Below are 72,089 nucleotides of genomic sequence, written 5' to 3' on the forward strand. Positions count from 1 at the left end.
TGCGTGACTTGCTATGCACTCTGCCAGACTGCTGCTGTACATGGAGGGACTGCTTTGCTGCCTGGAGCCTGCCTTGAACCATCAGAGGTTAGCCCTGCTGTTGAGCCCTGTATCTTCACCTGTACCCAGGACTTCTAGAAGTGACTCCCAGGGCTAGTTTTGTTGGCCTCCTGTTTAGAACCACATGGAAATAACAGGCTTCCATCATCTTGAACCCAGACCCAGACCCAGCCTGAGTGACTCCTGAACCCCCAAGAGGTCTCCTTCTATTCCTGGACCCTTGGTTGTGGTCTGCAAAAATGCTTCTTAAATATGAAAAACAGTTTGTATCCACAAATCAGTTCAAGGCTCTTTTCTCAAGACAGCTTAAGTCTCTCTCTGTGTCTCATGATAAACTGAATTATTTGTTCTTTTGCAACATTTGCTTTAATTTCTTTTCATGAGCACCTCTGTTTCTCTTAGTATTATTGTTCCACTGCAGAGCAACATTCATATATTGTATATATGTATAGTTGTTTGCTGTTAATACAATTTTGTCTGAATAAGGAATTAACGTATACTTTTTAAACATTTTTATGCTTTTGTCTCATGGTAAAATGTTTATGGAGATTTGTTTGTTTTTCTCTCCCTCGTTTCGCTTACCCATAAAGTTAGGGTGGGGTAAGTTTATTTGATGGGCTTACTTTGAGAGATAGGAAAGGTAGGTGATAGTTAACTGTCTTACCTAGAGAAGTCAACCAGTGGGACCAAGTGTTTTTTGTAACCTATTGTACCTAGGTTCCAGGCTTTACTGGGTTACCCCATTGATACATAACATGCATAAATACTTTTCACATTACCAGGGTTAAGCACGTGTTAAATTAGTGACTTGTTGTGGTTGACCCTGCCAGGGACTGTGGCTGTTGCTTGACCAGTGCTCACATCCCCATCAGCCAACAACCCAATTTCTCACAGTTTTGCATATATTGCATATTAAATACCAATCATATCCTCAAATAAAATGTATTAAATAATTCCTCATTTTTCATTACCTATTTACTTCCCATCCTATCCCCCTACAACCCTAACAACACACTACAACACTATAACTCACTATTAAAAAATAATCCAGGGGGGTGTGGTCTGGCCACAATCAAGGATGGCCGCCTGATTTAGGAGCTCCGTATGGGGACGGGCCCTGGGCAGAGGAGGGGGAGACAGGGGGGATGCACATGACCCCGAACGTAACGTCATGGGACCCCATGGTTGCTATGGGTCAACTGGATGCCTAAAAGATGGACCTTTCCCTGTGTTGCAGAATCCTGCCACAGCTCGCGGCGACGTATCAGAGGCCTAGCCGGAGAAATTGCGCACCGGCCTAAAGAGCCAATTGGAGCTGGCTGAAAGGAAGGGGAGTGCACGCAGAAGTGCCGGCGCCTCCCCCGCCCTGGCAACCAAGTGAGGCCAATTGGGCACACTTGCAGCCCCATCCCCAAAGGAGGATGCCCCGACTGCCCTGCACAAGACACCACGAGGCAGTCTTCAACCTGTAGTTGCCCCAGTGAGGAGGCCCAAGCATTCTAATTCGTAAGACACTTCCCATTACATTGATTAAAACGAGGTCGGACCCGGAGGGGAGGTATGTCTTTGCAAAACTGAAAATAGGGGCTCCTCGATTTGCATTGGCTCCATATATGCACCCACAGGACCCAAGAGATTGTTCTTTCTTCATATCAATCATCTCCTAACAGAAATTGTAGCCACATGCTATATCATAGGAGGTGACTGGAATATGGCCTGGGACGCAGTGCTAGACAGAATTGTGCCCATAGACATGTGTAACAACCAGGACAGAGCCATTCTCACAGACGTGACATCAGATCATGGGCTAGTGGATCATTGGAGGCTAATGCAACCAGCTAATAAGGAGTACACTTTCTTGTCACCAGTACATGGGACTCCATCCCAATTGGACTACATCCGCATGACACATAACACAGTGGCCCAGATACAGGACTCTTGTATACTAGAGGGCGGTTAATCAGATCACTCTCCGATATTGCTGGCGTTTTGCTGTGCATCGATACCGCACTCCCAGGGCAAAACACAATTAAAAGCACGTTTCCACATATATGCAGGATAATAAAGGCACAGTCTCCTATCAGAGGGTTCTTTGGGTAGCAGCAAAGGCAACCTTACGCAGACAAATGATGAGCGATGCTGTACAGGCGAACAAACAACGCTTAGCGCGCCAGCAGATCTAGACCACAGTATCACACACCCCGCCCAACTGTAAGCGGCACAGCCATCTGTGCCAGCCTGTCGGCACTTGGAACAGGCTCGTATGGCCCTCAATGAGCTCTACACTTCCCAGGCCAAATACGCCCTGCAACATCTGCAAGGAAGGCATTACGAACAGGGGGAAAAGGCTGGTCGGCTTTTAGTGGCTCAGCTTAAACAGAGAGAGGTGGCTCAGGCCATTCCAGCTATTACATCTGCCACTGGGGAGATACTCACCCGACCACAGGACATTGTATACAAGTTTGAGGACTTTACAAATGTCTATGTACCCCAGAAGAGGTAGCCAGCTCTACAAGGGTGGAAACCTTCTTGGAAAATGCGCATCTCCCCTGCCTTTCAGCCGAGGGCCAAGCCCTTCTAGATGGGGAGATCAGTAAGGTTCAAATAGCACAAGCCAGCTCTAACCTCCCTTATCATAAATCACTGGGCAAAGACGGGTTCTCTGCTGAATTTTATAAATGGGCAGGCAAGGAAGCGGTTGACGCCCTGTACGAAGCCTTCCGGGAGGCAGATCGGGAAGGATCATTGGGCACAATCTCGAACCAGGCAATGATTGCAGTACTAGCTAAGCCCGGACAAAACCACTTTCACTGCGGCAATTATCAACTTATCTCTCTAGCCAGTGTCTTAGTGGCCCGGTTGCGTAAAGTCCTTCCTTCTTTAATACACCAAACACAGGTAGGATTTGTCCCAGGGCGCACCTCTAGAAATCACCTACGCACTCTCTCCCATGCCCTGTGGGAGGCCAGGACCATGCCAGAAGAAGCCATAGCCTTATCTTTAGATGCTGAAAAAGCGTGTCACTGCGTAGAATGGGGATACCCGTTACCTGTTTCTGACCCCGCAAAAATTTGGGCTGGGCAACCAATTAACTGCAAAAGTACGCCTACTGTATGACTGCCCCTCGGCACGGGTCAACTGTGGAGGGTTTCTCTCAGATTCTTTCCCCATACGCAAAGGGATGAAGCAGGAATGTCCACTCTCACCAGTTATATTCCTACTAGCCATGGAATTGCTAGCTGCCGTTATACGTCAATCTCCACTTCTCACTGGTACACCACTAAGAGGGGGACTCTCCAAACTTTATCTCTATGCAGATGACATCCTACTTACCTTGACAGATCTCGATCGGTCCCTCCTGGTATTAATTGAGATTATTGAAAACTTTGCAGCCATGCCAGGTTACCGAGTAAACTGAGACAAATGTGAAGCGATACAGCTTTCCAGCATCACCACAAGAGTGGCGATCCCCCCCTTATATATCTTGGGATCCTTGTCAACAGAGGATTGGAGAACATGGTGGCTCATAACCTTAACTCACTCATTCCTCGCATGAGGCTAGACTTTGAGAAATGGTCCAACCTGTGGCTCTCCATATGAGGCAGGGTACAGACAATATGGATAGTCACCTTACTGCGCTTCACCTATGTGTTGGGCATGCTTTCCATCCAAGTACCACTCTTGACTTTGAGACCAATAGATGTCACGATCAGAGCTTTTGCCTCTCGCCCCCATCTATCCTCGTCGAAACTCATGGCATGCCGCTCCTGCGGCGTACTGGGACTACCATCAATAGAACACTGCCATCGCTCTTCACCTCTCCCAACTAGCGTGCATGCTACCTGGAATGTCTAATCCACCGCAGTGGATCATAACAGAATGCCTACTGCTCTCTCACTGGCTGGGCTTAGTGGACTATATAATACCTGTACTTTGCACCCCCACTCCCATTCACATCCTATCAATCCAATTTTTGAAACAATGCACACAGCCTGGCGTAGAGCACATGCCTCTTAGGCACCAACCTGCTTTTCCACTCTCAAGCTCCTCTATGGGGAAATGAAGGCATACGGGTTGGAGGGCGTACCCTATATTAGATGCACTGGAGTACAGCTGGCATTGAAACACTGAACCAGATCATCGAGAATGGTGAGCTAAAATCTTTATCTTTTGAGTGTCTACAGGAGGAGGAATATAGCCTCCATCCCAGTCAAACACTGCCTGCACAGTAGTATGAGAGCCACTCCATGGGCCCACGAGATCTCTCCTATTGTCTCCTATCCCACATCTTGGGGCCACCTCAAAGGAGTGATGCCGGGCCTATAGTATATTATCACACAACATCTATATATTCACAACCCCTACTTGAGTCACTGCGCCTACAATGGCAAGTACACCTCCTAACAGAATTTGAATTTGAAAATTAGTCAGAAACACTGATGGCCCTAGATAGAGGTACCCGGGAAGCCCGACTGAAATTCTGCCTTTTTAAAGTAATTCATGATTGGTATTGGACCCCTATGAAACTACAAAGAGTAGGCCTATTACGGCATGCAGAGTGCAGGCGATGTCCAAAGACTCAGGCCCTCATTCTGACCCTGGCGGTCGGCGGAGAGACGGCGGTCGGACCGCGAACAGACCGGCGGTATTAAAAATGGCATTCTGCCCGCGGCGGTCCCCGCCGCGACCGACCGCTACTTCTCCACTCCGACCGCCACGGCGGTCATGACCGCGGGGCTGGAGTTTGCGCACTCCGGCCCGGCGGTCGTCCCAAGACCGCCAAGGGTATTATGACCCTGCCTACCGCCGCGGTTTCTTGCGGGCGGGAACCGCCGTGCGAACCATGGCGGTAAGCACTATCGGGGCCAGGGAATTCCTTCCCTGGCACTGATAGGGGTCTCCCCCACCCCCCACTACCCACCCGAGTCCTCCCCCCACACCCTCCACCCCCCTGCCACCCCCCAGAGGTGGTACGAACCCCCTCCCCACCCCCACCCCGACATGCACATACATGTACCCCGACATGCACACACCCCCAACATGCACATATACACACCCCCTACACACACATACACAACGGGGACACATACCCGCACACATACATGCCGACATGCGCACCTGCCGAAAAGCACACATTACCCATAGACACAGCAGCACCCCCCGCCCGCATACACGCACTCACACACTCCCTCTACACACTCACACGCACACCCCCATGCACGCCCACATCACACAACACCCCCCCACCCCCTCCCCTCACGGACGATCAACTTACCTTGTGCGTTGGTCCTCCGGGAGGCGACGGGAGCCATAGGGACGTGACCGCCAACAGAAGACCGCCAACAGAAGACCGCCACACAGAAATGTGGGTCGTAATTCTGTGGGCGGTGTTCTGCTGGCGTGGCGGTGGAGGTTGACCAGTCTCCACTTTCCCGCCGACCGCCAGTGTGGCTGCTGGCGGTTTTCCGGCGGAACGCTCCCAGCGGTCAGAATGCGCACAGCGGCACACCGCCGCGGTCGGCGGTCTTCACCGCGGCGGTAACTCAGCGGTCTTGCGAAAAGACCGCCAAGGTCAGAATGAGGGCCTCAGTGCGATCTGTAGCATATCCTCTGCAACTGTCTATCGATCTGACCCCTTTGGAATGTGGTGGGTGCTACTCTTGCAACCTCAATGCCACTACAGACACCGCTCTCCCACTTCCTTATTCTTATTCATGACATGGAGAATTTCCCTAGCCTATCCGCGCCGCAACGCCGACTGCTGCACACAGCCCTGGCGACAGCCCTGGCGACAGCAAGCACCAGTTTGCTTATATGCCCCTCACTGTCTCTAACACAAATTGCTCAGGACCCCCCCACACCCCTCTTCCTCTCCCTCCCCCCACTCCTGTTTCCATAAGTTGCGCTGGGTGCCCTTCTCACTTTCTCATCTTCTCAACCTCCACCTCACCTTACCTCAGACCAGCTTAGTTAGGCATAGTTCCTCGTTGCCTTCTTCAGCTCTCTACCCCACTCCTACCAGCCCTTTCTCATCACATCTCGCCCACTACTTTTCGTTTCGTTTTTTTCCCTTTTTCTACCTCCTGGCCTTCCCTCTCTGTTCTAAACTACATCATATCTATGACCTGCTACCTTCCCCCCTGTAACTGTAACCTGGTTCTACCACCTTCATGACAACCTGCTATGTCTCTCTCCTCTCCACCTCGTAAAGTCATACTCCCTTATATCAAACCCTACTCGGCATTCCTCTGACTTACTATGTACTGCACCAAAATACTCCACCCACTGCCAATAAGCGCGATTTTCTGTCACTGTTCATCTTAAGCCAAACGACCCACTCAGACTGCCCCTGCATCTCCGGATCTCGAACATGCCTCTCGATTGTCAAAAGAGGAGGAGCCTTCTGAACCACTGGAATGTTGTAGGAAATGATGTTGTTTCCAATCCAATCATCAATATCATTTAGCTGTGGTATGTAGGCTTTATTCATAATATGCCATCCTGTTTTACTTGAGTACATAGGCTTCTCCACCCCCCCACACCCTCTCTGTTTTTTGCTCCCCTCCGTTCATTCCCTAACCCACTCCTTCCCCATTTGACTCAGCAGGTACACTACAACTGTCCTCTGTCTGATGAATGTAGGTATAATGATCAATGTAATTGTATATTGCTGCATTCTGTTAATAATGTTAATAAAAAAGAATTGCAAAAATAAAATCCAACGTTTTAAAACACATAAAAGTACAAGCTTTGTTTTAAAAACAATTAAAATAATTTATATAAACAATAGTAAAACAAAATATTTTGAAATTGATATTTTTAACAACTATATTGGTGAAAACAATATTAAAAACAACAATATTATTTTAGACGTTATTACTTACCTCAAAAAAGTATATTATTTTCAACATTTGTGCATGACAATATTTGTATATCACAATATTTATTTTCCGAAGTTTCTGTTTCACAATATTTGTCCCATTGAGCAACAACTCATGGGCTCAGTTTCTGACCTCACACTACCCTGTGGCCTTGACATAGTTGCTTGCTTTAGAGACAACATAAATCCCTCTCTTTGTCTACAATACCAGCCACAAATATTTCTGAATCAATCAACAGTGAAGGTGAAGTATGAGGAATGGGGTTTGGCAATGAAGGGGAAGTTACACTGATCCTGTTCCCTTGCTTGCTTTATTTATTAGGAGTCTCCCTAGTTTTCTCCAACATGTTGTTTGGTAGGAATGATACGTACTTCTTCAAATCAGACATACAAGAGATAAGTATTCATCATGATATCCAGTTATAACAGATACCCAAGTGATTACAAAATCAATAACCTAGAATTGTACCTAGTATTGTTAATAAGGATCATTAACTTTTCATTTCATTGGTGACATCACCAACTAATTTGTTTTACCATTGTTTACACGAGAATTTAAATCCTTACTAATTCCAGCAAACAAAATGTTTAAGTGTTCTCCTCAATAAAGCTTTATCTCTTTCTTTGTATCCTGAATTATTCCTCAAAAGATGTCCTTAGGTATTTTTCAGTGTAACTGTACTTAACTATCAACTAACTGCTATATGTAGATTTAAACAACCTAACCTTAGTTTCTTTGCTATGACTTTTTTAAAGAATAAGTTGTCACAGAGAAGAACCAGACTACACTTTGAGGAGAAGGATGCCGTCACTCAGTGAAAACATGAAAGAACTGATGAATGTGATAGAAAATTCTTCCTATCACACCAAATAAGAGAAAGTCCTAAAAAAGTTATTTTTTAACTATGGATTTTTAGAAATCGATTTGTGTTGAAATATTCCATGTTATTATTTTAGTATTGTTTCATGAAATATTGGGTTGAGGTTTTTTCTATGTATGTTCTTCGTTTACACCTCGTATTGCAGTTCATCAAATCAGGCAATGCATAGAGAAGTAATTTAAGAATGTCTGAAGTCTGAAACCTAGGTAAGTGATATGAACAATAAAATCAGTTACGTCAATAAAAGTGGCTGAAAAATATCCATGCATAATTTGGAATTGTGGCATAATTTTCAATCATGGAATTTGTGATCAACTAAATGAAGTTATAGTTACCTTGGGGCATGACTAACAGTTACTTGAAATGCCTCTAACAGCTCAATTTCTATGGTTTTGTGCGTGTACAATCTGAACCTAACTATAATGTCCCTGTAACCTTTGATTTTAGTGAATTTCTAAAGTTATTTTAATTTGAATTAAGATGCCCATTCTAATGCATGATGGGGAGTTGGAAGTAGGGCCTGGCTTGGCATTGTGCAGACCCCATGTTGCTTTTGTCCCCTCCTCCTTACCATCTATTATCCAAGTCCCTGCAAACTCATTACAGCCCTGTGCGGCCATTGTTCTGCTACTGCCCTTCCCCCTGCCCTGAACAGTAAGCTTGCTGCCCCATCCAATTCCTCCCTACCCTCTGTTGTCTGAGTCTATGCACCAACCCCCTCCTTCCTCTGTGGTCTGATGTGCTGCCACTGCCCTGCCCACTTCTTCTGCCCTCCATTTCCCAATTCTATACCCATTAATTGCCCTCCTGGTTAGCTTCTGTGCTTAGCTGGCTCCCCTACCCTCCAATGTCCGTGTGCATGCTCCTGCTCCCCCTCTTTTTTGCCCATCATGTTCTATTGACCTGCCACTGCCTGCCCAAACTACTTTAAGTATTCTGTTAAGATGCCACTGCCTCTCCCACCTGCTAGCATGGTCAGATGGCTGTCTCATGCCCCTGCCACCTCCACCCTGCCTTTCTGAGTTCTATGCCCGTACCCCCTCCTTCCTGTTCTCCATGGTCCATTTTGCTGCCACTCCCTTCTGCCCTATTTGCTCTGTTGTGCTGAATCTGGTCCTCCTGCCTGCCCTGTGTAGTCTGTTGTGAAGCCATTGCCTTCTCTTGTCTGTCTAGTCCCTACCTCTCTCTTCTGTCCTTCATGGTTCTTTGTGCAGGCCCCTCCCCTCCTTCCTGCCCACAATTGCCATTATGCTGCCACTAATCCTCCTGTTTGCCATGCATGGTCTCCTGTGCTGCCACAGCCCCTCCCACCTCCCCTTTGTGGTCAGCTTTCTGCCCCTGACCCCCACCTTTCCTTCGTTGTCTGTGTGTATGTCATTATAATCTCACTGTTGCCTTCCATGGTGTGTTGTGCCTCAAGTGCCCATCCCACTTGCTCTCCATGGTCAGGTTACTGCTCCTGCCTCTTTGTCCCCATTTTTCCAAGTGCAGCCCCTATCCCCCCTTGCCTTGTCTGGTCAATTGCAGTGCCCCAGCCTCCTCTCTCCTGCCCTTCTGGTCTATTAAGCTCCATCTCTCCCTCCGGTCTGTCTGGTATGATCAGCTTGCTGCCTCAGCCTCTTTCCCCTTTGCTCTCTGTTGTCCATGTGGGTTGCCATGCCCCTCCCTATTGTTTTCCATTGTTCATTGTGCTGCACTGCAGTCCTGGATGCCCTATGTGGTGTATTGTGCTGTCACAACTCCTGATGCCTGGCCTTAAAAGTCAGTTTGGTGGCCCTGCCCAAAACCCTTCTGCCATATATTATCCGAAATCCATGTCCCAACCCCATTCCTCCTGCCCTCCTTGATCCAATATACCATACTTGCCATAATTTTAAACTTGGTAAGAGGGAGATTTTGAAACAAAAACTGGGGAATTGAAAAAAGAGATTGCAGGCATGAGACAGATAAACTAAAGTCCTTATGGCCTTAAAAACATTGGAAGTCTCCGGTCTGAATCAGGTCTGTTGATATGTATGGTTGCACTACCTCTTCCTTCTGCCCTCAGTGGTCTGTTATATTGCTGCAACCTCTCTTGCCTGTTCTGTATTTGTAGTTTGTTGCCCCTGCACCCTTTAACTTACCCCCTTGGTCTGTTGTGCTACTACTGCCCCTTCCACCTGCAAGTATGGTCAACTTGTTGCTTGTGATCCTCCTCCCTACCCTCAATTATCTGAGCCCATACCCCAGACCCTGCTTATCCCACTGATATATGACTGGGGTAAATTTACAAAGTCTCAACTGTCAGTTAAACTCAGTCATGTGACCTAAGGCAGGCTGCGGGCACAGAGGGCTAAGGATAAGGGCAGGAAAATGCTAACTTTCTCAAGGTGGCATTTTCAAACTTGTAACCTTAAATCTGAATTTACCATCAAACAATAAACCACAGATATATGGGAAACCCTCATTGCACACGGTGTTCAATATATCTACAACTGTTTGGAGAAAAGCCAAGTTCCTCAAGATACGCATCATCTTTTCCAAACTGGATGCCCTACTACAGACAATTTTTATCTGTACCAAGCCCCTCACAGTCACTGGACCTACATTTAGAAATGAAGGTCATATGAGTAAAAAAGTGAGTACTTTATACAGTGTTTACTCTATGGAGAGAGTTATGTCTGTACCTCAGTTTGCAGACAGTGAAACTCTCATGAGAAATACATCACAGAGTATTAAAAAGTATCTAATTAAAATAGTGTACACTCAGTGCAGCACTTGTGGAAAATAAACTATTCACTTAAAATAACCAAGGTTTGAAAGTGCTAAACATCATACTACCTGCAATCTTCATACTGTGGTGCAAACCTTACAGATAGCTCATATTTTGAAGATAAACAAGCACATGTGAATAGGTTATTACTTGGTGCACACAATCTTCTATGCTATGTAGAAATTGTCATGCTATGATGATTCTGTCTAATAACTACAGGCTGTTTACAGTACTTAGTATGTACTACACAGCATCTTTGCAGTATTGGAAACTTTCTGCAGAACCAAAGAACTTGTGTGAAGCATGCTGGACACATTTTGTCAGCTGTCGTCTGCACACAAAGTTACACTTCAATACAAAGGTTTATAATGTGTTCAATGCCTTTACAAATCTATGATACATTAGAATAGCAGTCTTCAAACGTTTTATTACTACACCTTCCCAGGGGGCACCCCTCCAATTTTTCACATTTATTCTATTAAATTAACATTGTTTAAGTAGGTCTACACTTATTTAAACAATGCAGTAAAGATCTGTTACTGTTTTAAAAATGCATTCAAATACATGATGTCAAACATACTATTCTAATCAGGCAGATCTTGCTAACATGTAAAAGTATCCACAGTGTGATTATTAGGAGTGAGGGTGGGGGTTTTGAAGAGTATTTGGAGTCTCTTCACTTTTGACACACACTCGTAGCTTCGATAAAGATGACCAAACATGTTAGTGATGGGCAATTCCAGAGCGGTTTACTGCTGCTCATTTTTTCTACTTAAAACAAACCACGTTATTATCATAATTTTACTTTTGGCCTGAACTTGCCCCCCCTCCCTGGATTCACTTAAGGCCCCCCTGGGGGGGGGTCCGCCCCCAATATGAAGACCCCCGCATTAGAAGCACATTTGTGTTGTAAACTCTTACAACTATTAACTGAGTACAAGTTGCAAAGATAGAAAAGTAATATGGTAGTTATCTGCCACTACTGTATGTATCCCATAAAATAAACAAGCACACTGATTGGATAATGTCATCAGTGATGTCATCAATGATATAATTTGAGATGTCATCAGTGATGTCACAAATCATGTAATTTAACATGTTATTAGTAATGTAATATTGGAGGTCATGAGTAGTGCATGATGGGGCACAAGTTGTAACTGGTGCATTTCTGTGTTTTTTTTAGTTGAAATCCTTAAAATTTTTAGGGACATATTTGCCTAACTATAACGTTAATTTAACATTTGTTTTTTTCAGTGAATTTCTAGGGTTCTTTAATGTAAAGTACTATTTTATTACCATATGTAAAGCATGTGGCACATAGCCATGTCCATGGCTTTTGGCCGAACACAGCAAGGGGTTGGCAGCCGAGTGTGGCTGCAGCCAACTAATCCAAAGGCAACCAACCCACTGCAGAAAGCCAACCTCATGCTGCACATGCCCTTTCATCACATGTGGTGTGGGGTTGCCCTCAGCCAGCTACCCAGAGACAGACAATCCCATTCCACGCATAGCCATTCCTCCACCTTTGGTGTTTACACTGTAGGGTTGGCCTTCGGTCCCCCAAAGCCCTATGCCCTGAGGACAAAACATTTATGTTAAGTGGAGAGAGATGTAGTCCCTTCCCTGAATCTTAATTGGCCTGGGGGACCAGAATTAAACAAGAGAGGAGTGCATACAGTCCCCTTTCTGAAATTTAAGTGGCCCCAGGGACCACATCCTCAAAAGCCACATTTATAAAAATGGGAGGAGCCATGCAGTCCCCCTCCCAAGCCCTCTTCAGCCCCAGGAGTCCCACCCACTAAACAAAATCTAAGGGGAGGGGAGTATATAGCCTCCCTCCCTGAAGTTTATTTGGCCCCGGAAATCCCATTCCCAGTGGCCAAACCAATAAAAAAGAGGAGGGGGACTGCGTGCCTCCCCGTCACTGATCCTTCATAGGTCCGTGGATCCCATCTTGTTGCAAACGGGTTCCACCCATTCAGTACACCTGGATTGTTTTTGCTTTTTGGTTCACCTGGATTTGGTCTTTTTACTGTGGGTGAGCCTCACTACCTGTGTCTCATTCATAGTAATCACATGCCAAACGGACTGTATATGTGTACCACCAGTGTCAGCCTTTTAAGGTAATGCTGCTGCACTTGGCTGGTTACAAGTGTGTGATCTGTGTGGGAGACTGATGTTGAAAGTACCCCTGTAACTGCGCACTGGTAGCCTTGCAAAATGGAGACTCTGCAGGGTTGGATAATCACCTGGGATAGACCTTACACAGTTAGTGTATACTAACAAGGAAAGTCAGTGTGATTTAATGTTTGTTTTATCTATAGTGACGCTTTGTTATAGACAGGGAGAGGTCACATTACTCTATGATCCTCCAGACAAACAGGTGAGTACACTGTGAGCATGATGCGAGGGCCATGAATGTATGGAGTGCTTGGATGTAAGGCACATGTTGGGGGGTGCTGAGGCGTCCGGTCCAGAGTGCAGCATGTAAGGTGGTCAGTGTATGTGCATCAGGGCATGGGTGAAAAAGGGTATTTGGCATGCCATCGCCAAGAAGGTGCGGACCCTGGGGGTCTTTCACAGGCAGAGCACCCACTGCTGCAAGAGATGGGAGGACCTGCCCTGCTGGTCAAAGAAGATGGTGGAGGCCCAGCTGGGGCTGGCCTCCCAACATGGAAGGGGTGCTCGTGGCACCATGACCCCCCTCATGTTCCACATCCTGGCGGTGGCCTATCTGGAGTTGGATGGGCGCTTGAGGGCATCACAGCAGCCTCAAGCAGGTGAGTACAGAGTCAGAATCATGACTTGGCGCGCATTAAGGTGTCACCTGGGTGGGGGATGTGGGCTCTAGGTGCCCCTAGGCCAACATGGCAGGGAATGTTCCTTGTTGGGCAGGCTCTGGAGCACTCCTACCCCAATAGTATAAGTGGTCATCTACTAATGGGCAGGGTCCTGTGGGTTTCTGGTATGCAGATGTTGGCGTTAGGAATTGTATTCTATGGGCTGGTGACTGTCTTAGTAAATGGTTGGGCATGGCCTAGTGCATAGGGCTGCTCCCTGTGTGTAGTGTACGCCAACGGTGTTGTTGTCGCTGGCATTGACCAAGTGTATCCTCTGTCTCTCCCCTCCCCATTTTGTTTTGTCACCCTGTCCTTGTGTGCATTAGCATCATCTGGCGGAGGAGCAGAGGCACCGGCGAAGGAGGGAGCTGCATCCCACATGGACCTGGAGGCCGAATCCACAGAGGGTGAATGCATTAGTGGGATGGAGGACAAGGGGTGCACCACGATGGGGAGACCACAGACAGCGACTCCTCCTCCGATGGAAGCTCCCTGGCGGTGGCAGACACCTCTGTGCCCACCCCAACAACAGGTACAGCCGCCACCTCCCCTACCAGCACTGCCCTCCCAGCAGCCCCTCAGTGTGTTTCCCGTGGCCGCTCACCCAGGAGGGTGGGCATCTCCTTCGCCCCAGGCACCTCAGGCCCTGCCCTAGTCAGCCCTGCTGCTCTCAGTGTGGAGGCTATTGACCGCCTGGGATCCCTCACTGTTGGGCAGTCAACCATACTGAATGCCATCCAGGATGTTGAGAGGCATTTGCAGCAAACAAATGCATACCTGGAGAGCATTCACTCTGGAATGGCGGCCCAACTGAGAGCATTTGAGGCTCTGGCCTCAGCACTGATAGCAGCCATTGTCCCTGTGTCTAGCCTCCCCCCTCCAACTTCCTCTACCCAGTCCCAATCCCCTCAACGTCAGCCTATCCCAAGCCCACCTTCAGACCAGCATTCACCCAAATCAACATACAAAGTGGCTCAAGCAAACATAAGCACCACACTTCATCTCACAGGCACTCAAACAAGCACCATGCCCATGCAAACACACCAACATCCACTACCTCAACTGTGCCCCCCTCCTCCTCATCATCCACCTCCCTCCCAGTGTTGTCTCCACTCACACCTGCATGCACTACATCCTCATCCACTACCTCCATCACCAAGCACGCCCATCACAACACACCCCTCACTGGCAGTCACCACCCCTACAACCATGCACACGTCCCCTGAGTCCTCTCCCAGTCTGTCTGTGAATCCTCCTCCCAAAGTACACAAACGTAAGCACACATCCACCCAACAGGCATCCACCTCACAACAGCATCCAGCCTGTGCACCTTCACCCAAACTCAGCAGACAGACACCTCCTACAACCACTCCCTCTTCCTCCACTCCCAAAGCCTCTTCATCTTCCCATCCCAGTGTGTCTAAAAAACTTTTCCTGGCTAACGTTGACCTCTTCCCTACCCCTCCCCCCACCCTTTCCCTCGGGCCAGGGTGTCCAGATCCCAGGCCAGCACCTCAGCCACCAAGTCGGCATCCGCTTGGTACCTGCAACTCCCAGAGGACCAAAGGGGGCACCTGTCAGGCCAGTCACTGTGCCCCGACCGCTGCAAAAGACCAACCCATTCCACCACCTGCCAAGGTGAAGAAGGGGCCATCATGCAGCACGGCCGTGGAGCACGACCCACCCAGCAAGGCCTCCTCCAAAACTGCATCTGCCAGTGCCAAGGTCCCAGCAGGATCTTCCAAGGTGAGGAAGGGGCAGAAAAGCCAAGGCAAGGCACTTCAGGCCTCAGAGGCTCCAGGTGAGGGCCTGGTGCCCACCATCAGACCCGACAGCCCCACCAACTGTACCGCAGCAAGCACCGCCACAAGCACCGCCGCAAGCACCGCCACCTGCCCTGCCACTGCCACAACAACTGTCAGCAGCAGTATCCCCAGTGGGCAGCCGTCCGAGGCTGCAGGAGATGGGCTGGTGCCTCCTTCCACCACTACTAGCACCTGCACCACAGACAGCACCACCAGCATCCCCACCGCAGGCATCACCGCAAGCACCGCCACCTACTCCGCCACCTGCACCGCCGCTGCCACAACAACTGTCAGTAGCAGCATCCCCAGTGGACAGCCGTCCAAGGCTGCAGGAGATGGCCTGGAGCCTCCCACCACCACTCAAAGCACCCACACCAGCACTGGCAATACCACCAGTTTCCAGCCTTAGTCACTGCAGGATGGAGTTTGGCCCTCCCTCCATGGAGTATCATGCTACCTGTTCCATGCAAATCTCGTGCCTCAGACACCCAGGTGAAGGAATGTGAACTTCCACACCCCAAGTGCAACATCACTGGGCACCAAGCCCCCTCCAGAACCAGTGGAGAAATGCATCCACTCACCATATCCTTGGCAGGATGAGCACACTGGGCACAAAGCCACCTCCTGAACCAGTGGAGAAAGGCATCCACTTAAGAGACTGCGGCCTTGCACTCCCCAGGACCAAGCAATGGGCAAACCACCCACTTGAGAGACTGTGACCTTGCATTCCCCAGGACCAAGCAGTGGGCAAACCACCCACTTGGGAGACTGTGGCCTTGCACTCCCCAGGACCAAGCAGTGGACAAACCACCCACTTGAGAGACTGTGGCTTTGCACTCCCCAGGACCAAGCAGTAGGCAACCCACCCACTAGAGAGACTGTGGCTTTGCACTCCTCAGGACATCGCTGGGGGCATGGAGCCCCCTCAAGGACCAGTGGCGTAGTACCATCTTCTGACTGAGGTGCCTGTGTGTTTTTGACCTGATGCCCCTGCAGTGTTCCCTCCGTATTGAGGCAGTGGTCAAGGTTGGGCTTGGCCCATGATTTTTGGCCCAGTGGGCCACTGACATTTGCAAAGGACAGTGTATGGCCTTCTGTACATATTGTAAATATTTGTATATACTGTTTTTCTATTTGTTAAGTATATCTGCCTACTTCTTATAAATCACTGATTTAACTCAATTCCTTTTGTCCTTACATTCTTCCAGGGGGTAACTGGGTGTAATGTTGAGGCATGTGGTTGTGTGTATGGTGTTGTGGATGGGGGTGGGGTTGTTGCGTGTTGCGTGTGTGTGTCACTCTCTTTTTCCTCCCCCTGTGTGCTAGTTGCAGTACTCACCGTGGTCGTCGCCGCCGCCTCTTTTGACATTCCTCGTGTATGAGGAGGTAGACCAGCATCGGCAGGACCTGCATCTCAGGCTCGATGGCATCCTGGTTCTTCGTTGATTGTCAGAAGGTGAGTGGTTTACCTTCCAAAGACTGTTTCTGCTGTGCTTTTGATGGCGTTGGTACCGCCCTGGAAAAGCTAGCGGATTGACGGGTTGTAATAGTGTGGGTGGTACATTGTCTACCTCCTGTCTGTTGGTGGTGACCGCCGTGGTGTTTGTTGCTACCACCGTGGCGGTCGGAATGTTAAAGTGGCTGTCTGTGTTGGCGGTTTCCGCCGTGGTCGTGATCCCAATTTTTTTACCACTGGCCTGTTGGCAGTATTACGGCTGCTTTAACACCGACCGCCAGGGTTGTATTGAGGGCCTAAAAGTGTTATATTCTTTGGCATTGTTTACTCTTAATTTGAGCCAGAGCAATACATTGACCAAACCCACTGAGCAAAGGAGAGAATCAAGACAATTGGAGCTAGCCCAGAAGGGGGCTTGCTTTCCAATGCAGGGCCCTCCCAGAAATGGGCAGAGCTGACACCCCAGGAGGAGATATAACCATTGTCTCAATGATGACCCCATTTTGAACTGTCTCAGCATGCTGCAGAGAAAGGTTGGGACAGGGGTAGAGAGGTGACATGGCATTCTAAGATTGGCCAGGGCTGCCTGACTTCTGGAACCTTACTCTCCTCTTTAAAAAAAACTCTTGCACAAGTGGGACACTCTCTCTTGCCTGTGGATTTTTCTACACTGGGCTGCTGGATCCTGGGACCGCCTTGAAAAACTGGAAAGAGGAACCCCCTAAAACCCATTCAGGACTAAGAACTCTGCCAATTTGACCTTAGGACCAGTGGATCTCCCCGGGTCCAGTGAGGCTAGCACCCTCACACACCCCTGAGGACCAGATGACCAGTTGAGAGAAAGTCCTAGAATTTTCTGTGCAAAGAAACCAAGATCAGGAGGAGAGCTGACACAGGCAACCTGGACAACCTGCTCCTTGAGGTCTGCACTGCTTTGGAGGTGAGAAGGGTTGCTGCAAAGGGCCCTTTTGGATAGAGCTTGCTACCAGGAGGAAAATTAGAACAGGATTGTCCAAATCTGCCCAGCGGGGCTCAAATTATGTTATTTTAGAGTTTGCCCACCTTTGGCCTTTCTTGCCTCGGAGCGCCTGGGCCTCTGCTGCTGTATGATGAACTCCCATTGGGTAAGCCAGGGCCCAGGTGTCAGCACAAGGAAGAAGTCTCCTCACCGTGTAGGGAGGTGGCATGTGTGGGGCTCCCTCCCCCATTCCTTCTCTTTGCCATGGCACCCATCCCCTAGGGATAGTTCTGCATTAGAATGCCAAGATCCCATCCCCAGACCCCTGGTGCTGCCGGAAACATGGGTGGAGGAACGCCATCACAGAGAAGGGGCCCATCCCTTGGTCTCAATAGAGTGGAGAGAAAGGGATGAGTGTCACTGCACTCACCCATGTGGCTAGCTCACCCAGCTCCCCATGACTGTGGGGAGTGAGAAGCCAGCTACAATAAGCACGCCTGCCTCTCGCTGGGCGGTCCCCCAGTGCAGGACCATACAGGGTACCCGAGTGGAATTGGGCACACTGAGGTACAATGGCAAAAGGCCACATCTGAGAAACTGAAAAAATCAAGATGCAGCTCTTCCTGGTGGAGCAGGAGGGCCACTAATCTAACATTCATGGTTCCCAAAGAAGTACCCCATATTGCCCTGAGGGACCTGATTGTTATGCCTTAATTTCAGTTGTTTCTTCCCTTGTGGTGGCCCCAGTGTGACGGAGTCACCACCAACAATATTAGGAAGGTGAAGCCTTTCCCCACACAGGACATGAGGAGTCCATTCTTTAAGTTAGATGGGACTCAAAAACACTAAACTCCCCAGGATCTTCCTCACATTTTCAAGCACTCCTAAGGTTGGAGCATTTACTCTACAGCTAGGAGTGCTGCGCCCTCTTGGGGCTCTGTATATGGTTGCAGTCATTATGGCCTGAAAGCCCTGAAGGTGGTTAAAAGAAGTGCATGTCATGAAGTGCCCTCCAGGGGCTAAATGTATGTTGCAATACAATGTCATTAGAACGAGATGCCTCCTAGGGGCTGCTTGCAAAATTGCCCTTTGATGGTTGAAAATGTTTAAAAAATACACAAACCCAGGTTTTACTCATAATAAATGATTACTGCTTACAGTATGTATGTTTTATTACTATTAAAAAGTGCATTTTTACAGGATTGTTAGTGCGTTTAAGTACAAAATCATGATTTTAACATGTGGTTTGTTATTCTTAAACTTTGACAAAACCAATAGACTCCCTTGATATGTTTGTGTGACCACTTTAGGACGTCACAGGTTATTATATAACTTCACATGTGGTATTTTCCATCTGCCAATGTACATAATTGTAAATTATTGTGTAGTATTTAGTAATGTGTGCAATAAATGTACTTCTCGTTTTTCAAAAGAAAGAGTGTTATTATTGTATGCCAGTTAATGATGATTACTAGCCCACACCACATCCGCTTAGTAGGTCTTGGACTCCTCTGCCACGCGTGAGAGAGTCAAGCACTGCAATGGGGTGCTTGGTTACCAGTAAGGAGATTGAGGACCTATTACGTGAGCAGGCAATTTAATTAATAATGAAATTCTCTAAACATCCTTGGGACCATTTTTTGCTTAAAAGCTACCCCCCCCCCCCCCCACCAGCTATTTCAGGCCCCAGGGATTTTTTTTTAACTTTTTTTTTTTTTTTGCACAAACACATAACAAGATACATATGCATTCATTGCACACCTGCAATCACAGATTACATGCAGACTTGTGGAGGATGCAAAAAAAACTTCAGATACATACAACATGTGCAAGGAGCCATGGGAACACCATCAAAATAATAGAAACGGAAAGGAAGGATTGTGGTGGGCAGGCTCATCACAAAACAGTGATAGGGACAGTCTTCTGTGGGTTATGGTGTAAGTCTCAGGCATGGCCCTCATCCTGTGTCCCCATCACTAACATCAGTGTACAGATCTAGCAAATATTCACATAAGGATTGCCAAATGCATTTGGCCCTGGAGGCTAGTGGTTGTAGCGTAGCTTAAATTTCACTGGGAGAGTCACAGTAAATCATGTCCATTAACCATTCATCAATGTCAATCAATCAATCAATCAATCAGTGATTTCTAAAGCATGGCAAATCACCCTTTGGGTCTCAAGGTGCTATTTGCGGGTGTGCTGCTCAATTGAAGAGCCAGGTCTTGAGGTCCTTTCTGAACTGCTTCAGTGATGTGGTCTGCCTGAGTTTGAGAGGCATCGTGTTCCATGTCCAGGCTGCGAGGTAAGAGAAGGATCTTTCACCTGCTGTATTTTTTTTGATCTTGGGAATGGCTGCGAGGGCAAGCTGGGAAGAACGGAGTTGTCTGTTGGGTATTTAGAAGGCGAGGCAGTGGTTGAGGTATGCCGGTCCTATGTTGTGTAGTTACTTGTAGGTGTGGATAAGGAGTTTGTATGTGATGCGCTTGTTGACTGGGAGCCAGTGTAGGTCTCTGAGGTGGGAGGAGATGTGGCTGTGCAGGTGGATGTCCAGGATGAGTCTGGCTGCCACATTCTGGATTCTTTGTAGTCTTGACTGTAGTTTATTGGTGATGCTAGCATAGAGTGTGTTGCCATAATCTAGTATGCTAGTGACAAGTGCGTGGGTGACTGTCTTCCTCGTGTTGGAGGGGATCCACTTGAAAATATTCCAAAGGAATCAGAGAGTGTGAAAACATGAGAATAAGACGGCATTGACTTGGTGGGTCATGGATAGAGAGGAGTCCAGGATGATGCCCAGATTGCCTGCATGGTCAGAGATCGGGGCATTTCCCAGTGTGGTGGGCCACTAGGAGTTGTTCCAGGCAGAAGGGTTGGAGCCGATTACGAGGATCTCTGTCTTGTCCTAGTTGAGTTTGAGTTTGAGGCAGCTGACTTCGGTCCAGGCGACGTCTGCTCTCATCCCATTGTGGAAATTTCTCCTGGCTTTTACAGGGTCATTAGACAGGGAGAGGATCATTTGGGTATCATCAGCTTAGGAGACTACGTTTAGCCTCGGTTGTTGTGATCTTGGGTAGTGGGGCCATGTAGATGTTGAAACGCGTCAGGCTGAGTGATGAACCTTGGGGCACTCCGCACCATGGCCCGTATTTATACTTTTTTTAGCGCCGCATTTGCGCCGCTTTTTGGCGCAAAACGGCACAAACCTACAAAATACAATGGCATTTTGCAAGTTTGCGCCGTTTTTGCGTCAAAAAACGGCGCAAATGCGGCGCAAAAAAAGTATAAATACGGGCCCATGTGTTTTTGTGTTCTGACATGAACGGCGGTAGTCTGACACTCTCTGTTCTTCCGGTGAGGAAGGACCTGATCCATTCCATTGCTTTATCTCTGATGCCGATGTCGTGTAGTATGGCACAGAGGGTGGAGAGGGAGACGGTGTCAGCCGCAGCAGAGAGGTCGAGAAGGGTGAGTTCGGCCGTGCCTCTGTGATCTAGTATGGTGCGTATGTCATCGGTGGCTGGTGCTGTTTTGGTGCTGTGATTGCTTCTGAATCTGGATTGAGATGGGTCTAGGGTTTGATGCGTCTCGAAGAATTTGGTGAGATGCTGGTTGATGGCCTTTTCCATTACTTTGGCTGGGAAAGGGAGAAGAGAGATAGGTCTGTAGTGTTTTGTGGTGGTGGGAGTTCTAGTGCCACCCCAGTATAGGGCTATCTAGCGTTTTTGTCCAGCAACAGCACAATGGCAGTGTAGTGTCTAAAAGTAGAACAGAGAGACCATTGAGGGGTCCAGGTCAACAGTGAATTCTGTCACCTCTGCCAGAAGAGTGAAGATCTGCACCAATACTGTTTCAATAATAGGGCAGGTCCATGCAAGGTGCAAAAAGTCTGCGTAATTTGCCCCACACTTCGGACATTTATGTGAGCATTCAGGGTTAATCTTTGCCAGACATTTTGGAGTACTGTATGTGCAGTGTAAGAAATTATAGTGAAGCAGTTTATGTCTGTGGTTAGGTGAGACAGATTTTGTTTGCATGCAACAGAAATGCCAGACTTTGTCTGGAATGGGTGGTTCCAAGTCACGTTTTCATGGTCCATGTGTCCATGTGTCCACCTCAGAGGCTGGCAGGACATCATGCTTGATAATATGGCCTTCTTAAAAAAGGTCTCCAATGGTACTTCAGTGGTGTATCCTAAGAGTGTGTTGCACCAGTGTAGAAAAGTACCATCTTGCCTGGCATGTTACCCCCATATTTCACTGTATATATGTTGTTTTAGTCTATGTGTCACTGGGACCCTGCCAGGCAGGGCCCCAGTGCTCATAATTATGTGCCCTGTATGTGTTCCCTGTGTGATCCCTAACTGTCTCACTGAGGCTCTGCTAACCAAAACCCCAGTGGTTATGTTCTCTCTGCTTTCCAAATTTGTCACTAACAGACTAGTGACTAAACTTACCAATTCACATCGGCATACTGGTACACCCATATAATTCCCTTGCATATGGTACTGAGGTACCCAGGGTATTGGGGTTCCAGAAGATCCCTATGGGCTGCAGCATTTCTTTTGCCACCCATAGGGAGCTCGGACAATTCTTACACAGGCCTGCCAGCGCAGCCTGAGTGAAATAACGTCAACGTTATTTCACAGCCATTTACCACTTCACAAAAGTAACTTATAAGTCACCTATATGTCTAACCTTCACTTATTGAAGGTTGGGTGCCACGTTACTTAGTGTGTGGGCACCCTGGCACTAGCCAAGGTGCCCCCACATAATTCAGGGCAAATTCCCCCAACTTTGTGAGTGCGGGGACACCATTACATGCGTGCACTATACATAGGTCACCACCCATGTATAGCGTCACAATGGTAACTCCGAACATGGCCATGTAACATGTCTAAGATCATGGAATTGTCACCCCAATACAATTCTGGTATTGGGGGGACAATTCCATGATCCCCCGGGTCTCTAGCACAGAACCCAGGTACTGCCAAACTGCCTTTCCGGGGTCTCCACTGCAGCTGCTGCTGCTGCCAACCCCTCAGACAGGTTTGTGCCCTCCTGGGGTCCAGGCAGCCCTGGCCCAGGAAGGCAGAACAAAGGATTTCCTCTGAGAGAGGGTGTTACACCCTCTCCCTTCGGAAATAGGTGTGAAGGGCTGGGGAGGAGTAGCCTTCCCCAGCCTCTGGAAATGTTTTGATGGGCACAGATGGTGACCATCTCTGCATAAGCCAGTCTACACCGGTTCAGGGATCCCCCAGCCCTGCTCTGGCATGAAACTGGACAAAGTAAGGGGAGTGACCACTCCCCTGACCAGTACCTCCCAGGGGAGGTGCCCAGAGATCCTCCAGTGTGTCCCAGACCTCTGCCATCTTGGAAACAGAGGTGTTGGGGGCACACTAGACTGCTCTGAGTGGCCAGTGCCAGCAGGTGACGTCAGAGGATCCTGCTGATAGGCTCTTACCTCTCTTGGTAGCCAATCCTCCAAACCTGGTAGCCAATACTCCTTTTCTGGCTATTTGGGGTCTCTGCTTTGGGGAATTCTTCAGATAATGAATGCAAGAGCTCACCAGAGTTCCTCTGCATCTCCCTCTTGACCTTCTACCAAGGATCAACTGCTGACTGCTCGAGGACGTCTGCAAAACCGCAACAAAGTAGCAAGACGACTACAAGCAACATTGTAGTGCCTAATCCTGCCGGCTTTCTCAACTGTTTCCTGGTGGTGCATGCTCTGGGGGTAGCCTGCCTTCACCCTGCACCAGAAGCTCCAAAGAAATCTCCGTGGGTCGATGGAATCTTCCCCCTGCTAACGCAGGCACCAAAAGACTGCATCACTGGTCCTCTGGGTCCCCTCTCATCCTGACGAGCGTGGTCCCTGGAACACAGCAACTCTGTCCAAGTGACTCCCACAGTCCAGTGACTCTTCAGTCCAAGTTTGGTGGAGGTAAGTCCTTGCCTCCCCACGCAAGACTGCAAAGCTGTGTACTGCATTATTTGCAGCTGCTCCAGCTCCTGTGAACTCTTCCAAGATTTCCTTTGTATACAGTCAAGCCTGGGTCCCCAGCACTCCATCCTGCAGTGCACAACCTTCTGAGTTGTCCTCCGGCATTGTGGGACTCCCTTTTGTGTCCTCATGTGGACTCTGGTTTACTTTTCTTCTAAGTGCCTGTTAGGGTACTTCTGTGGGTGCTGCCTGCTTCTGTGAGGGCTCCCTGAGTTGCTGGGCACCCCCTCTGTCTCCTTCTCCAAAAGGTAACTTCCTGGTCCCTCCTGGGCCACAGCAGTACCCAAAAACCTCTAATGCAATCCATGCAGCTAGCAAGGCTTATTTGCAATCTTTCTGCGTGGGAATACCTCTGAAAGCTTCATCGCGACGTGTGACATCCGTCTTCCAAAGGAGAAGTTCCTAGTCCTCTTCTTTCTTGCAGAACTCCAAGCTTCTTCCAACCAGTGGCAGCTTCCTTGCACCTTCAGGTAGCATTTCCTGGGCTCCTGCCCACTCTCGACATTGTCACAACTATTGGACTTGGTCACCTTGTCTTACAGGTACTCAGGTCCGGAAATCCGTTGTCAGTGCACTGCTGGTGTTTGTTCTTCCTGCAGAATCCCCCTATCACGACTTCTGTGCTCTCTGGGGGTAGTAGGTGTACTTTACTCCTACTTTTCAGGGTCTTGGGGTGGGGTATTTTTCTAACCCTCAATGTTTTGTTACAGTCCCAGCGACCCTCTACAAGCTCACATAGGTTTGGGGTCCATTCGTGGTTCGCATTCCACTTTTGGAGTATATGGTTTGTGTTGCCCCTATACCTATGTGCTCCTATTGCAATCTATTGTAATTCTACACTGTTTGCATTACTTTTCTTGCTATTACTTACCTATTTTTGGTTTGTGTACATATAACTTCTGTATATAACTTATCCTCTTACTGAGGGTACTCACTGAGATACTTTTGGCATATTGTCATAAAAATAAAGTACCTTTATTTTTTGTAACTCTGTGTATTGTGCTTTCTTATGATATTGTGCATATGATATAAGTGGTATAGTAGGAGCTTTATATGTCTCCTAGTTCAGTCTAAGCTGCTTTGCCATAGCTACCTTCTATCAGTCTATGCTGCTAGAAACACCTCTTCTACACTAATAAGGGATAACTGGACCTAGCACTAGGTGTAAGTACCTCTGGTACCCACTACAAGCCAGGCCAGCCTCCTACAACCAGTCATTCCTGTGTCAAGGGAAACCAAGGGTTACATAGGCGAGGCAAAGCTTGGGAATAGAGCAACCCACCTCCCAAGTATCTACAAAGTTTAGTTCATGCCCAACTGGTGGTGTATAAAATGTGGATATCTGTAGGGGTCCTGTGTGAGGCCCATTGGCAGAATCACAGGTAGAAGGGTACATGTGGCTTTGTCTTGCACCTGCTTCAAATATGGTATACCGGCATCTAGATGATACTAGTCATAGGAGAAGTGACACTGTGCCACCAGGTAATAGAAATGAAAATCTTGTACCCTAAAGCCTCCTCAATCAAATGGGAGTGTCAGAGCCTTGCATCAGATCCTAGGTCACATAGCTACCCATACCAATCAAAATAGTAAAGTCCATAGAGTAGCAAAAAAGCTGTTTGTTGTAGGGATTTAAATGTTTAAAAACAAATCTATAAAAACATGGGATCACAACCATTTTAATAATAGTGATTCATTCGACCATTGACAATGGTAGCTTGATCCAGCCTTTGACCTAGGTGGTGAGCCTGTTGACACAAGGCCACAATTCAAAAGAACCACCTAAGTATTTGGCAGAAGTCATCACACCAAGTTAAGGGAAAACTCCAACTCACTGGGTACTGTAGTAGAAAGAGCTCTGATTTGTTCCAATTAATAAAAAGCCTGGACAGGCATCCAAATCTAAAAAATCTCCCAGATAAGAGGGGGTAGGTAGGTGGTGGGATCTGTGAAAAATAACAAAATATTGTCTGCATTCATGGAGACTAAAAGTGAACCATGTTGAAACCACAGACCATGAATCAAATAACGTTCTTCCAATTGCCTGACAAGAGGATCCAGTCCAATGATGAAGAGCAAGAGTGAGAGGGGGCAGCCCTGGCGCGTACCCCTAGTCACCGGGAAAGGGTATTTGAGGGACCCATTCACACACAGCCTCGCTGCAGGCTCTATGTATAAGAGTATGATGAAGTTGAGAAAACCCTGAGGGATCCCCAGTTTGACTAGGGTCGCCCTTAGTACCTGTCATTCCAGCAAATCAAATGCTTTTCCTGCATCAAGGAGAGCGACGGTCACTGGAAGTGCTGGTGAAATGGTGGAGAGATTGAGAGTAGTGGAGCGATGTGGTACAACATCCATTGGTATAGGGGACATGATTGTTCCATGAAAAGCAAGAGCCTTGTAGCAATAATTTTGGCTAATATTTAATTATTGTGGTTAGGAAGGTACAAGGGCCTGTGCTATGTGCTGAGATGTGGTGGCTTTCCAGATTTAAGCAACAGAGTGATTATGAGTTCTCTAAAGGTGGGAGTGAAGGCTCCAGTCTCAAGGGACTCCGCATATATCCCCAGGAGATGAGGAGACACAACTTGTTTAGAAGCCTTATAAATACTGCCTATTGGGCCATTGAGTCTGGGGGTTTGGAACCATCTAAGGCATCTATTGCCCGGATAATTACTTCCCTAGCAATACCGGCCACTAGGAAAAGTTGTTGACTGTCTGTCAGCCAAACTGTTGCCACCTCTTCTAAATAAGCGGCCATAGCCTTGGGGTCATCAGTAGCTCGCGTTGTGTATAGTCATTGGTAATGTTGAAGGAATGCAATGGCGATGCCTGTGCTGTCAGTCACAGCCACCCTCTCATCAGGAAGAAGTTCAGTCACATAGTTACAATGGAGATTATGGCATAATAATCTGGCCAGTGTGGGACCGGGTCTCTCACCCCTCACCATACCTATGCATGTATGTATTGGACCTGGCCCTTTTTTCAAATTCATCCCTAAACTTGTTGTCTCCTTCCTCCTTTTTTTCTCTGACCAGTTTTTGTTGGCTTCAGGACTCTGGGCACTTTACCACTGCTAACCAGTGCTAAAGTGCATATGCTCTCTGTGTTAATTGTATTGGTGATGAGATTTTCTATGACTGGAACATTTGATTTACTAGTAAAGTTCCTAGTAAAGCGCACTAGAGGAGCCTAGGGTCTGTAAATCAAATGCTATTAGTGGGCCTGCAGCACTTGTTGTGGCACCCACATGAGTAGCACTGTAAACATGGCTCAGACCTGCCATTGCAGTGTCTGTGTGTGCAGTTTTAAACTGCCAATTCGACCTGGCAAGTGTACTTACTTGCCAGGCCTACACCTTTCCTTTTTCTACATGTAAGGCACCCCTAAAGTAGGCCCTAAGTAGCCCCATGGGCAGAGTGCAGTGTACGTTAAAGGTAGGACGTGTACTGGTGTGTTTTACATGTCCTAACAAATAAATACTGCTAAATTCATCTTTCACTTTTGCAAGGCCTGTCTCTCTCATAGGTTAACATAAAGTGTAGATTCTCTTTAGGAGCAGATAGAAATCTGGAGTTTAGGGTCTCTGAACTCACAATTTAGAAATACATCTTTTAGCAAAGATGGTTTTTAGATTGTTAGTTTGAATAAAACACTTTTAAAAAGTAGGCATTTTCTTGATTAAACCATTCTGTGACTCTGCCTGTTTGTGGATTGCCTGTCTCGGTCAGTTTAACAGTTGGGTTGTTTGTGAATCTCCTCTAGACAGTGACACAAAGGGAGCTAGGTGTAGTCTGCATATCCTGATGAGCCATCTGGGCTGGAGGGGAGGGGAGGAGTGGTTACTTACACCTGAATGGGCTGTGCCTGCCCTCACACAATGCAGTCTCCAAACACCTGGTGTTAGTCTGGAGCCTCACCTGGCAAAGGCAGGATTTTGCAAACAAAAGAGACTTCCCTTTGAAGTTTGCCAACTTCAAAGGCAGAAAGAGGTGTAAGTATTAGACCCAAAACCCCTGAAAATCAGATTACTTCTGGCACCAAGAGGAACCTCTGTCAAGGAAAAGTGCTGGGAAGCTGGAGGAGTACTGCCCCTTTGCTTGTGACTGTGCTTTGCTGGGTTGGCCTGCAGTAGCTTCTTCTACGTGAGAGAGGACGAAGACTGCATTTTGTATGACTTCCTACTGGTGAAGAATCTCCAAGGGCTTGAACTGAGCTTGCCTCCTGTTGTTGAAGACTCAGGGACATCAAAGACTTCTCTCTGCTAGCACCTGGACTCTTTGCTGAGACTCCTGCCCTGCCAAGTGGGGCCCTAACCTGTGTCTGGGCGCTTGAAAGGTTAAGCTGGTAGAAAAGAACTGAAATCCATGCAAAGATCACTGTGCGGGGAAAGTATTGAAGCACCATCCGCGACGCGGCTGGAAGATTGATGCATCGCTGCTGGAGAAATAACGGGCAACACCCACTTGTGGCTGCTGATAACGATGCAAACACCATGCAGTGCAGTTTCCTGACACTGTGAGACCAGATTTCAATGCAACATCGCTGGGGGGGGAATCGATGCAAAGCCTGCCCGGACCCAAGGCACCTGTCTGGAAATCGATGCATCTCTCTCTTATGAGGGAGAGAAACGATGAAACGCTAACCTGACCAGAGAAGGAAATGACACACGGCCTCACTTGCGAGGAAGGAATCGACGCCTCACTGACTTTTCCGATGCACGCTCGCCCATACGGCTTTATGTTTTACGCTAACCAGGTACTTTGTCTAACAACAGCATTCTCACTGTTTTCTAAGGATTAAGACTCTTATTCTTTTTTAAATTCATATCTTGACTTGTGTATGTTGGATTTTTGTCATTTTGGTCTTGTATGATTTACATACATATTACCTATTTTTCTAAACTGGTGTGGTGTCCATTTTCTAGTGTTTTTACTGTATTACTGTGTGTGCTGGTACAAATACGTTACACACTGCTTCTGGGTTAAGCCTTTCTGCTCATGCCAAACTACCAAAGTGGTGAGCTGGGGTTAGCTGAGTGTGTTTCTCCTTTACCCTGACTAGAGTGAGGGTCCCTGCTGGGACAGAGTGTAAACTGACAGTTGACGAGAGACCCCATTTCTTACATATGACCTAAGGTTGGCCACCTCACTTTCTTATAGTTCTCGAAATTCTTCCAGCAGAACCGATTGCTGATGGATATGGTTTTCATATCCCGGCCTAGCAGATTCTCAATCAATTTTCCACATTTCCTGTTCTTCATGGGATAAATCGGTGCAAATGTTTGGCTATGAATATAGGCTTTGAAGTCCTCCCATAAAGTGGTGTGTGTGGTCACAGATCCTGTGTTAAGTGTGTTATGTGTAAAGTATTCAGTTATGTCGTCCCATAGTTCAGAACGCAACACAGCATCATGTAGTGCACTTTCAGGGAACTACCATTGCCTAGTCAGGCCACCCTCATGTGGGATTTTCAAGAGCAGCTTAACCAGGCAGGGGTCTGAGAAGATGCAAAGGACATGCTCTATGTCACCCATCCATGGAAGTACTTTTCACGACAAGAAACAATAGTCTATTTGAGATCAAACATTATGGGGAATGGAGTAAAATGTGTAGTCTGTTGTGTGAACACCATGCATCTGCCTGCTGATAAGTGTGCCTGCAGGACTCGTGGGGCACGGGGTTTGCCACTGACACCCACACTGGTAGTGTCTAAGACAGGGTTATACACCATATTATACACCATATTAGGAAGAGGTGGAACGACCTACGGGGGAAGGTGTGTTTCGTGGTTGCAAGACACCAGGTAGCAGTGCAGAGGACTGGCAGTGGACCCCCACCTCCTCCCCCACAACTAACAACATGGGAGGAGCAAGTCTTGGAGATCATGCATCCTGAGGGCCTAGCAGGAGTACCAGGAGGACTGGACTCTGCTAAGTCAAATCTTTACTACTATATCCCCACACCCTACCTGCATGCTATCACAAACACCTAGCCCAACCCTCACACCGATCACCCCAACACCCCACAGATACCCCACTATCACAATCCACTAATCCCAAAACCAAGGCCTGCATGTTACACCAATGCATGGACACCCATCACCAAAGCATGTCCAGTACAGATACACACCCAGGCCCCAAAATCACCAATCACACAAGGCCAAAGACAATGAGCCAAGCACAGGCGTAGGGGGTAACTCACCCATTGCACAAGATGGCACACACAGATGCAATAACTATGCATTTACCCCCCAACAGGACCCCTACCTAACATTACCGGACAGGAGGTACCAGACATATCCAGTCCCCCCACAGAAGAGGCCCACAGTGACGACAGCAGCTCTGCACGCCTGGATCAAGATGACCAGCCTGGCCCATCAGGGACCTTGGGACAGTTGGTTCCCCTGCCACTGTCACAAACCACCACTGAACCTCCCACCTCAGGAAACTCCACCACATCACCTACCCAGCGGGCCCATCCCTCTGTCCCCAGGACATGTCAATCAGCAGTATGTCCTCCACTACAGGGACCTCATTCAAACCCACCAACCCAAGACAATCAGGGACCTCGGGTCAGTGGCAGTGGGCACACGGTTAAGGGGACAGAGGCACAGGACAACAGGGAAGCTGGGAGGGTGCCCAGGGAACCCTCTCTCCATTAGGCACTCTCCAACATCATGGGAGCATACCACCATTCCCAGGAGACCATGGGTACGGTACTGGCCAAGTTTCAGGAGACCCAGCGGCTGCAGGAGGAACAGTACCTGAGGATCAGGAAGGACTTGAAGTCCATTAATACCACCCTGGTCACTATTGCAGGGGTGCTTGCTGACATGGCCAACTCCATTAGGGCACAGTGGCACACCAATGGGCCACTGACACTAGCCTGAATGATGAACAGCCCTCCACCTCCACCAGCGCTAGTGGACAGGAATGTCCCGCCACAGGACCAACAGGCCACTAGCACCCCAGCCCCTGCAGAAGGAGAACCAGCCCACAAACGGTCCCTGAGATCCAGGAACAAGACAGATAACATTGCCCAGACCCCCACCAGGAAATAAGACTCTCCTGATTGTCAACCTTCTGTCCCACTCTGTTACCCTGTCCACCTTGAACTGCCATTACTCCACTTCCTATGCCACCTTGGACAATGCACCTGTGATACCAATAGACTGGACTCCACCATGGACATTCCTCCACCATCACCCAAGCCCATTGCACAGCCCCCTCCACTTATTAGCACAGAAATAAACACCCTTGAATCACAAATCAATATGGAGTCAGTCTATACTTTCACAAATGTGTTATTGCAACCTCTCAGAAAAATAGCAATGTCAATGTTCATTTTCACATACCAATGTTCGACAGTTGTTGGGCAGCAGTGAACATAGCAGAAGGCAGAAAGTCGTACGCAGATCTGTGAAATGGAAAGGCAGAGTGAACTGTCAGGGTCCATACACAGAGATAAAAAGGCAGAATCATGCAATGTCCTACAGTAGTATGATATGAGAGGGCAGTGCCAGTCTCTTACCTGTGTCTCACTGGAAGTATTGCATGATGATGTTGTTTCGGTTGTCTATATCTTCTTCTTCTGCCTCCTCTTCTTCACTGTCCACAGGCTCCACAGCTGCCACAAGACCAACATCAGGCCCATCCTCCTGCAGAAAAGGCACCTGGCGTCACAAAGCCAGGTTGTGCAACATACAGCATGCCTCGATGATCTGGCACACCTTCTTCAGTGTGTAGTATGGGGAGCCACCTGTTTGATGGAGGCACCGGAACCTGGCCTTCAGGAGGCCGAAAGTACGCTCTATTAACCTTCTAGTTAACCCATGTGCCTCATTGTATCATTCCTCTGCCATTGTCCTGGGATTCCTCACTGGGGTCAGTACCCCTGACAGGTTGGGGTAACAAGAGTCACCTGCAAATATCGAGGGACAACTGTTAGACACACACCAACCCTTAGGGACTCTCCCATACCCAGACACCTATGTGTTGGGACCTAGGGCTCACCTATTAGCCACACACGGTGCCCCTGGAGTTGCCCCATCACATAAGGGATGCTGCTATTCCTCAAAATGTAAGCGTCATGCACAGAGCCAGGATACCTGGCATTCACATGGGAGATGTACTTGTCTGCCAAACACACCATCTGCACATTCATGGAAAGGTAGCTTTTGCGGTTTCTGTACACCTGTTCATTCCTGCGGGGGGGGGCAAATGCCACATGTGTACCATCAATTGCACCAATGATGTTGGGGATATGTCCCAGGGCATGGAAGTCACCTTTCACTGTGGGCAAATCCTCCACCTGAGGGAAAACGATGTAGCTGCGCATGTGTTTCAGCAGGGCAGACAACACTCTGGACATCACGTTAGAGAACATTGGCTGTTATATCCCTGATGCCATGGCCACTGTTGTTTGAAAGGAACCACTGGCCAGGAAATGGAGTACTGACAGGACCTGCACTAGAGGGGTGATTCCTGTGGGATGGCGGATAGCTGAAGTCAGGTCTGGCTCCAACTGGGCACACAGTTCATGGATTGTGGCACGATCAAGTATGTAGGTGATTATGATGTGTCTGTCTTCCATTGTCGACAGGTCCACCAGGGGTCTGTATACTGGAGGATGACGCCATCTCATCATCTGCCCCAACGGATGTGCCCTAGGGAGGAGAAGGGTGAGCAGATGGTCACACATCACATAGCTTGAACAAGGGGGTTTAGAACAATTGTGATGTAATCGGTGTGTTGCGCTGTATGTCCGTATTCCTGCACAAAAGTGATGTGACGCAGTTAGTTGCCCTGCCATGTGGCCCCCTAAAATGGCGGCTGTCTGACCTGTAAGGAGGATACCAAAAGACCAGGTGGAGAATGCCACAGCGCTCGCACATCAACACAGGTTTTGGCAAGTGTCCATAAATAATCGTCTTTTAAAGCAGCAAATAGTTGTGGGTGCCAGGCTAGCCAGGCACCTGCCACCCCAGGTGTCAAGAGACCACGAACTGGAAACCAGTCCATGGTTACATATACAATGTAAACAAAAAGGCCAGGGCACACCTGTAAGGAGGGACAAGGGGAAATGAGGTAACTGCGCTGGCGTTGTGCAGTCTCGCAGTAGGCGGAGGAAGACCACAGCGCAATTCAGCATTGGTTATCATTGGGCCCTATGGGTTCCAGGAGGCAATGACGATGTACGCCGGCGGTGAAGGTATGCACCGCTTCGGACGTGACTGCCATTTTCTATCTGTTCACTCACTTGATACCTGACCTTCAACAGGAGAGTACCTACACTGCAAGTGCTGCTGTGACCCGAGTCTGGAAGCAACAATGGCTACAGAGTCTGGGGAAAGGGCCCCTGCCTTAACCGCGGAGGAGTTGGACAAACTGGTGGCTGGGGTCTTCCCCCAGTACACGATACTCTACGGTCCTCCAGACAAACAGGTGCGTACACTGTGAGCATGATGGATGGGACATGAATGTATGGCATGGCATTGATGGAAGATATGGGGGGGTGGACAGAGGCCAGCATGTGAGGATGGTCAGTGTATGTGTTTCTGGGCCAGGGTGGGAGGTTGTGGCCAATGACTAAGATGAACCGGACGGGGGAGTAAAATCAATTCTTACCTCACTTTTCCTCTAGGTCAGCGCCCACCAGAAGAAGGGTATTTGGCGTGCCATCGCCAAGGAAGTGCAGACCCTGGGGGTCTACCATAGACGGAGCACCCACTGCCACAAAAGATGGGAGGACCTGCACCGCTGCAGCAAGAAGACGGCGGAGGCCCAGCTGGGGATGGCCTCCCAACGTGGAAGGGGTGCCCATCACACCATGACCCCCCTGATGTTCCGGATCCTGGCAGTGGCATATCTTGAGTTGGATGGGCGCTTGAGTGCATCACAGCAGCCACAAGGGGATGAGTACAGTCTCATTCAGCTGACTCTGCGCGCTTTATGAGGTTTCTGGGTGGGGGAAGTGGTCTGTGGGTTCCCCTAGGCCAGAGCAAATGTGCCAGGGTAGATCCATTGTTGGGCAGGCTCAGTGGCAGTCCAACCCCAAAAGTGGTAGTGGCACTCTACACCTAGTGACAGCGACTCCTCCTCTGATGGGAGCTCCCTTGCGGTGGCGGGCACCTCTGTGCCCACCGCATCAACAGGTACAGCCACCACCCCTCCTACCATCACCGTCCTCCCAGCAGCCCTTCAGCATGTTTCCCGTGCCCGCTCACCCGGGGGGGTGGGCATCTCCTTCGCCCCAGGCACCTCAGGCCCTGCCCCAGTCAGCCCTGCTGCCCTCAGTGAGGAGGCTATTGACCTACTGAGATCCCTCACTGTTGGCCAATCAACCATTCTGAATGCCCTCCAGGGTGTCGAGAGGCATTTGCAGCAAACAAATGCATACCTGGAGGGCATTCATTCTGGCGTGGCAGCCCAACAGAGAGGATTTCAGGCTCTGGCCTCACCAATGATGGCAGCCATTGTCCCTGTGTCCAGCCTCCCCTCTCCAACTTCCACTACCCAGACCCAATCCCCTCTACCTCAGCCTATCCCAAGCACACCAGCAGACCAGTATGCACAGTCATCAACACACAAGAGTGGACATGGCAAACATAAGCACCACACTTCCAACAGGCACTGACACAATCACCATACTCATGCAGACACACCAACATCCACTGCCTCCACTGTGTCCCCCTCCTCCATGTCTTCCTCCTCCCTCCCTGTCTCGTCTCCACTCACACCTGCATGCACTACATCTTCATCCACTACCTCCATCACCAGCATGCCCATCTCCACCCACCGTTCAGGTGCACTCACCACCCCCACTACCATTCATACATCCCCAGTGTCCTCTCCCAGTGTGTCAGTGAGCCCTCCTCCCAAAGTACACAAATGCAGGCACACACCCACTCAACAGCCATCCACCTCACAACAGCCTCCAGCCCATGTACCCTCACCCAAACTCAGCAGACGTACACCTCCTACAACCACTACCTCTTCCTCCACTCCCAAACCCCCTCCATCTTCCCATCCCAGTGTTTCTAAAAAACATTTCCTCGCTAACATTGACCTCTTCCCTACACCTCCCCCCCAGTCCTTCCCCTAGGGCCAGGATGTCTAGATCCCAGCCCAGCACCTCAGCCACGAAATCCTCGAGCACTGTGGTCCCTGCAAGTCCATTAACATCGCAGGTGGCACCCATCAGGGCTGCCAGTGTGCCACCTAGTGAGGTCAAGGATCACTCTATTCTGCCACCTGCCAAGGTGAAGAAGGGACCCACATGCCGTAGGGAAAAGCCACACCAACCACCCAGCAAGGCCTCCTCCAAGACAAAAGAGGACAGTGCCACGGTCCCAGCAGCGACTTCCAAGGTGGGGAAGGGACACAAGGCTAAAGGGAAGTCAGCTCAGGGCACGGAGCCTCCGGGTGAGGGACTGGTGACACCCCTTCTGCAAGATAGAACAGCAACCTGTACGGCGGTGGCCACCGCCGCAACCCTCGCCACCTGCACCGCCACCTGCACGTTTGCTGCCTCTGCTACAGTCCCCAGCATCACCCCCAGTGGGCAGCTGTCCGAGGCTGTAGGAGACGTCCTGGTGTCTACCTCCACAGGTGGTGACACATGCACCACCTCCAGCATCTCCGCCGCTGACACCGCCGCAACTACCGCGCCTGTCCCGCGACGTGCTAAGACAATGCCACCACAGCCGACATGAACATCATCCCCAGTGGGCAGCTGTCCCAGGCTGCAGGAGACGTCCTGGACCCTGCACAGAGTAAATGAGACACCACAACCAGCATGGCAGTACCAGCAGTTGGCAGGCTAAGTCGCCGCTGGGTGGAGTATGTCTCTGCCTCCATGGAGTCTAATGCTACCCGGTCCCAGGAAATCTCGTGGCTCTGACACCCAGGTGAGGGAATGGGAACTGCCACACACCATGTGCAGCACTCTGGGCCTCAAGCCCCCTCCAGAACCAGTGGAGAAAAGCATCCACTCACCTAGTCCTTGGCAGGATGAAGCACTCTGGGCACAAAGCCCCCTCCAGAACCAGTGGAGAAAAGCATCCACTCACCCAGTCCTTGGCAGGATGAAGCACTCTGGGCACAAAGCCCCCTCTAGAACCAGTGGAGAAAAGCATCCACTCACCCACTCCTTGGCAGGATGAAGCACTCTGGGCACAAAGCCGTCTCCATAACCAGTGGAGAAAACCATCAACTAGAGAGACAGTGGGCAAACAAACCACTTGAGAGACTTGTGAGACTGTGGCTTTGCACTCCCCAGGACCAATCAGTGGGCAAACCACCCACTTGAGAGACGTATGAGACTATGGCTTTGCACTCCACAGGACTAATCAGTGGGCAAACCACCCACTTGAGAGATTTGTGAGTCTGTGGCTTTTCACTCCCCAGGACCAATCAGAGGGCAAACTACCCACTTGAGAGACTTGTGAGACTGTGGCTTTGTACTCTACAGGAGCAAGCAGTGGGCATGGATCCCCCTCGTGGAGCAGTGGCGTCATCCCATAGTCCGTCTGAGCTGCCTCCCCTCCACTTCCCCCTGAGGTGCATGTTTTTTTTCGAACTGATGCCCCAGCAGTGTTCTCTCCGTTTTGAGGCAGGTATCATGTGTGGGCTTCGCATTTTGGGACCACTGGTCCACGGACAATGAATGGATCACAATCCGGACTTGTGTAGTTGCTGTCATATTTGTATATAATCATCTTTTACAGACCTGTTTCCCTATCTGGATTTTCGATGATTACACTTGTTGCAATCATTTTATTTTGTCCTTGCGTTCTTCCAAAGGGTTACGGGGTGTAAATGTAATGTTGATGCATGTATTTGTGTGTATGGTGTTGTGGGTTTGAGTGGGGGTGTTAGGCCCAATGCAGGTTTTTGACCCTGTGTGTCTATAGGAAATAAAAAACACTCCTTTCACACTGAGCCCATCACTGGCACATTTAGTGAACTGGAATCTGTGAATCGGCCATATGCCCCTGTTGGCACCCATCTGAAATAAAAGGCCATCCATGCCATAAATCACAGTAGTTAAGTCTTCATCACTCGGGCAGCCTTGCAGGGCTCTTACCACTGCTCGAGAATAGTTAGAGCGGACCTCTTCTCTGCCCTCTGATCAGCGAGGCTGTTGTGATCATGCACACATTGCTGGACAGATGGGGCAAGTATACGAAAAGTGAACAGAGAAAGAAAGTGTGTTAATGCTTGCCTCGCTCTGTCTGTCCGCGTATGTCAGACTGTGTATGTGTGTGAGTGAAATTGTTTGTGTAGTCAGATTTTGTGTGATTGAAATTGTGTCAGATTATTTATGTCTGTGTGAGAGAGAACAATAGATTGTGTACATCAGGTTGTGTGTGAGTGTGTGTGCACGCTAAAGGCTGGCCATACATCAGTGTGAGGCTGGAACAAGGCCCTGAGATGGAGTGCGACTGTGAGCTGTGCACATGCACTTAGCTCCCATTTCATAGCACAGTGCTTTCATTATTGGGCACCTCCTACTGGGTTATTTGCCCTGCCTTTAAGAACTGCTGTGTGCAGGTAAAGGTGAAGTGATTGGAAGCAGGGCATGCACCCTTAGTAAACATCCAGATTTTACATTACTTCCCTTTCGTTCACCTCTACCCTCACAACGAGCCCTGTTGATCATCTAAATAGATGGCCAATGTGTATCTGGGCAGGTGAGCTATTACTTCTTCAGTAAGGGAATGATCCACAAAAGTCAGAGATGGCAAGTATCCGTGAGCCTCTGAAAATGCAGGCAGTGCTGCGCCTCGAGTCTAGAGCAGTCCCAGCATCCATACAAGTTGTCAGCATTGTGTCTGCATGTTCAGCTCTCTGTTATTATTGTCAAAATAGCAAGCAATACAATGTATCTTAAGCCCCAGGGTTGTGGTGGTCCTCAGGCCTCAAAAGGGCCTAAGGAGGGGTGCCCCGTGTGCCCCCCCTTTTTTTGTACCCAATGCCCCCAGGATATGGCCTACCCATGGGCTACATTATATAAAAAAGTAGGAGACCGCACTTTTTAAAATTTTCACTAGATTCACAGATCCACTGCAATTTTTGAAAACATTTTTAAAAATGTTTTTTTTTTGCCCTGGTGTGGTCCCAGTGGGACTCCTGTACCACGGCTAGGGGATCAGGGTATTCCTACTGTTGCCCCTTTGCTTTTTTTAAGTTTTATATTTGTAACACGGCTGAGGCATTCCAACACATCCTGGTTGAAGTGTTGGCAGCCAATCAGATCTCAGTATAAGATCTCTGTGATCCAAGAAGCCTCCGCATCCCTATACATCTATTTATTTTATTTATCTATTTTATTTAACCCTAATTAACTACAAAACTACTGAACAGATTTACACCAAATAACAAAAAGTATTGCCAAATTTGGTGTAATTCCATTCAGCAGTTCCGGCTGTAGTCCTGTCTAAAGACCCTATCGGAAAATGCATGGGGAAAATGCATTTCGCCCCCCCTTTTTCTCAGCCCACGTCAAAACAAAAACAAAAGTCACAGGAATGTGACATTTTAAATGTACAAAACCACATAAATCTACCAGTTACTAACTTTAACTCATGCTGTAAGGTAACTATAAATTGTGCCCCCACCATGCACAGATATGTGATCAATAATTTTGCTGCAGATGTTACAGTGACTTTATCAATGATGTAATCAAAGATGTCATGAGTGACATAATGTGTTGGATAATTAGCAATGCATGGCTAGGGCGGGAATTATAGTTACCTTAGGGCTGACTCCGGGACCTGGTCCACCCAGAGGCAGCATTTAAATGTCACGAAGAAATGGAGTGGCCATTCTTAGACACTGGACCTGAGTGGAAACGAATGGTCATTTGTGGAGCGAACATTTTGTATTCTAGGAAGGGATTGCAACCACAACCCTATCATGGCCGGCCGCAATGTGGCTGGGGAAAGAGACTGAATATATTTGGAGAGAGATATATATATATATATATATATATATATATATATATATATATATATATATATATATCTCCATAAGCTTTGTCCAAACCCCAAGACACAGAGAGCTCGCACTTCAGAGTCAGGTTTCAGAAAAATGTGTTGGCAACGCGTTTCCATCTCCACAAGATCTCCCTCACAGCCTAATATATCAAATATGCACAATCTCCCTTAAAACGTGCTACTAATCACACAGCAAAAATGTAGAAAAGATTTTCTGTTACTCCTGCCATCTCAAGATTACAATGAGAAGAAAGACTTCATAACTATTCATATTAGTAACATTTGCCTCTAACAAATATTTCAGAATAATATATAAAGTCTTAAATTTAATCACTGAGTGTTCGCAACAAAATAAAATAAAATAAAATAAAATGACAACCAATGTTATTCTAAACAACCCGGTGAGAGTTCAATGTGTACTCAACATTTAAACCTAAGTCCAAGTGTAATCCTTCTACACCACATGATAACATAGATATGTTCCATGAAGTGGTAACCAGAGATCTTCTGAAAATCTTGGAAAACAGTAAAAATCACTCTGCGGAGAACCTAAACCCAGAACAAATTGTGGCTTTGAATTCCCTAGGACAGGACTTCAACATTGATACTAAGCCCTCTGATAAGGGGGGCAATGTAGTACTATGGGATGTTCAAAATATTGACAAGAGGCAGAGAGACAATTAATGAGATCAGGTGACTATGACCTCACTGCCTAAGAGGCTTAAAAACAAGCAGTCTTAGGGTATCACTCTCTGTTAGGATAATGGAAGGAGAAAGGCCTTTTGGGTACAGAAGAATTAAATTTTCTATATGTACAGAAACTTGTTGTACCATGTTTGTATATGTTGCTAAAAGCACACAAGAATAATTTGAACCTACCAGACAGACCAGCTGATGGTAGCCTCCTAGAGCCCACTTACATCTATCAATTTTTTTCTTACTACCATATGTACCTTACCGTCCCTCATACTGTAGGGATAGCACAGATTTTATTACCAGGATAGGAGATATACCTTGGCAACCCACATATTTTTTGGTTAACATTAATGTGGTTTCATTATATAACTGCATAAGCTATTCCTTGGGAATCCAAGCCTGTAGACATTTTTTCAGAGACAAGTCCATTTGTCTATATGATCATTCCATGATGTTATTAGATATGCTTAAGTTCTCCCTGGAAAATAATTTCTCTCTATTTAATAAGTACTGGCATAGACAGCCAGTTGGGGCAGGGATGGGCAGTTGTTTTGCCCTGGGTTTTGCAGGGATCTTTATGGGTTGGTGAGAGGAACAACATCTGGATAGACCAAAATGACAGGTGTACTAAGCATATTACATTCCGGACGAGATATATTAATGACCTCTTCTTGGTGTGCGATGGCTCAAGAAATCTCCTACAAGGATTTTTGATATACAGCAATAGGAATGTCCTTAATCTAGCCTTCACGCATAAAATCCATGATAGGAAGATGGATTTCCTGCCAAAATCCCGACACCCTCTCTTTCTTTGGAATTGGCAGGTAATTATGACACCACAAGGAAGGGCCAGAGAGAAGAGATTACAAATTTAGGAACCAGCATATATTATTCATCTCAATTCCAAGCAGACAGGAGGTGTGAACCTGGATGAAAAGCTTTATGTATACATTGGATAATGTCACTGCATGAGATAAGGACCTTCATAGCTAAACAGTTTCCTTCGTTGTTTTTGTGTTAAATAACATCATAGTTGGTTTCTTTGCTGCCATTATTGGTTTTGTTTTGACTATCAAGAAAATGAAGGTATCAGCAGTTTAGGTAATTATTGATTGTGAATTGTTGCTTGGTATGTGCCATGGAGTCCCATTGTGTTCTCATATTTTTGGATTTATTTGTGCTCTGTTGTTTTATTTATATTTAGGGAGTGACACAGGTAGCACATTTTGGTTTGATAAAAGGTTCTTCTGCCCCTGGTGAGATGAATTGAAAAATGCTACGTCACTTGGCCATGAATCAGAGTACACAGTGAACTCTAACTGGATTGTTCGTAATAAAATTGGTTGTCATCTTATTTTGTTTTATTTTGTTACAAAGGCACAGTTATTAAATGGGAGCGTTTATATATTACTATGAAATACATATAGGAGAAACATGTTACTAATATGAATTGTTTGTTATGAAGTCATCCTTCTGTTCATAATTATATATATATATATATATATATATATATATATATATATTTATATATATATATATATATATATATATATATATATATATTTATATATATATATATATATATATATATATATATATATCTCATATTGTTTTGCCAATAACATTGGCGACCTTTGACGAATCTTTATAAAATTTTCAAAACCTATACTTTAGTCAGTTCAACTGCTGCCTTACAAATCGTGGGGTGATCTGTCAATTGCAAGCCAAGAAAAAGGGGGAGTTCTAAAACACATTTTCCCCATTCAGCGTCAACATTTTGAACACAACTACAGCCTGAACTGCTGAATTGAATTACACCAAATTAGACAGAAAAGTAGATCTTGAATTTTAAAAATATAGATATTTAGGGATGTGGATCATGCACTGATCCAATTGTCCCTGTGCTGATATTTGATTGGTTGCTAACCAGCCTGTGGCTAGTCACTGCTGCTAACCCCCTATAACCACCCATCCAGCCTTTTCCAGTGCGTGGCAGGGTTTCGCCACAAGGCCTCCCTGTATTCATCCAGAGAGTTTTTCTAGACGTTGATGAATGATACAGTTAGATTTATATATTTTAGGAAAAATTGAAAATAAAAATGTATTTGTCAAGTAAAAAGAGTGTGATTACATGTCAGTATACATCTTAAATATTTGCATTTCAAAAGTCATTAAACAGGAATGTGACTGCTGCCACACCCAGACTGGAACCCTTAACTTTCAGGGGGATAGCCTGAGATCTTAACCTCTAGGCCACAGGTAAGACGTTGCTATTTTGTTGGCAAAAAGACCAGTCAAAACACTAGTAAATAAAGAGACACACTGCATGAGATACTAGAACTTGAACCTCCAACCTATTGAGTGATAGTCCAAGAGCCTTTCCAGTAGGCCACAAAAGACTCTCTTTTGCTGTGTATCAAAAGGTAACTATAACATTTGAACTATCTTGCTTGTGTACCGCTTTGAAGTCATTCTGTGGAGAGACTATTGTCATTGGAATGGTCTCTCCATGAAATACCCTCAAAGTGGCATGCAAGGAAGATGCTTGCTGCCAACTGAGGACCATGGGGCGCGCCTTAAGGCCCTCATGGCCCAAGCTGGCACCCAACATCCTGTGGGAGCCTTGCATTGCCCCCATAAGCAGGGAGTTGCTTGGAATGGCAGCTCCCTACCTGCGAGAGCAATGTTTTCATCTGTTTTCTTGCTCTCATATTTGTGTGCAGGGATACCGGTGAAAACACTGCTTGCAGAAAGTGGTTATATTTGTTTTTTTTTGGTGGGAGCTGTCAGCAAATTACATTTAGACCCGGGGAGGTGGCAGTCTCCAGTCTCCTGCATAGGGGGGGATGCACAGCCCCTCTTAATTTACAGGCTAGCCCCAGAGAGGTGGTGGTCCCCTGTGCTCTGTGGGTGGTTATATGGGCATCCCTCATGTCAAAATATTGTGTTGCCCATAGAAAGTGGCAGGTCTCGGGGCTAATACAAGCCCTGGGGGCGGGGTCCCATGTCCTCCCTCCTTTTTAAAGCCCCCAATGTCCCTGGGAAATGGCCCACCCGGGAGCAAAAAAGAAAGGCAGGAGGCCGTCCTTTTTAAAGAAAAATGTCAAAAAAATACCCAGCATTTAAAAAAATGCTTTTTAGCCTTGGACAGGTCCATGTGGGATCCCTAGATCAAGGCTAGGACCTCAGGGTGACCCAACCCTGGCCCCTTTTCTTTTTTGTTTCACTATTAACTCACATCCTAAGGGACCTATATCTCACACCCTTGCCATGCTCTGCTAATTATTCTAGATGTTGCAGCACTCATGACAACTTTTATAACATCAATAAAAAATATCAATAAAACATTAGAATTCAACTTTTGAAGGAAAACTGTGTGGGGGCGCTAGTTATAGATACCTTAGGGCATGAGAAATAGTTACTTGAAATAACTCTAACTATACCTGCTGAATATCTAAGGTTTTGTGCAAAAAATGTGAAAACCTACCTAAAACATCCCTGGAACCCATGGATTTTTTAAGTGCACATTTATATACATATGCAGATATATATATATTGGATACAGACATATGTGTGTGTGTATATATATATATATATATTTGCTTCTATTTTGTTTGATTGATGCTGGTGGTAACAGAATCGGACTACGCCATGCCCTCTTCTAACCAGGTCCAGGGCCGGTGCTCTGTTTAAAACGCAAATGGCAATAAAGCATAATTATAATTGGCTCCGGCAATCTACCAGTAAGTTCTTAATATATGGTAGGGCATGTAGGTTTCGGGACCCCAGTGGCGGTAAGACTTAAGGGCGCACTGCGTTGGCGTCTGCTTTCATTTTAAAATCCACCCTGCCTTGCAAGCTGCTGTTAACATAAAATTAAGCCCAAATTAGACTTTAGAATAAAATGTACTTCCAAAGTATCAAACTACCTTATTTTTACATATAGGTCACCCCTGCCATAGGTGCCCTAAAGGTAGGGTGTATTGTAATTATAAACAGAGACATTATAAACATGTTTTATGTGCCCTGGTGAGGACAGAATTGCCAATGTTGTTTTTCCCCAATTTTCCCCTGCTAGCACCATAGGCTGAGATGGGAAGTCTTTATTGAACTTTAATAAAGTCTGTCTTTTGATTAGAATGGACTAGAACAGTGATTTAAAGTGTCAAAATATTAGTCAAAATAAACCCAACAACTTGCTAACGTTAGGTTTATTTTAACCATTACAGGAAAAGTGTTTCAGAGCTCTTTCCTAATGCTACCTAAAATCAGACCTGTAGCAGCCTCTCCTGATTGATCAGCCTTTGAAAGGCTGCCCAGGCTGCTCTGATGATGCGGCCTGGGCTAAGACAAAGGAGCAGTCTTGAGGGAAGAGATCTGCCGGAGTAGATGCCATGACACGAAGGGGGCTGGGTAGCCAAACTGGTCTAGGGAGAAGGATAGATAGTGCAGGAATCAAACCCACCCCTTCTTCCTGCATCCCCAGCCAGATGGGAGCCACTGTAATTGAATTAGAAGAGGGTCTGGAAGGGGAGTGTAGAAGAAAGTTAGTCACAGCTCTGGATATGCTTAGCTAGGCCTGAACATCCAGGAGAGATTTTCTCCATTGTGGACATTTGAGAAGCAGTGCTTTCAGAGACAGAAATGTGCCACATTTCTGAGGAAGTGGTCATCAGAGAGGTTGGCACCCTATATCACATTGGTGAAGGGTAACCCCCTGCTTGCCATCCCAGAAACCTGGATAAAAGAGAAGAGCTGTGCAGCAAATCAGATCCCTGCTGGAAGAAATCAGAAAAAGACTGGCTGTCCTGCTGAACCCCTGGTCTGCGCCAAGAAGGCCTGCACTCTGAAGGACCGCACACTCGGGGCTTCACCTCATAGAGAACTTTGACTTGCTTCCAAGATCCAGGAGTGAACTCCCTGTAAGCAACAGGTACACAGGAACTACCAAGAATACCCTACATCAACTCCTGCAAGAAGAGTCCGCTGACCAGCGGACTTTTAAGGATTTGATGAGTATTCCCAACTCCCCAAGGAGCAACTTGAAGCTTCTGGAACCTTGGATGGTGTTGTGGACACTTCAAGACAACAAAACGACCTTCTGGAAGACGATCCAGAAATTTGGAGGTATTTGGAGAAATGTTGTGAAAAAGCTCCATAAGTGGATGTAGGAGGCTGGCCCTCTATGTAGCGTGCCAAACTAGGCACACTGTGCAGGGGGTCCAGGCAACCACACGTTGGTTTCCAGAGGTCAAACTTAGACCACCTGATGCTCCAATTTTTAAGGTAGCTGGTCGAGCAGTCAGGCTAATACAGGAGATGTGCTAAGCATTTGTTGTACACACCAAGTCAATCATGCACCCCACACACTCAATGAATAACTCGAGTCAAGAATTTATAAAATTACTTCAGACTTTTATATCACTTTTAAGACCAAGATCTTTAAGATACGTTAATTACTTTTTGTGATATGAAAAGTTTTAATAAAGTTAGTCTTTCTGTGTGTAATTAAACACCACTGGAAACAATGCACAGTCACCTTTAAAAATGCATTAAAACATTGCACAATTGAGTTATCAGTCTCTTCTTTTGCAGGATGGTTGAAAAAGTCAGGGGGCATGCTGTGTCAGTTGGAGAGCCTTGGGCGGCTCCCAGTTCCGGCAGGAGCAGAGCAGGAAAGTCTCTTGGCACAGGCACAGGGCCACTTGGAGGGGCCACCTGGAAGAGGACCTGGTTTGCAAATCAAAAGATGGTGCCTTGTGGTACCCTTAGGCTGTCGAGGTTGTAAGGGGTTAGGGTCCCAGGGCACACAGCAAATGCTATGATGCAGGGCCCAGGGCGACCAGATGCAGGGCAAGTTGAAGGTCTTGGAAGCTGTGTGCACTGGAGCCCATTGAAGGTGGGGGTAATTCCTCTTTTGGGGGCATTGCGGGACAACAAGGGTGCTCTGGCAGGTGGTCAAGGGTGTTCTAAAAATCCCTTGACTGCCGCTTCCTCCTCGTCCACTTGCAGCTCTGGATGAGCTGCTTTGTAGTTGTCCGACGTACACTGACCAGTACCTGTGGTATTGGCACAGCTCGGCCACAGGATGGCGTAGTGTCACCAACATTTGCACACCTGTAGGTCTCATATGGGCTGTTGTTGGTGTGTTTTCAGGTCTGGCTGCAACTTCCGGTTGCGGAGATATCAGCCAGCCGGTGAAGTGACTCTTACTGGTTCATTGGTTCTTTGCCGGTTTCTCTGCTTCTTTGAGTGATGCCTCCACTCAGGAGGAAGATCATGGGCTACTTGTGAAGCCTGCAGGTCCTCTGGGTCTTTTGACGTTGATCCAGTGGTCAGCTCCCCCCCAGCAGTGATTGTCAGGACTCTGGTGCAGCAAGCAGGGGTCTTGGAGCCTCTTCTGCTGCAGCAGGTCCTCTGTTCTAATCATTTTGGGTTCTTTGGTGCTGCCTTCTTTTCTTCTTTTCTTCCTGATGAATCTGGTTTCTTGGTCTAGTGATGCCCACTAAATATTGAATTTAGTGGGAGTTTTGAGGGGAACTTGGTAGTGTCCAACGGGACTTTTACCTTTGGGTGGCAACACCCACTATAGTGACCACTTCCCTAAACCTCATTGGCTGTTGTCCTCCATTCCAAGATGGAGGAAACTGAATTTGAGGTTTCACTTCGCAGGCAACACCCTGGGGGTTGTGCATGCTCAGTGAGCCCACTCCCCCGATTCTTTGTGTGGTTTCCCGCATCTGCTCCCTCCAAAAGTGGGAGTTTGCAAAGGGGGAGGCCATATGCTGCCAGCAGCAGGCCTGACGATTGAGTTTCAATGGTGGTAGCCCCTTGAAGCTCACTATCAGGGCAGTGTACATTACTGAGGGAGGGGGGTTAGCTCCTCCACCCAGGAAGGGCATTGTTTTATGAACCAGAGAGAAAGGACTCTCCCCAAGATCGGTATATTGGCTGTCTGGAGGTGCCAGGCTGGCTGGAACTAGTCAGCAACCACTCCAGGATAGTTAGCTTTTGCAGGGGGCACCTCTAAGGTGACCCCTGGGTACATTTTAATATAAATCCAATACTGGTACCAGTTTGGATTTATCATTCTGAGTTGTTTGATACCAAGGTAGCCATTATGTAGCTTGGAAACTCATGTTGACAAGTGTCCAGCACATTTATTAAAATGGTTGTTCTGTTCTCTCACTATGTCCCAGTTTTGGCAAGGACACATTTAATATGGAGCACCCTGCCTTAGGACTGTAAGGCCTGCTAGAGAAGAGTCTTACCCATAGTAAATGCAGTCTATGGTAGACAGGGCACACATGCAGTGTGCCATGTCGAGTTTGTATTTTAGGTTTATACTAATCAATTAATCAATCATAGCATTTGTAAAGCACACTACTCACCCATGAGGGTCTCAAGGCACTGAGGGTTGGGGAGATGCTGCTACTGCTCAAACATCCAGGTCTTGAGGTGTCTCTTGAAGGTTAGCTGGTCCTGTGTCTGTCGCAGGTGGATAGGAAGGCGTGGTGGGAGGACGATCTGCCACTGGTTCTATGGATGCATGGAACGGTGGTGAGGGCAAGGTCAGCGGAGCAAAGCTGGCGGGTCGGGTATAGAAGGTGAGTCGTCTGTTGAGGTATGCTGGTCTGGCGTTGTGCAGTGCTTTGTGAGCGTGGGTGAGGAGCTTGACTGTGATTCTCTTGTTGATGGGGAGCCAGTGTAGGTCTCTCAGGTGGGCTGTGATGTGGCTGTGGTGGGGGATGTCCAGGATGAGGCACGCGGAGGCGTTCTGTATGTGTTGCAGTCTTTTCTGGTGCTTGGCTGAGGTTCCTGCGTAGAGGGCATTGCCATAGTTCAGTCTGCTGCTTACGAGGGCTTGGGTGACAGTCCTTCTGATTCCGGTGGGGATCCATCTGTAGAACTTCCGAAGCATGGTGTAGATCTTCCAAACCGAGGGTGTTGAAGCAGGAGGAAGAGTCGGCGTTGACTTGCTGGGTCATTGATAGCGATGAGTCCAGGATGAAACCCACGTTGTGTGAATGGTCGGTGGGTGTTGATGCGGTTCCCAGAGTGGGAGGCCACCAAGAATCATCCCAGCTGGAGGGGTGGCGCCAAGGATGAGGACCTCAGTCTTGTCAGAGTTCAGTTTCAGGCAGCTGTTCTTCATCCATTCAGCAATGGCCTTCATTCCTTCTTTGAGGTTCATTTTGGTGGGGTCCTTGGTGAGGGAGAGGATCAGCTGAGAGTCATCGATGTATGAGATGATGTTGAGGTCGTGAGATCGGGTAATGTTTGCGAGCGGTGTCATGTAAACGTTAAAGAGGGTCAGTCTGAGGGATGACCCTTGGGGTATGCCATATGTGATCTCGGTGGCTTCGGAGTGGAATGGAGGGAGGCGGACTCGGGGTTCTGCTGGTGAGGAAGGAGGTGATCCAGTCCAGGGCTCTGTTGCAGATCCTTGCGTTGTTGAGGCGTGTGCATAGGGTGTGGTGGCAGATGTGTCGAAGGCGGCCGAGAGGTCCAGGAGGATGAGGGCCGCGGTTTCACCATTGTCAAGTAGGGTCATGATGTTGTCGGTGGCGGCAGTGAGGGTGGTTTCGGTGCAGTGCAGCAGAATCTGGATTGGAACAGGTCCAGAGTGTTGTTCTCCTCAAGGAAGCAGATCAATTGTCTGTTAACAATCGTCTCAATGACATGCAAGAAGGGGAGCGGGGAGATGGGCCGTACGTTCTGAGGGCCTTTGGGTCAGCCTTGGGTTTCTTGAGGAGAGCGTTGATCTCGGCATGTTTCCTGCTCTCTGGGAAGGTGGCGGCCTCGAAGTAGCTATTGATGATCTTCTGGAGTTGGGGTGCGATGACAGAGCTCGCTTTTTTGAAGATGTGGTGAGGACATGGGTCAGATGGTGAGCCAGAGAGGATGGTGTTCATGATTTTGATGGTATCGTCATTGTTGTCGAGGGTCCAGGAGAGCAGGAGGTTTGTGTGGCTGGGGGCGGTGAGTCTGTGGAGTTGGTAGTTGACAGGGTCCGGGGGACTTAAGCTGTCATGGATGTCTGAGATCTTGCGGTAGAAGATGGTGGCTAGGGAGTCGCAGAGGTCTTGCAATGGCGGGATGTCGTTGGTGTTGGAACCGGGGTTGGAGAGTTCCTTCACGATTTTGAAGAGCTCCTTATAGCTGTGTGCATTGTTGTCGATGCGTTCTTTGAAGGAGGTTCTTTTGGTGGTTCAGATGAGTTGGTGGTGTCTGTGGATGGTGGTCTTGAGGGCTGTGTGGTTGTCCGGTGTCTGGTCTTGGTGCCACTTCTTCTTGAGTCTTCGGCATGTTTTCTTGGATTCTTGGAGGTCGGCGGTAAACCAGAAGGCCTTTCTGTCGGTGCGTCTGTTTGAAGGTTTCTTGATCGGGGCTAGAGTGTTGGCACAGTCATCGATCCATTGCCTGAGGTTGCGGGCGGCTGTGTCGGTGGTGTTGATTGGTGGGTTCTGGGAGAGGGCGGTGATCAGCTAGTCTTCAGTGATCTTGTTCCAGCTGCGGTGGGGAATCCGCTGTGGGTGGTGGTGCGTTGTGGGTTTCTCGAAGGTGAAGTGGATGCAGCAGTGGTTGGTCCAGTGGAGTTCGTGGTGTGGCTGAAGGAGAGGTGTTTATGCTGGCGGAGACAATGGGGTCAAGCGTGTGTCCTGCAGAATGGGTGGGTGTCGTGACGAACTGCTTGAGTCCGAGGATGACGAGGTTGGCGAGCAGGGTGGTGAAGTTGTTGTTGGTGTTCTCGAGGTGGAAGTTCAGGTCCCCAAGGAGTATGTAGTCTGTGGATGTGAGGGCGTGCATGCTGATAATGTCAGTGATGGAGTCCCTGAACTGCTGTCAGGGTCCAGGGGGTCTGTAGACGAGGGTCCCTCTGAGGATGGTGTTTGGATTGGTGAGGATTTGGAAGTGTAGGTGTTCGGTGGCACTGAGGGTGTCTTCGGTGCTAGTAGTGATTCTGAGGGTATTCCTGTGGATGATGGCGATGCCTCCCCTGAGCTGTTGGTGCGGTCCCTATAGGTGATCTTGTAGCCGTCCAAGGTTGCTATAGCAATGTCAGGCGCTGAGTAGGGGTTCATCAGGTCTCGGTCAGGAAATCGACGTCCAGGGAGGCTGAGTTGAGTAGGTTCCAAAGTTCAATGGCGTGTTTGTGGACGGAGCAGGTGTTGAGTAGGATGCATCTGAGATGGTTGCGTCCTGCCCTGGTGGGCGGGTAGCTGGCATGGGGGCTGGTGAAGGTGCAGCTCTGGCAGGAGAAGGGCCCGTGGGTGAGCCCCGGGTGGCCTCGTGTGGAGGGTGATGAGGGTGATGAGTTGTAGCTGCATCGTGCGTCACAGGAGCAGGGTGAGCGAGAACCAGGGGTTCCGCCACTGGGCACGGTCCAGGCATGGACGGGCGTGGTTGGGCTTGCCTTAGGTGTGCCTGCACAGCAGCTGCCATTAAGTAGGGAAGGGGGGAGGGGAGGACAGCTGAGAGGCGGGTGTGGAGGTGGAAAACAGCGCAAAAAGAGGGGGCGGGCTGCGGGGGCAGCAGCGGCTGGGATACAGAATGAAAGAGAGGAGGGGGTGAGGCCTAAGAGACAACACCGACAGGAGGGAGAGAGAGGGGGAGAGCAAGAGTGAGAGAGAGAGAGTGGAGTGAGAGGAGAAAGAAACGGGGTGAAGAGAGTGAAACACAGAAAGCAAAATGCAAAAGGAACACAAATGGGACAGAACACGGAAGGAAAAGCATACAAAGAGTGAAACAGAGGCAAAAGAGGAAAAAAGGAGAAGAGGCAGAGGATAGCCTTCAGAGGACCAAAGGGGTCTACTTGCCGGTGGAGCTACGAGGAGGCAGAGCAGTTCACTGACAAGGTCAGTGATGTTGCTCACCCGGACACTCAGCCTGCTATGGCAGTGCTGGGTACATCTGGATGCATGGCCCTTGAAGGTGGCACAATCAGTGCTGCTTACCCATAGTATCCCATTCCCTGGGTACCTAAGTACCTTTTACTAGGGACTTAGGGCCAGATGTAGGTAGCTAAAAAATGGTGAGTTGGAAATTGCGAGTCTTTGCGACTCGCAATTTCCGACTCGCAAACAGGTATCCAACAAGAAGAAGCGACTTCATTTTGCGACTCGCAAATGAAGTCTCACCGCAGATTGTGAGTCCGCTGTTTGCGAGGTCGCTTTTTGCAACCTCGCTAAAAACGAACACACAAATTGCGAGTGGGTGTCGCAAATTGCGACTGTGCCGCAAATTGCATGCAGGTGCAGCAGAACACTCTGGAAAACACTTCCTGGCTCCTGCTGATGACATCACAGCCAGGAAGTTTACAAATACACCTGGGAGGAGGGAGGACCACACCCATTTCCAACTGCTGAACAACCACCAGGAGGAAGAGCAGCAACAATGGAGGACTCAGGCAGGAAGAGGAATCTCACATTTTCAGAAAAGGAACTGGAGGTGCTGACAGATGAATGCTGCCAGCACCATGATCAACTATTTGGAATAGCTGCCCTCAGTGTGCCTGAGTCTGACAAAAGGAGGATTTGGACGGACATCCAGGAGAAGGTGAATGCAATCAGGGTGAGCCACAGGAGCATAGACGAACTGAAAAAAAGATGGTACGACCTGCGCTCCAGGACCAAGGAGAGGGTGGCAGAGCGCCTCCGGGAGATAAGGGGCACAGGAGGAGGCCCATCTACCGTCCCACCACCCACACCCATGGAGGAACGAGTGCAAGAGACCCTGGAGCCAGAGGCAGTGGCTGGAATAGGAGACCTGGACACGTCAGCGCCAGGACCATCAACAAGTGAGTACCATGAAACATGCATGTACACCCATATCTGCCATACCCCCACCCACCCAGTACACAGCAGCATGCACAACCAAATTAGCTCAATTTCAGAGTAGCAACCACCAGAATGGTGCATTATGGGCAATGTAGTCCAGTAGGCAGCTGCTAGGAAACAGTTTATTAGGAAGCATACAACAGATGGTAGATACTGACAGTGTGTTCCCTATATCTCACAGGTCTCCCACAAGACACCACCACCAGCCACACCGTCCAGGGTGCAGAGGTCAGCCAACAGGCAGAACAGGACCCAGGAGCAGCCACCACAGGGCCCTGCACCACCCGACCACAGTCCCCTCCAAATGCACCATTTGACATTGTGGAGATTGACCCAGCACCCGGTCCCAGCCACAGTGCCAGCCAACAGGACCCTGATGCTCCACCGTGGCAGACGACGTGTCCATGTCCCTGCAGTGTCCCAGGGAGATGTAGGGGATTCCTCCATGTCCGCCGCTGAGGCAGCACTCATCAGAGTTCAGCGCCTGCAAACACGGCAAATGAGACTGATATCAGGGGCCATGCGGCGAATGGAGAGAAATCACACAACAGGGCTGGCACAGGTCCACACAGACCTTCAAAACCTGAACAGTCATGTAGGTGACCTTGCACTCTCCATCAGGCAACTAGTGACTGAACTTGTTACGGAGAGAGAGAGAGTGAAAGGCGCTGTGAACGCCAACTGATCCACCGTTTGGACCGCATGGCTGCCCCCACCGTCCGCCTGGCTGTAAATACTACAGGGCTGTCACGCCGGACAGTCAGTTTACAAGTCAACATGGGCCACTTTGCCGACGATGTGGCTCGCGGCCTGGGACGGATAAGCCACGCTGTGGACATGATGGAGGCAAGACAGGTGGCTAGGGGCGCGGCAGACACGCCTCAAGATAGTGAGGAGGGCTCCACTATCAGTAGTGCATCTGCCACAGACACCAGGGTCTTGAGGAGTGGCAGTGCACGGCAGGGATCTGCAGACGCTCCAGGCACTAGCCATGCTGGGCGTCCCAGGCGTAGGATGTGAGCTACGCACTTACGAACAATTGAAGCACATGAGGTTAATGTGTCCTCATAGCAGGTGGACATTTACAGCCCCTGACCAACAGTTCAGTTCTATAGTTTTTTGGTTCACTTAGTTAAAGTTCTTGTTTGTTCCACTTCACACCTGGGCTCTTTGTGTGTGACATTCGTGTGTGTGGTGACAGGCAGCACAAACCTTCCAAAGTATTGGTTTGCAATGTGGTCCCGTCTCTGTCTGCCTTGATTTGCAATGCTTCTATCCCCATGATGGCGATGTGGTAACTCTTGCTCGTCATCTTCCAGATCTGGGTCGTCAGGGGTGAGATGTAGCTCACGTCTGGTGGCAATGTTGTGCAGTATAGCACATGCACCAACGATCTTGAATGCTGTTATTGAGGCATACTGGAGGGCACTTCCACTTCTGTGGAGGCATCTGAATCTTGCCTTCAACAGTCCAAAGGTCCTCTCTTTAACATTTCGGGTCCTCCTATGTGCACTGTTGTATCATCTCTCAGTCTCATTGCTGGGTGTTAAGTACGGGGTAAGTATCCATGGTCATAGCGCATATGAACAAAATTTAAAAGAACAAATTAAAGCAAAGACAGAAGCAGCCTTTTTATTTGCAACAATCTGTTTTATGTGTGAAATCCACATTTGCATAAATTGGCTTAAAAATACATTAGACAATACATCTTTGCAGCATTTTGCTTGTTTCAAAACTTAAGTTCATTAGTGAACTTGAATTTTTAGAGTACATGTCACAGTGATGATTTTTCGAAAAGTTGTTCATGACTGCACATGTGTCAGATAACACTAACCTTGTACTTTGGAGCCAATCTAAGCAAATCACTCTTCTGTCTTTCACCTCCACTGATTACACATGATATGATGTGAGAGAAAAATCATAGAAATGGGAAATGGATTTGGAATAAGAGAGAAAACAGAAACACTGTTTATCACTTTCTGCCGTGTCACTCTGCTGAACACTTTGGAATCGATATCCAAAGGCAAATAAAAAGTAATTAATAATCTGACATCTCCGATCAGCAGCAAAAGGATGCACATTTTAACTATCTTGTTGTAGGAAGTTGGCTCTGTATGCACTATTTCAAAGTAAGGAATAGTATGCACAGAGTCCAAGGGTTCCCCTTAGAGGTAAGATAGTGGCAAAAAGAGATAATACTAATGCTCTATTTTGTGGTAGTGTGGTCGAGCAGTAGGCTTATCAAAGGAGTAGTGTTAAGCACTTGTTGTACATACACACAGGCAATAAATGAGGAACACACACTCAGAGACAAATCCAGCCAATAGGTTTTGTTATAGAAAAATATATTTTCTTAGTTTATTTTAAGAACCACAGGTTCAAATTCTACATGTAATATCTCATTTGAAAGGTATTGCAGGTAAGTACTTTAGGAACTTTGAATAATTACAGTAGCATATATACTTTTTACATAAAACACAATAAGCTGTTTTAAAAGTGGACACAGTGCAATTTTCACAGTTCCTGGGGGAGGTAAAGTATTGTTAGGTTTCACAGGTAAGTAAGTCACTTACAGGTTTCAGTTTTGGGTCCAAGGTAGCCCACCGTTGGGGGTTCAGAGCAACCCCAAAGTTACCACACCAGCTGCTCAGGGCCAGTCAGGTGCAGAGGTCAAAGAGGTGCCCAAAACACATAGGCTTCAATGGAGAGAAGGGGGTGCCCCGGTTCCAGTCTGCCAGCAGGTAAGTACCCGCGTCTTCGGAGGGCAGACCAGGGGGGTTTTGTAGGGCACCGGGGGGGACACAAGTCAGCACAAAAAGTCCACCCTCAGCAGCGCGGGGCGGCCGGGTGCAGTGTGCAAACACGCGTCGGGTTTTCAATGATGTTCAATGAGAGACCAAGGGATCTCTTCAGCGGTGCAGGCAGGCAAGGGGGGGGCTCCTCGGGGTAGCCACCACCTGGGCACGGGAGAGGGCCTCCTGGGGGTCACTCCTGCACAGAAGTTCCGTTCCTTCAGGTGCTGGGAGCTGCGGGTGCAGGGTCTTTTCCAGCCGTCGGGACTTTAGGTTCAGGCAGTCGCGGTCAGGGGGAGCCTCGGGATTCCCTCTGCAGGCATCGCTGTGGGGGCTCAGGGGGGACAACTTTGGTTACTCACGGTCTTGGAGTCGCCGGAGGGTCCTCCCTGAGGTGTTGGTTCTCCACCAGTCGAGTCGGGGTCGCCGGGTGCAGTGTTGCAAGTCTCACGCTTCTTGCGGGGAGTTGCAGGGGTCTTTAAATCTGCTCCTTTGAAACAAAGTTGCAGTTCTTTTGGAGCAGTGCCGCTGTCCTCAGGAGTTTCTTGTCTTTCTTGAAGCAGGGCAGTCCTCTGAGGATTCAGAGGTCGCTGGTCCTTTGGAAAGCATCGCTGGAGCAGGTTTCTTTGGAAGGCAGGAAACAGGCCGGTAAGACTGGGGCCAAAGCAGTTGGTGTCTTCTGTTCTTCCTCTGCAGGGGTTTTTGAGCTCAGCAGTCCTCTTCTTCTTGTAGTTTCAGGAATCTAAATTCTTAGGTTCAGGGAAGCCCTTAAATACTAAATTTAAGGGCATGTTTAGGTCTGGGGGGTTAGTAGCCAATGGCTACTAGCCCTGAGGGTGGGTACACCCTCTTTGTGCCTCCTCCCAAGGGGAGGGGGTCACATTCCTATCCCTATTGGGGGAATCCTCCTTCTACAAGATGGAGGATTTCTAAAAGTTAGAGTCACTTCAGCTCAGGACACCTTAGGGGCTGTCCTGACTGCCCAGTGATTTCTCCTTGTTATTCTCATTATTTCCCCCGGCCTTGCCGCCAAAAGTGGGGCCGTGGCCGGAGGGGGCGGGCAACTCCACTAGCTGGAGTGCCCTGTGGTGCTGGAACAAAGGGGGTGAGCCTTTGAGGCTCACCGCCAGGTGTTACAGCTCCTGCCTGGGGGAGGTGTTAGCATCTCCACCCAGTGCAGGCTTTGTTACTGGCCTCAGAGTGACAAAGGCACTCTCCCCATGGGGCCAGCAACATGGCTCGGTTGTGGCAGGCTGCTGGAACCAGTCAGCCTACACAGATAGTCGGTTAAGGTTTCAGGGGGCACCTCTCAGGGGCCCTCTGGGGTGTATTTTACAATAAAATGTACACTGGTATCAGTGTGCATTTATTGTGCTGAGAAGTTTGATACCAAACTTCCCAGTTTTCAGTGTAGCCATTATGGTGCTGTGGAGTTTGTGTAAAACAGACTCCCAGACCATACACTCTTATGGCTACCCTGCACTTACAATGTCTAAGGTTTTGCTTAGACACTGTAGGGGCACAGTGCTCATGCACTGGTGCCCTCCCCTATGGTATAGTGCACCCTGCCTTAGGGCTGTAAGGCCTGCTAGAGGGGTGACTTATCTATACCTGCATAGGCAGTGAGAGGCTGGCATGGCACCCTGAGGGGAGTGCCATGTCGACTTACTCATTTTGTTCTCACCAGCACACACAAGCTGGCAAGCAGTGTGTCTGTGCTGAGTGAGGGGTCTCCAGGGTGGCATAAGTTATGCTGCAGCCCTTAGAGACCTTCCTTGGCATCAGGACCCTTGGTACCAGGGGTACCATTTACAAGGGACTTATCTGGATGCCAGTGTGTGCCAATTGTGGATACAAAAGTACAGGTTAGGGAAAGAACACTGGTGCTGGGGCCTGGTTAGCAGGCCTCAGCACACTTTCAATTCAAAACATAGCATCAGCAAAGGCAAAAAGTCAGGGGGTAACCATGCCAAGGAGGCATTTCCTTACACTTGTGAACAAATTCTCTGTACAATATATAAAGAAGGGTTGTGTCTGTCCCTCGATGCAGGGTCACTCCCAAAGGTTTTGCCTTTTTTCCCATCACTTTTTGATGAATTAGTTTTTGTTGGCCTTAAAGCTACCACATATCCAGGGCCTGTAAATTAAATGCTACCAGTGGGCACTTATTGTGCTGCCCCTTTAGGTAGCACCTTAAAACATTTCCCAGGCCTGCCACTGCAGCCTGAATGCAGTTAAAAACTGTCATGTCAAGTTGACAATTAAACCCCCTTGTTAAGCCTTAAACTCCCCTTTTTTACATATAAGTCACCACTAAGGTAGGCCCTAGGTAGTCCATGGAGCAGGGTGAAAGGTTGGTCATGTACTTTTAAGTTTTACAAGTCCTGGCAGTGAAAAACTCCTCAATTTGATTTTCATTACTGTGAGGCCTTTCCCTCCCATATGATACCATTGGCGATTCGTTATTACATTTAATAAGCTGTATTTTCCAATTCATAGCTATTTAATGTTTGGTAACTATTAAATTGTAATGATAAACTTGCTTTAATTGTAAAGTTATATTTTTCATTACAATTGTGAAAATGGCATTTAAGAAAAATTAGAATTTTCCTGCCCTTAGCCTTTTGCGTCTCCAGCCTGTCTTGGGTCACATGACTAGGTGTAGCATACCGCTAGACTTTGTGAATTCCTTCAGACAGTTACACAATAGAGGGATTAGCTGTTCCTCAATGGGTCATCAAGCCCCACTTTCAAGTGAATAAGATGTGCTCTGCCTCCACAGAAATGGCCTAACGACTTCACATTGTCACTGCAGTCAGCTTGGAGCCAGGGCATGTGAGTTATGAATTTCCATGCACTTCAAAGTACCTTTCTAGAAGATTTTTTGACCTTCCACGGAAGGATATCAGGGCATAAAAGTAGACCCACTCTTCAGGTCACTACTCTGTCTGTGGAAGGCCTCTTCATAAACTGCCTGTTGCTGTGCCCTGCTACGCACTCTGCTAGAAAGCTTCTGTTCCTGGAATAACTGCTTTGCTGGCTAGAGCCTGCCTTGAACCCTCAAGGGTCAGCCCCGCTGCTGAGCTCTACATCTTCACCTGCACCCAGGACTACTAGAGTGACTCCAAAGTCAGATGTATTGGCCTCTTCTTCAGAACCGGAGAGACATAAAGGTCTCTCACCAACATGAACCAAAACCTGGACCCAGCCTGAGTGAGTCCTGAACCCCCAAGAGGTGTTCCACCAGTTCTGAACCCTTGGTAGTGGTGCAACAGGTACCCAGAATCCCCTAACTGATGACTTAGAAACATGTTGGCCAAAAACTGCATTGAGAACCAGGAGGAGACAGGGATCAACCTGCTCGCCTATCTTCCCAAGATGCATCACCGGTCACATTGACTTTGCGGCTTCTCTTGCTATGTTCTTCTCCACCGCATTGAGTCCTTTCCAGGAGTCCTTCACCAAAGGGGTATCTGACCTCATGGAACTGTCTTTGGCTACAGTCCTCTTCCTCGTCCTGGTGAGGAATTTCAACTTTCATTTCAGAGGTTAAAGGGCTCATTTACAAGCCCCTTGTGTAGCCGTAGCATCATTATTTTTATGCTACTGTGTTATAAACATTCCCCCACACAGCTCTGCATTTACAAACTGGTGCAATGGTACCACTGTGTCAGTTTGTAAAGTCTTGTGCCTCATTATACCTGCACCAGGTTTTGTGTATGCAAGGTAGGTGTTCCCCTGCAAAAGGGGCCACAGAAATGATGCAGTGAAATCTACAAGATTGTTTTTTTAATACCTGCTCAGGGCAGGTGTTAAAGTGATGCTGTGCTGTTTTCAATGGGGCCCCCCTCTAGCATTGCTGCACTAGGATCAAATTTTTGATGCACGTCCAGCAATGCTACTGTTTAGTGTGATAACTGCATCAGAATTTCGGATGCAGCTGTGTACACTGTGCTATGGAGCATTGTACTCTAGAGACAGTGCTCCCATGGCTTTGTTGGGGGGGGCAGGGCGACGCAAGAAACTTGTGCATCATTAATGATACACCAGTTTCTTCTAAATGAGGGCCTAAGTCTGAACATAGAAGACTTTTTGCAGCCTTGACCTATGGCTATCGGATGATTACACTTCCTTCTCAGACACCTCTTGCAGTCGAGCCATGCAAAAATTTACCTTCTCAGACACTTTTTCTCAGAATTTCTTCTAAGTCCGAAGGTTAGCGCTGACTGGGCCAATCCACTTTTAGTATCCGAACTGTGCTCCAATATGGTTGGCTCGGTCACATTTGACTTGATGTCCATGGTTAGCGCTTTATTCTTTTAAGCACTAGTGTTCACTTAAAAATTTAAAAAATCATAACTCTGGTTCTACTGATTTGATTTTTACTGTTTTTCTGTCATATAATTTATTAAAATGTACTCTAATTCTCTAAATCAGTTTAGGATTTTTCTTTCTGCATCATATAAATATTTATATGCTGCATAAGTGCTTTACGCATTACCTCTAAGTTAAACCTGACTACTTGTTTGTGCCATGCAAGCTAGCTTTAAGCACAGGCTTAATTTGGTTACTTTTTGTGCTTCACCCTGCAAGGGATGTAGGCTGTTGCTTGATCAGGGCTCACACCTCAGTCAACAAAAACTCAATTTCTCACAAGAAGATTTTCTTGAAAGTGAAATAGAGCAAACTGTATGTGGCCTATATAATGCTGATTCAGCTCCCTCCATATCATTAGGACAACTACCTTCAACTTGATGTGTATGAGTCTTCTGGAATATTTGGTTCGTTCCTGATAACACTGATACAACTGGAAAGAAATTAAACAGTTGTTAATGCTTTAGAATCCCCTAGCTCTTCTTAAACATCATTGATACCTTGGTGCCCATAAAATATAAATAATAATGTCAATGGTGCATAAAAAAATAATTCCTATTGTTGCTTTACCACATTATTCAAGTTCAATGTCTGTCAAGTTTCCAGAAATCTTTGATGTTACATTTTGAGTGTTCAAATAAACAGTTCAAGAGTTCACCTTATAAACAAACATATTTCAACATTTGTTTTCCAAACACATCACCACAATCAAAAATATTTCTCAAGAAGAAAAGTTCCAACAAAAGTAGGACTCCTGACTTCAGGAAGATAATAAGTTGATTGCCCAGCAAATATGTTATGAAACATGAGGAAAGGTATACTCAGTAATCCAAAATGCCCATCCACATCTACAAATATTGTGAAAACATATGGGGCCAGATGTAGGAAGCACTTTGCGAGTCGCAAACGGCAAAATTTGCCGTTTGCGACTCGCAAATGCGTGTTTCCTATGCAGAAATGCATTTTGCGAGTCGTTACCGACTCGCAAAATGCATTTCCGAATCGCAAATAGGAAGGGGTGTTCCCTTCCTATTTGCGATTCGCAATGGTATGCAATTCCATTTGTGACCGCTTATGCGGTCGCAAATGGAGTCGCAGTTACCATCCACTTGAAGTGGATGGTAACCCATTCGCAAACGGGAAGGGGTCCCCAGGGGACCCCTTCCCCTTTGTGAATGGACCCCAAAATATTTTTTCAGGGCAGGGAGTGGTCCAAGGGACCACTCCCTGCCCTGAAAAAACCAAAACAAAAGGTTTCAGATTTTTTGAAATGCAGCTCGTTTTCCCTTAGGGAAAACGGGCTACATTAAAAAAAAAAAAAAAACTGCTTTATTGAAAAGCAGGTCGCTAACATGGAGGCCTGCTGACTACAGCAGGCCTCCATGTTAGCGAGTGCCTATACTCGCTATGGGGCCGCAATTTGCGACCCACCTCATGAATATTCATGAGGTGGGTCATTGCGACCCCATAGCGAGTTGCAGTCGGTGTCTGAGACACCGTACTGCATAGCAATTTGCGAGTCGGAAGGACTCGCAATTTGCAACTCGCAAATTGCTTCCTTCCTACATCTGGCCCATGAATTCTAGAATCCTTTAAAATGGTTATGTGATGATCAATCTCCCTGCTACAGCAACAGTAATTGTATTTCCCTTAGCCCAGAGAAAGGTGTCAATGGGCATTATATGGGACTGCCTGTAACAGACAGGGGATATAGGTCAGATGTCTTGCTGGAATATTTGCATCTGCAGGAAAAGGCAACAATAATGATAGGTCCCCTCATAGCTACAAAATATTTGCTTGCTGTTATCAAACAAGTCATCAAAGGAGAGTGAAGGTGAGGCAAACAATACACACACAAGGCAGACAGGAACCTCTGGCAGTCTGTGGGAAAGATATAGGCCCTCATTACAACTTCGGCGGTCTTTTCTAAAGACCACCGAAGCCGTGGGCACCAACATACCGCCAGTGGTGGTGGTATGCTTGGTGCCCTATTATGACTTTTCTGCTGGGCCAGTGGACAGAAACAGTGTTTCCGCCCGCTGGCCCAGCGGAAAAGTTACAACAACATTGAAGCTGGCTCGTAATAGAACCAGAGGCAATGTTGGTGTGCAGTGGGTGCAGCAGTGATGGGGCTGTGCCTGGGGGGCCCCAGGGGCACCCCTAGTCCCCCTTACCGCCAGCCTTTCCATGGTGGTGTTTACCGCCATGGACAGACAGGCAGTTGGGGACTCATAATCCCCTGGGCAGTGCTGCTTGCAGCGCTGCCTGGTGGATTACGACCACCTGGCTGCAGCCTGGCGCTATCCTGGTGGGACCAGCGGTATGACCGTGGCGAATGCGCCACGGTCATAATACGCCACCTGGACGCCACCAGCCTGTTAGCGGTACTACTGCCATAGTTCTGCCGTCCGCCGGGGTCATAATGACCCCCATAGTGTATAAGGACTGCCTCTGAAGCTGGGTTTCCCACAAACACACTGCTTCACTTTTCATAGGACTTAACTAGACCAGGAGTAGTATGAATAGGTTTCCCACTGGCTCTTATACAAATGTGCCTCATTTTTGTTGGCATGCACAGGGAGTTACATTGGAATCTCTGGAAGCTGAAATAGATTTTGTCCATCTTAGAACCACCAAGAATAGGTTTCTGGGACAGATGTGTCATAACAAGAAATATACTGCAAAAAATGGCAAGGACATATGAAGGAAACTTTGTCAGGAAAGGTTCAGGAGCATTCACCACCTGCTGCTGAATTATCACTACATATATTGGTGTTTCCACCACCTGGAAATCAGAATAGTGTCTAACATTTGGAGTATCTAAGAAGGAAAACACGGCTTCCTTGCCACAGGAATGATTTAGACCTTGGAACTGCGTTCTTTTGAAGCCCAATGGTTTGATTTTTTTTTTAAATTACAGGGAACCTGTTCTTCTGCTAGTCTTGTGTAAATGAATGACCTGATGGCACCTTGTAAGAAGGAATCAGCAAGGGCAGTGGGTCTGGACCTTTGGCAGTGACCCTGAGGATGGCTCAGTTGAATTCATAGGTTTGACTAACCTAACATCCTGAAATTCTGAGATGATTTAGAGATGGCCTAGAAAAATATATCTAACTTGAGGACATGTCGGGGACTTTTTCCATTTCTGGGGGTTTTGCATTACATGGCAATGCTACCCAAAAAAGAGCCAATTTCTAGGGGCAAGATTTCGTGGTTTGTCCTAATTGTGGCACTTTGCAATGGGACTAAGGCCCTCATTACAACCCTGGCGGTCGGTGATAAAGCAGCGGTAATACTGACAACGACCCGGCGGAAAAAAAAAGGGAATCACAACCATAGCGGAAACCGCCAGCATAGACAGCCACTTTAACACTCCAACCGCCACGGCGGTAGAAACAAACACCGCGGCGGTAACCGCCAACAGACAGGCAGAGGACAAAGTACCGCCCACACTATTACATGAGGCCTATCCGCCACCTTTTCCGGGGCGGTACCAACGTTATCAAAAGCACGGCAGAAACAGGAATTGGAGTGGAAACCACTCACCTCTTGACACCCAACGAGGAACCAGGATGCCATGGAGCCTGAACTACAGGTCCTGCCCATGCTGGTCTTCCTCCTTCTGTATCAGGAGCAGGAAAGACACCATCGACAACCACGGTGAGTACTGCACCTACAACACAGGGAAGGATGGGAGGGAAAAGAGAGTGACACACACATGCAACACGCAATACCCCCACCCCTACCCTCACCCACAACACCATACATACAAATACATGCAGCAACATTACATATATACCCCCTAACCCCCTGGAAGAATGCAAGGACAAAAGGAAATGATTGTAACAATTGCAATCAATAAAAATCAGTATATACAAATAAGTACACCAACTACACAAGTCCGGATATTAATCAAACATTGTCCGTGGATCAGTGTCCCAAAATGCATGGGCGAAGCCCACACCAGATACCTGACTCGAAACGGAGAGAACACTGCAGGGGCATCAGATCGAAATGAAACAGGCACCTCAGGGGGAGGGGGAGGGGCACCTCAGCCGGATGAACGCACGACGCCACTGCTCCACGAGGGGGCTCCATGCCCACTGCTTTATCCTGGGGAGTGCAAAGCCACAGTCTCACAAGACTTTCCAGTGGGTGGTTTGCCCACTGCTTTATCCTGGGGAGTGCAAAGCCACAGTCTCTCAAGTCTTTTCAGTGGGTGGTTTGCCCAATGCTTTATCGTGGGGAGTGCAAAGCCACAGTCTCTCAAGTCTTTTCAGTGGGTGGTTTGCCCACTGCTTTATCCTGGGGAGTGCAAAGCCACAGTCTCTCAAGTCTCTCCAGTGGGTGGATTGCCCACTGCTGCATCCTGGGGAGTGCAAAGCCACAGTCTCTCAAATGGACAGTCTCTACTGGTTCTGGAGGGGGCTTTTGTGCACAGAGTGCTTCATCGTGCCAAGGACTGAGGTAGTGGATGCCTTTCTTTGTGCCCACAGTGCTTCATCCTGCCAAGGACCGAGGTAGTGAATGGCTTTCTCCACTGGTTCTGGAGGGGGCTTTGTGCCTAGAGTGCTTCATCCTGCCAAGGACTGAGGTAGTGGATGCCTTTCTCCACAGGTTCTGGAGGGGGCTTTGTGCCCAGAGTGCTTCATCCTGCCAAGGACAGAGGTAGTGGATGCCTTTCTCCACTGGTTCTGGAGGGCGCTTTGTGCCCAGAGTGCTTAATCCTGCCAAGGACTGAGGTAGTGGATGCATTTCTCCACTGGTTCTGGAGGGGGCCTTGTGCCCAGAGTGCTTCATCCTGCCAAGGACTGAGGTAGTGGATGCCTTTCTCCACTGGTTCTGGAGGGGGCTTTGTGCCCAGAGTGCTTCATCCTGCCAAGGACTGAGGTAGTGGATGTGACACTCCACTGACGGTGGTGCAACATGCAAGCTGCCCAGGCTCCTGGAACTGACCATCAGCCTCGTACGACTGACCACTGGGGATGGCAGCCATGTTTGCAGTGGTGCCACTGGCTCAGGATGTTGCGGGCTGCTGGTGGTGCTGGCGGCGGGGACAGTAGCGGCAGTGCTGGTGGCAGGCTCACTAACTGCGGTACTAGCGGCCATGTCAGTAGCGGCGGTGCTGGTGGTAGGCTCACTGACTGCTGTGCTGGTGGTGGTGTCTGTAGCAGCGGTGCTGGTGGCGGGCTCACTGACAGCTGTGCTGGTGAAGGGCTCAGTGTCTGGGGTTCTGGCAGCCATGTCTGTGGCGGTGGTGCAGGTGGCGCTGCCGGTGGCGGTCTTGTCTGCCGTGCAGGTTGGCGTTGACGTCGACCTACCTTTGATTTTCAGTCCCTTCCCCACCTTGGATGGTGGCGCAGCTGTCTTGCCACTTTCAATTTTTGTCTTGACTGAGCCCTTGGTGGCAGGTGTTTTGGCCTTCTCCCTCTGGGATGTGGGCAACTTTTTCTGTTTTGGAGGTAGTGGAATGTCCTTGCACGCGCTCCTTGGGACACTGGCAGCCCTGTTGCTTGGCGCACTCCAAAATCCCGGTATTGCTGGCTCCACTGTGCCCGGTGATGTGGTGGCTGGGTGCTGGGTTGGGACCTGGAAAGGCAGACCGTAGGGGACGGAGGGTGTGGGGGAGCTGTAGGGAAGAGGTCAACGTTTGATAGGAAAAGCTTTTTAGACACTCTGGGACAGGTAGATGGAAGGAGTGTGGGAGTGGTGGAAGAGCGAGTGGTTGTAGGAGGAGTTTGTTTGGTGACTTTGGGTGAAGGTGCATGGGCTGTAGGCTGCTGTGAGTTGGATGGCTGTTGGGTGGGTGTGTGACTGCGTTTGTGTACTTTGGGAGGAGGGCTCACAGTCACACTGGTAGAAGACACAGGGGATGTGTGAATAGTAGTGGGGGTGGTGAGTGCACATGAGCGGTGTGTGGTGATGGGCATGCTGGTGATGGAGGTAGTAGTTGAGGATGTAGTGCATGCAGGTGTGAATGGAGGTGAGACTGGGAGGAAGGAGGGAGACGAGGAGGAGGGGGACACAGTGGAGGCAGTGGATGTTGGTATGTGTGCATGGGTATGATGCTGGTGTGAGTGCCTGTGGGATGTGTGGTGCTTATGTTTGCCTGAGCCACCCTTGTGTGTTGAGGTGTGTGCATGCTGGTCTGATGGTGTGCTTGGGATAGGCTGAGGTACAGGGGATTGGGTCTGGGTGGAGGAAGTTGGAGGGGGGAGGCTGGACACAGGGACAAGGGCTGCCATCAGTGCTGAGGCCAGAGCCTGAAATGCTCTCTGTTGGGCTGCCTGGCCAGAATGAATGCCCTCCAGGTATGCATTTGTTTGCTGCAACTGCCTCTCTACACCCTGGATGGCATTCAGAATGGTAGACTGCCCAACAGTGAGGGATCTCAGGAGGTCAATGGCCTCCTCACTGAGGGCAGCAGGGCTGACTGGGGCAGGGCCTGAGGTGCCTGGGGCGAAGGAGATGCCCACCGTCCTGGGTGAGCGGCCACGGGACACATGCTGAGGGGGTGCTGGGATGGCAGTGCTGGTAGGGGGGGTGGCGTCTGTACCTGTAGATGCGGTGGGCACAGAGGGGCACGCCACCACAAGGGAGCTCCCATCAGAGGAGGAGTCGGTGTCGCTGGTCTCTGCTCCTGTCCCGGCCGTGGAGCTCCCCTCGCCCTCCGTCCCACTGGTGACTTCAAACTCTGTTGTCTCGCCCTCCAGGGCCATGTGGGATGCAGTTCCCTCCTGCTCCGGTGGCACTGCTCCTCCGCCTGATGATGCTAATACACACAAGAACAGGGAGACCATAAAAAGGCGGGGAGAAAGAAGAAAGACATGTTCAGTGCATGTAATACCGGTACCGTTGGCGGACACTACAGACACAGCAGCCCTCTGCTTTATGCCATGCACTTAGAGGTCCCAAATATATCACAGGGACATGGAGTACAAGGCCTATGCCCGATTGCTGCACACATGGAAGTCACAGGAGCCTGGCTAGGTGTAGATGGCTCTTACCACTGGTGGGGTTGGGGTGCCACATAGCCTGCCTCACAAAGGGTCTTTTTCTACAAAGCTCGTCCTGGCCTAAGGTAACCCACTGCCCACCTCCCCCAACCAGACACCTCGTAATGCGCGCAGAGTCAGCTGAATGAGAGTGTACTCACCCCCTTGTGGCTGCTGTGATGCCCTCAAGCACCCATCCAACTCCAGATACGCCACCGCCAGGATCCGGAACATCAGGGGGGTCATGGTGCGACAGGCACCCCTCACACGTTGGGAGGCCATCCCCGTCTTCTTGCTCCAGCGGCAAGTGTCCTCCCACCTTTTCCGGCAGTGGGTTCTCCGTCTGTGGTGGACCCCCAGGGTCCGGACGTCCTTGGCGATGGCACGCCAAATATCCTTCTTCTGGTGGGCGCTGACCTAGAGGAATAGTACAGGGGAAAAGGAAAAACTTTAACCGTCCGGACCGTCACAGTCATTTGCCCATGTTCCCGCCCTGACACACATACACTCACTGTCTGCTCAAGCAGGCCTCAGTCCCCCCCATGTATCTTCCATCCACACCACTCCAAACAGGCATTGCCCATACAGCATGCTCACTGTGTACTCACCTGCTTGTTTGGAGGACCGTAGAGTAGCGTGTACTGGGGGAGGACCCCATCCACTTGTACAACTCCTCCGAAGTGAAGGCAGGGGCCCTTTCCCCAGAAACATGAGCCATTGTCGCTTCCAGACTGAACTCACACCAGCACTTGCAGTGTAGGTCCCCTCCTGTCGAAGGTCAGGTATCAAGTGAGTGAACAGACAGAAAAAGGCGGTCACTTCAGCGGCGGTGCGTGCCGTCACCGCCGGGGTACATCGTCATTGGCTCCTGGGACACATAGGGCCCAATGTTAACCAATGCAGGATTGCGCCACGGTCTTCGACCACCTACCGCGACGGTGTACAACGCCAGCGCAGTTACCTCATATCCCCTTGTCCCACATTACAGGTCAGGCAGCCACCATTTCAGGGGGCCACATGGCATTATTTTTAAATGCGTCTCACATATCTAGGCCTTCCATACACACAGAGACAGGCACATAGCGGATTAACAAATGTGTGCAATAAATTATTTTTTTACTACCTCAGTGTTGGCTGACTCTGTGCTCGCTGTTCTCGTCCATAGGGCACGTCCGCTGGGGCAGGTGAGGAGATGGCGGCATCCTCCAGTGTACAGACCACTGGTGGACCTGTCGACAATGGAAGAAAGACATGTAATAGTCACTACAGACTTGATTGTGCAACAATCCATGAACTGTGTGCCCAGTTGGAGCCAGACCTGATTTCAGGTGTCCGCCATTTCACAGGAATCATCACTCTACTGCGGGTCCTGTCAGTACTCCATCTCCTGGCCAGTGGGACCTTTCAAACAACAGTGGCTATTGCATCAGGGATGTCCCAGCCTATATTCTCAAACGTGTTGTCCAGAGTGTTGTCTGCCCTACTGAAACACATGCACAGCTACATAGTTTTCCCTCAGGTGGAGGATTTGCCTACAGTGAAAAGTGACTTCTATGCCCTGGGACATATCCCCAACATCATAGGTGCCATTGATGGGACACATGTGGCCTTGGTACCCCCCGCAGGAGTGAACAGGTGTACAGAAACAGGAGGAGCTATCATTCAATGAATGTGCAGATGGTGTGTTTGGCTGACCAGTACATCTCCCATGTGAACGCCAAGTTTCCTGGCTCAGTGCATGATGCTTACATTCTGAGGAACAGCAGCATCCCTTATGTGATGAGGCAACTCCAGAGGCACCGTGTGTGGCTAATAGGTGAGGACAAGGACCCTATACCCTGTGAATAGTTGTCTGGGTCTGGGGTTGTCCCTAAGGGTTAGTGTGTGTCTAACAGTTGTCCCTCGATATTTTCCGGTGACTCTGGGTACCCCAACCTATCATGGCTACTGAGCCCAGTGAGAAATCCCAGGACAAGGACAGAGGAACGCTACAATGAGGCACATGGGTGAACTAGGAGGATTATAGAAAGAACCTTCAGCCTCCTGAAGGCCAGATTCTGGTGCCTCCATATGACATGTGGTTCTCTGCACTACTCACCAAAGAAGGTGTGCCAGATCATTGTGGCCATCTGTATGGTGCACAACTTGGCTTTGCAACGACAGGTGCCTTTTCTGCAGGAGGATGGTCCAGAAGAAGGTCTTGAGCCAGCTGTGGAGCCTGTGGAGCCTGTGGACAGTGAAGAAGAGGAGGCAGAAGAAGAGGATATCAACAACAGAAACAACATGATCCAGCAATACTTCCAGTGAGACACAGGTAAGAAGACATCACTGCCTCCTACATCTCATACAATTGTTAGACCTATCAAATGTCTGTCACTTTCACCCAGTGTATGGACCCTGACCTGTCACTATGCCTTTCCAAAGGCGTGACCTCTGCTATGGACTAGAGCTGTGTGACATAGGTGTGTTGACAATACAATGGACATTGCTATTTTCCTTAGTTATTGCTATTGCAAATACACATTTATGAAAGCACAGACTGACTCCAGATTCTTTTGTGATTCAAGGTTGTTTATTTAAGTGCACGTTAGTGGAGGGGGTTGTAAAATGGTCAGGGGTGATGGTGGAGGAATGTCCATGGCAGAGTCCAGTTATTTGTTTCACAGGTGCATTGTCCAAAGGGGCATAGGAAGTGGAGCTAGGGCAGTTTAAGGATGGACAGGGTGATGAAGTGGGACAGAAGGATGACATTCAGGGTTGTCTCATTTCTTAGCGGGGGTCTTGGCATTGTTCTCTGTCTTTGTCCTGGATCTCAGGGACCGTTTGTTGGGTGGTTCTCCATCTGCATGGGTTGGGGTGCTGGTGTCGTGGTCTTGTGCCAGTGCCTCCTGTCCACTAGCGTCGGCGGTGGTGGTGGGCATTTCATCATCGAGGCTAGTGTCAGGGGCCCCTTGTTGTGCCACAGTGTCCCTTCTGGTGTTCACAAGGTCCTTCAGCACCCCTACAATGGTGACAAGGGTGGTGTTGATGGACTTGAGTTCCTCCCTGATCCCCAAATACTGTTCCTCCTGCAGCCTCTGGGTCTCCTGAAACTTGACCAGTACCGTTGCCATCATGTCCTGGGAATGATGGTACACTCCCATGATGTTGGAGAGGGCCTCGTGGAGAGTGGATTTCCTGGGCCTGTCCTATTCCTGTCGCACAGCAGTCCTCCCAGTTCCCCTCTTTTCCTGTTCCTCTGTCCCCTGAACCGTGTGCCCACTGCCACTGCCCCCAGGTCCCTGATGTTCTTGGGTTTGTGGTTTTGCCTGGGTTCCCTGTAGTGGTGGACACACTGCTGCTTGACGTGTCCTGGAGACAGAGGTATGTGCCTGCTGGGTGGGTGCTGTGCTGTTGTTTCCTGAGGGGGGAGGCTCTATGGTGGCACATGCCAGTGCGAGGGGAACCGACTGTCCTGAGGTCCCAGATGGGCCGGGCTGGTCATCTAGATCCAGTTGGACAGAGCTGCTGTCATCATTGTGGGCCTCTTCTGTGGGGGGAGTGGACACGTCTGGAACCTCCTATCCGGTGATGTTGGGTAGGGGTCCTGCAGGTGTGTAAAGGCATGATTATTGCATCTGTTTGTGCCATCGTGTGTAATGGGTGGGCGACTCTGTACCCCAGTGCTTGCATTCTTGTCTAGGACCTTGTGTAATATTTGGTTTGGGGATCTGTGTGGGTATCTGTAGTGGACATGCTTTGGTGATGGGTGTCCATGCTTTGGTGTTGCATGCAGGGCTTGGTGTTGGGATGGGTGGTTGTGATAGTGGGACATATGTGAGGTGTTGGAGTGATGGGGGTGAGGGTGAAGGTGGGGGTATGTGATAGCATGCAGGTAGGGTGAGGAAGGTAATAGTTAAGATTTGACTTACCAGAGTCCATTCCTCCAGCTACTCCTAAGAGGCCTTCAGGATGCAGTATTGCCAAGACCTGCTCCTTTCATGTTGTTAGTTGTGGGGGAGGAGGTGGGGGTCTGCCGCCAGTCCTCTGAACTGCAATCTGGTGTCTTGAGAACACAGAATGTACCTTCCCCCGTAGGTCGTTCCACCTCTTCCTGACGTCATCTTGTGTTCTTGGATGCTGTCCCACTGTGTTGACCCTGTCCACGATTCTGCACCATAGCTCCATCTTCCTAGCTATGGAGGTCTGCTGCACCTGTGATCCGAATAGCTGTGGCTCTACCCGGCTGATTTCTTCCACCATGACCCTGAGCTCCTCCTCAGAGAACCTGGGGTGTCGTTGAGGTGCCATGATGTGGTGTGGGTGATGTGTGAGGTGGTGTGTGTTGTGATGTGTGAGGTGGGTGGATGTTGTGAGAGTGATGGTGTTGTGTACCTGTGGATGCTAGTTTGTTGTTGGTGGTGGCTCTCTCTGTGCTTCATTCTCAATTTTGTTGTAGGGGTTTGTGGGTGATGTGGGCGTGTGTTTTATAGTTTTGTGAGTGTGTGGGAGTGGTGTGTATATATGTATCAGGTGTGTGTATTTCGAATTGTCCAATATGGTTGTGTTTTGTAAATGTGTGTATATTTTGAGCGCAGTGGTGTAATTATCACTTACAGACTTGATCATGCAACAATCCAGGAACTGTGTGCCCAGTTGGAACCAGACCTGATTTCAGCTATACACCATCCCACAGGAATACCCCCTCTAGTGCAGGTCCTGTCTGTACTCCATTTCCTGGCCAGTGGGTTTTTTCAAACAACAGTGGCCATGGCATCAGGGATGTCCCAGCCAATGTTCTCTAACGTGCTGTCCAGAGTGTTGTCTGCCCTGCTGCAACACATGCATAGCTACATTGTTTTCCCTCAAGTGGAGGATTTGCCCACTGTGAAAGGTGACTTCTATGCCCTGGGACATATCCCCAACATCATTGGTGCCATTGATGGTACACATGTGGCATTTGTACCCCCCGCAGGAATGAACAGGTGTACAGAAATCAGAAAAGCTACCATTCAATGAATGTGTAGATGGTGTGTTTGGCAGACCAGTACATCTCTCATGTGAATGCCATGTATCCTGGCTCAGTGCATGATGCTTACATTTTGAGAAATAGCAGCATCCCTTATGTGATAGGGCAACTCCAGAGGCACGGTGTGTGGCTAATAGGTGAGCCTAAAGTCCCCACACAGTTTCATTTGGTGTCTGGGTATGGGAGATTCCGTAATGTTTGGAAGATGTCTAACAGTTGTCCCTCGATATTTGCAGGTGACTCTGGTTACCCCAACCTGTCATGGCTACTGACCCCAGTGAGGAATCCCAGGACAAGGGCAGAGGAACACTACAATGAGGCACATCGGCAAACTAGGAGGATAATGGAGCACACCTTCGGCCTCCTGAAGGCCAGATTCCGGTGCCTCCATCTGACAGGTGGATCCCTATACTACTCACCGAAGAAGGTGTGCCAGATCATTGTGGCCTGCTGTATGTTGCACAACCTGGCTTTGAGACGCCAGGTGCCTTTTCTGCAGGCGGATGGGCCTGATGGTGGTCTTGTGGCAGCTGTGGAGCCTGTGGACAGTGAAGAAGAGGAGGCAGAAGAAGAAGATGTAGACAACCAAAACAACATCATCATGCAATACTTCCAGTGAGACACAGGCAAGAAGATAGAACTGCTTCCCACATCTCATACTATTGTAGGATCTAGCATAAGTCTGTCTTTTTCACTCTGTGTATGGACCCTGACTTGTCACTTTGGCTTTCCATTTCACAGATCTAGGTCCCAATTTGTACCCTCTGCTATGTTTACTCCTGGCCTACAGCTGTTTAACATTGGTATGTGAACAAGTACATTGACATTGCTATATTCCAGAGATTTTGCAATTACACATTTGTGAAAGCACAGACTGACTCCAGATTGATTTGTGATTCAAGGGTGTTTATTTCTGTGCTAATAAGTGGAGAGGGGTGTGCAATGGGCTTGGGTGATGGTGGAGGAATGTCCAGGGTTGAGTCCAGTCCCTTGGTCTCACAGGTGCATTGTCCAATGGGGCATAGGAAGGGAAGCAATGGCAGTTTAAGGTGGACAGGGTGACAAAGTGGAACAGAAGGGTGACATTCAAGAGGGTCTTATTTCCTGGCGGGGGTCTTTGCAATGTTCTCTGTCTTGTTCCTGGATATCAGGGACCGTTGCGGGGTGGTTCTCCTTCTGCAGGGGATGGCAGCACCCCTGCAATGGTGACCAGGGTGATGTTAATGGACTTCAAGTCCTCCCTGATCCCCAGGTAGTGTTCCTCCTGCAGCCGCTGGGTCCCCTGAAACTTGGCCAGTACCGGGCCTGGGAATGGTGGTATGCTCCCATGATGTTGGAGAGTGCCTCGTGGAGAGTGGGTTCCCTGGGCCTGTCCTCCCCCTGTCTCACAGCAGTCCTCCCAGGTTCCCTGTTTTCCTGTGCCTCTGTCCCCTGAACCATGTGTCCACTGCCACTGACCCCAGGTCCCTGATTGTCTTGGATTGGTGGGTTTGCCTGGGGTCCATGTAGTGGTGGACACACTGCTGATTGACGTGTCCTGGGGACAGAGGGATGGGCCCACTGGGTGGGTGCTATGCTGGTGTTTCTTGAGGGGGAGGCTCTGTGGTGGTTTGGGACTGTGTCAGGGGAACCGACTGTCACGAGGTCTCTGATGTGCCGGGCTGGTCATCTTGATTCAGGCGTGCAGAGCTGCTGTCATCACTGTGGGCCTCTTCTGTGGGGGGACTGGATATGTCTAGCACCTCCTGTCCG

This window comes from Pleurodeles waltl, chromosome 1_2, assembly GCF_031143425.1.
Source record: "Pleurodeles waltl isolate 20211129_DDA chromosome 1_2, aPleWal1.hap1.20221129, whole genome shotgun sequence".
NCBI classification, from domain to species: domain Eukaryota; kingdom Metazoa; phylum Chordata; class Amphibia; order Caudata; family Salamandridae; genus Pleurodeles; species Pleurodeles waltl.